This window comes from Copidosoma floridanum, unplaced genomic scaffold (assembly GCF_036245765.1).
Source record: "Copidosoma floridanum isolate Cflo_tuat_1 unplaced genomic scaffold, Cflo_Japanese_pri ptg000013l, whole genome shotgun sequence".
Taxonomy (NCBI): Eukaryota; Metazoa; Arthropoda; class Insecta; order Hymenoptera; family Encyrtidae; genus Copidosoma; species Copidosoma floridanum.
In genome coordinates, this window is record NW_028321890.1 from 13,517,815 (window position 1) to 13,589,903 (window position 72,089).

The window sequence follows — 72,089 nt, forward strand, 5'->3', positions numbered from 1 at the left end:
AACACAACGATACTACACAATTTTTCTTATGAAGTTCGTAAATCTTTGATTACCCATGTGCATCTTGATATTTCTTATTTCCATTGAGCTTCGGGCAGCAACTGGAACTTTAAATTTATGTTAGTCATGACATTATACTTATTTAAATGTTAGATATACAAAATACACACTACTGTGAATTTACTCTTTCTTTTTCAATGCTGGTTTTATATTATTTTTTAAATACAGATTTTTTTAAAGTATGAATAAATAAAGTAATTCATCAATGTATATTAATTTTTGGTATTAATCGATGAATTTTTATAGAAACCATTAGGAATTAAACAGTTGTTAATCAGATATGCATCTCATGTGAATTTGTATATACATAACGAGCAACGGAGTATAAGAAATCATACAAGACTGATTGAGCGATACACCTACCGGTTCTTCTTCGCGGCATCGAGCTGTCTCCACCCTGGGTCGTCCCTGCTGAACGTGTAGCCCCTCTTCCACAGCGTCTTGGTTAGCATCTCAGCCGACAGTCCGACGCTCGCCTGGATCGCGTAGCTAGCCGCCACTGAATTGTGCAGCTTCTCGGCACAGATATAAACCTGACGATATCGGATGAACTTAACGTCGGCTTCGTATGGCGGGAGCCGGCCAAAGTGTAGCATCTAGTTGATGCGGGCGAAGAGCAGCAGAATGATGTCGCTGCGCAGGAAGGCCGCGAACTCCGAGATTCAGCGCTGGCGACGTACGCCGGATCTGCGTCGGGCACGACGCCCTTACCCATGAGCGCAGACAGGAAGGGCAGATCCGCATGTAGGCCGCGCCTCTGCCAACGACGACGAGGGTGATCATGTCGGCAGCCTCGTCGATGAGGCGGACGTCCGGGAGGACGAGGAATGCCTCAGGAATGAGTCGGGCCTAGGCGCCGTCAGCCTGCTTGAGCAGGATGGCGGGTAGGTCGAGGTTAGCTGCGCCTTACAGCGGTGGTGCACAGTTTTACAACGTGTGTACCATGTGTATTGCGTTTTTCCTTGTTCTTTGTTAATTAATATGTAAAGAATGCGTATATTTATACCTGGCCTATCATACGTGACGAGGCGTGGCCTTCTCGACGCGTAGAGGGATGAGGAAAGTGTCCAGACGGCGTGCTCGCAGTGCAGGTGGCTGGGCTAGACCTGGTTTGACTCCAGAAAATCGCTGATGCCCTCGTGACCCTACCAGTCAAAGCCACTGACAACCAACTATAAATAAGATTTGTACAACGTAGTTGTGTCAAATTCGTGGAAAAACGTGTTTAATTCTTTTTTAAATTATATTTTACACAGAAAATTTGAAATGTCGAAAAAAAAAATTAAACCTAGTTCACAGCCTGCTGTATATTCAATATTCTACAAAATATATTTTTGTCGTAGTAGAATTAATAATACTCTGTCAAAATGTCATTACCTATCAAAAGTTGTTGATTAGTTGGTCCCAACTGATGATACAAATGCCAACCAGTCTTTAATCTTCGCACATCTCCCTTAGTCACATCTAAGACCCATTAGTCTTATAAATGGTTTGATCGGTGTCCGTACTGTGAAAAATTGAAAAACAAAATAAAAAATATACATGCCATAGCTCGCACAATTTGTAATACTTTCTTATTAGAAGAGATAAATCGCTTATTGCGAATTTATCTCTACAAATTTTCCAACACTATACACAAAAAAATTATACTTCACTTTTTATGAAAATTATTAAATGGATGTGCGCAGAGATATTGTAAACACAAGTAGAATTAAATTTATTTTTAAAATAAATTCAGATACGTAATTACTTGATGCTCAGTCCTGGCGATACAGCACTTGGCTCCAGTATCACTGTCGTGAGATACAATGCCAATGGCATCTTTGGCAGTAGCCTCGAAGATGTGCAGCTCAAAATTTAGGGTTATTATGCGACTGATCAGGGTGGGATCAGCCTGCATGAGCTTAAGCAGCCCGAAGTGGCCAAACTTCTTCATTTTCTATTCGTCAACGTAGCCAGCTGAACTCGCTGTACGGATCTCTGAGAGCAAAAAAATCGGAAGACCGTCGTCTACGAGGCCTTAAGTGATACCTTACTGGCTTTCTTTTGAAGAACAATAGATAGATAGAGACGGCGCGGTGCTTAGTCGGTGGGCAAACTTTGTCCTCTGAAAAGGGGTTATATTGGTTATACAAGATATATTTTTCTAATACTACCGATTAGAGGAATTACAGGCAAAACTACACAGGACTCGCAGTTCGCAGTTCGCAGTATGAGTGATGCCACCCTCACTGGCGCTAGACACAATAATAAATACAAATTATTTAATTAAAACTGAAATTTGACAACAGCCGTATATTTATTTTATTTGTATACTATACACTCCAAACCGTCCAAACGCAAACACTCCAAGGTCCAAACTCAAAAACTTTTAACAAACCACACTATAGTGTGTATACCTATCATTGTATGTGTTACTACATATATATATATATATATATATATATATATATATATATATATATATATATATATATATATAGGCTTTTATAACATCCCAAATGCAGACGATTTTGTTGGAGCGAATTTCTCGCGCATGCGTATTTCAACATATAGATGATATAGATATAGTATATTTGATATGGTAATACGCAAATAAATAAATATTTGTGCACTACATAACTGTTAATAGTTTAAAACAACTCAAGAGTCAACTTTATTCTGCGTGTTACGCGGAAATTAATGGCGTTCTTGTAACTAAGCTGCGAGTGATAGATTTATTGTAATGGATGATTGAAAATTTACCCACTCTATTAAAAATAACTACGTGGTTTACCACGTAGTTTTTGTCTCAAAATGCCACATGGTTTTTAAAACCAGGTTTTGTAATACCACGTGGCTTTTTCACCAAGAAGCTTAATAGTTTTTACAAATATTATTTTCTTCATCCTAGTTCTTTTGATAAATTTTTTTCTTGTCTTGTTATATGCTATCGTTATAAATACTTTTACAAACAATTTTCTGAGCGATTTCTGTTCCTCTATTGAAAAAAATCGCGTGGTTTCATCACGTGGAAAAACTATGTGGTAAGCCACGTGGTCTTAAATCATAAATCACGTGGTTTTGTTTCAAATTAACACAGGGTTCTGAAAACCTCGTGGTTTTACTAAACCCATTGGGTGTTTTGAAAACCATGTGGTATTTTTAGACAAAATCACGTGGTTTATAATATAAAACTGCGTGGTTTACCACATGGTTTTTCTACGCGCTATAACCACGTGTTTTTTTTCTATAGAATCCCTAATTTAAGATTCCACTAAAGAGGCATTAAGGAAAGCTATTAGTCTAGATAATGACCTTTATATTTTTTCTGTACATTAATTGACTGAATAACGTACTAAAGTAGTAGAAAGCTACGTATACTTTCTTATTATAGACTCTGTTTATTGCGCAAGGATACGTTTTTTTAATCTACGTAATAGAAATATCAAGCTATTGTTTACGAAATGTTTGAGTACCAACTCTTCACATTTTTTAATATCCGTCATCGTATGATCCACTGGAGGGTCTCTTTAGTTGTACAACTTGATTTTATGGATCCTGTTCTCGCAAGTTTATAATAGATGCTAAGGCATAAGAGTCTACACGACTATTGAGACATACTATTAACGTATGATTTACACTTTAATACGTATGTATAATAAATGATAGAAAGAATAGTATACAGTTAATAATTCTGGATGGCAAAAAACATCAAAAGTATTATTTATTACATAAAACATAATTATGTCTTATCAATTACATTTGACAACAACTATACCTTGGAGATGATGATAATTATTATTTTAACAGTAATAATAAACACTAATAAATAATAATATTGTCTTAAGTAAGAGAGTAAACTCTTAAACTAACGTTTGCCCAGAAAAAAATAATTTATAAGAACTTATATAAAATCTTAAGTAAGATCTTATGTCGATTCTTAGATACAAACTTATATTAGCTTTTCTTTGTTATTAATAAAATAAAAAACAAATAAACACTTGGAAGAAAATAATGCCTTTTTACCAAAATCTTCAAAAGCAAAAGAAAAATCTAGTTTATTAAAAGAATATTTGACTAAGACTGCCAAAAAGAACAATATAATTTAGTACGTTTAATTAGTTAAAGCACCCTCCACTGTCATATGATATAGGAGTAGAGATAAGTGATCCGTTGGGGGTGAGGCTGGAAAATGACATATACGAAAGTATTTAACATTTTCCATGATAAAACTCTATACGTAGAGCTCCTTTTGATGCATACGTCCAATAGAGGTAAAGGTACCTATCTCCGTAGCACGTACTAAAAATTCCAACTTAAATGCACCATAAAAAATGGTATACTAAAATTTTTTGGAATATTTTTTTTTTAAATCTTACATGATCTCTTACGGAATATTTAAAAAAATTTTATAAAGCTAAAACTGCAGTAGAATATTTTTAAAACGAATAAAAACGGTATGCTGGTATTACCGTGGTTGTGTACCTATTACCGTGTACGTATTACCGCGGATGTCCCAATCACCGTGTCCGTATTACCGTGGGTAAAGAAAGTTGTATTTGCGGAATATAAAAAAAAATGCAAATTTCACTTACATTTTCTACATGACTTATTTATTGTTTTAAAAAAATATTACTTTTTTTTGTACTTGCTTATTCGTTTAGTAGGAATCTTATACATTTTTGAGCACTCAGCAATAGATTTTTCTTCCTTTCTATAGTTTTCTTTATTTTGGTTACGTTAGATCAACGTGCTTACCTACTAATTGATTACGCGTTAACTGTCGTGCGTTCTGTAAGTATAGGGTTATGTTTACGTACGCTCACCGTGGAAATACGTACACAATCAGTTAATGAGCGCGTTGTACCGGATACCGTGGAATATAATTATTTACTCCAAATATACACAAATATTTCTGTTTGAATTGCATCTACGTTAACGCCATTTTAGATTATTAAAATTGAAAAATTATTTTATATGAAACATTTCTTATTTTAAGCAAGTTATCATCAGTTTTTTAAAATCCACAGTAATAGGGCAGAGCACGGAGATAGGTACACTTTCCCCCTAGTTGCATTAGCCTAGTACACTGAGAAAGAACTCGCGCGTCTGCTGCTCCACAAGTACAGCCGTTGCGCGGATTAACCAAGCAGCCCTTGACTATATCGGTCGCGTCAGTTGAGTAAAAGAACGTCGTATCTCGAAAATGTTTTTGAAAAATGTCCTATCTCGACTATATTTTTAAAAACGTCCTATCTCAAAATTACTTTGAAGATCATCTTATCTTGAAATTATATTTAAGAACGTCCTATCTCGAAGTTATATTAAGAAACGTCCTATCTCCAAAATTATATTGAGAAACGTCCTATCTCAAAATTACATTAAAAAACGTCCTATTTCAAAATTAAATTGATATAACGCCTCATCTGAAAATAATAAACTATCAAACGACTAGTTTCTCAAAACAGATTATAAGACAAAACTTATCTCAATGAATTTCTATTTTTTTTTTTCAAATTGACTTTGTCTAGTTTAAAATAATATTTTCTCACTCCTCTACATTGAGACAGTAAAGTGTAAATGATATGCTTTAACATCATTAAATAATTAATTTACGTAATTAGAACTGTTTAAAATAACGTAAGTAATAGTGGACTCTTAAAACATTATGAAAAGGCGCCTGATATAATTTATACTTTTAATTATTTAAAGTATTAATCTTAAATTATGTATAATTACATTTTATTTATTTTCAACAAAAATGATAGTTTTCGTACCTGGTGGTGCATGTCGCCAGGGCGAGCACCAGGCCCGAGGGACTCCTTGTGCTTGCCCTGGTTGGATGAGCACCAGGTGCCAACCCTTTTTTATCTACTGAGAGCGCAATAAACGTCCAAATGTTAAAAAAAACGCCCAAAGTAGGAAAAAGACAACAAGTCCAGTTCATTGAGCTCGGAAGAAAAGAAGTTCAGTTTGCCGAGATCGGACAAAAATAAGTACAGTTCACCGAGTTCAAAAGAAAGTTTTTCACAGAGCTTTAGGCTTTTATGTTGTTAAATAAAATAGTTTGGTAGTAATTTTTAGGATTCTTGATAAATTAAAAATGCTCTTAGGCAAGTAAGCATCAGTGATTAGAAACCCAACAGATTTTAGTATTATAAGTAGACTAGCAGCCCCCCGTCTCGTCTTCGCCCGAGACTTACTAAATAAAACACCGTAGTGTGTTGACATGTAGTGTGAAACATTTTTAGTTAGAAAATTTTACACATATTCCCGATACATCTCAGAACAAAAATCTTCTTATTAAAAACATATTTTTTCGAAATCCATATAGTTTATTTGGTCAAATAATAAGGTGTAAAAATTAAAAAAAATAATTATACTGAAAAGTACCGTGCGTTCTTCATGCCATAAAATAATCGATGGCTATAAGAAGTTGTTGATTTACAGTTTCTTCTGTGTAATTTACAAAAAGGGCTATTTTTTAAAGCTGTTAAGATTTTAAACCCCCAAAAAATTTATATTAAAAAAAAATTTTTTTTTCTCATATCTCACAATTTTATTACCAGAGCAACAAAGTCCTGGACCTTAAACTCAACATTTTTATTGCGACAAAAACAGAAATACATTTTCTACTTATTTAAAAATCTGAAGTAGGATCTTTAAAGATTTCAGAGATTGCTGTGAGGGTACAATGAAAAGCTGATCTCTCACGTAATGGACTCTTAAGTTGTCGATTTTGACGTTGCTGTTTCAATCTCGATAAATTTTCTGCGTCAGTTTTTTGACGCCTCAAATTGTATTCATTAGATACATTTGAAGTTTTCTTTCCTATATACCCTTTTGCGACTATTGGCATGCTAACGACTTTTATGACCCCTAAAGGCTATTTTCAGTCAACTTTGTTAATTTTAATACATTTGTTGGCAAGGTAGTTCGACGTTTGATGACCCTAAAAAAGACCGGTGAGCTTCTTAAGTTAACTCTTTTTTGACTGCAGTTAACAGCAATTGTGACTGCCTGGATACCTCAGGGTGATCTTCTCTGGCTTACTGTTGAAGACCCAGACTGATTGGGAGAAAAATTACAAAGTCCGAAGCTTTGGGGCTAGTTGTAGTGCTCTTTTCCAACGTCTCCCGGTATAACGTCGAAGACGTTGGTGTCTAAAGCAACTTTTTTATTTGCAGATTCAGTTGTTTTGGTGATCTTAGATGGGGAGATTGGTTAGTGATACTTGTCCAGTGGAGGCTGTCCCGTTGGCTCAAGTTTTTTTTTCCTTTATAGCTGTTATAGGTTTGCCCAGCACAGACCTTGGAGAGGATCAGTGATTCCTGGTTAAATGCTTAGAGTCAAGAGGTTAATATAGAGTCGTCGGTCACCGGGTTTTCCAGCCTTGCGAAGAACAACTCCGCAGGTGACGTCTGCCAGTGAATAGATGACTTGGTTTAATAGTGCCCGTCTTTAGTTAATATAGTCTTTTAGTCGACGAATCGCTTCCGGAAATGGTAATGAAAATGTATTTGTTGGCAAGGTAGTTTACACTTAGGTGGCCCCTAAAAAGAACCGATGAAATTGATGGTTAAGTAGAGAACGTAAATACTTATAATGGCCCTAAAAAGCGCCAGTGGTGAAACTTCCAGGCTATTCTTTATTATTATTCCTGATGATTAAGAGCTGGCTATGGGTTGCTTGATTCTCACCCTGGGAGTCTCGATGTACGGAGACTGTGATGGAGGGAGGTACGCCGCTAACCAAAGAATATCTCGTCTCGGGTCGTCCCCCGGATAACCAACTGCTCATCTTTAGACGGGAACATGTGGGTAAGCGCATTGGGGACGCGACGACCAAGAAGGTAGCCGTTGTGGCTTCCCGTGCCCCTCAGAGCTGTTTTCCCTTGCTTACATTTGTAGCCACAAATTTTCTAACTATACCAGGTGGGATGTTGGGACTGCCACACTACTCTGAAGAGTTGGTGCAGATTGTGCTCTGGCTAGATATGTCTCCTGGTATTCTGGCAGACGGCATCGGTTGGAATTAATTTTTTTTTTTTTTTTGCACTCATCGAGATTCAGGGTGAAGCGACACTTAGGTCTCTTCCCCTTAGAGAAGAGTGTTGTCCGTAACCGGGATACCCAGCTGCAGGACTATCATCAGCATTCTCTGTACAGCTTGTTGAGCTGCCGAAGCTCGACTGTACAACTATCGATACGCTCCGGCCTATTATAACCATACTTTTTTAATTCTGTTGCAGGTAGCTTCGATTTTATGTTGACGCCACCTAGCGGATTTTACTGAACTAAAGTGAAAAGCTGGCGTATTTTTGAAAAACTTTGAGCTCATTTATTGCTATTGTTATTAAATTTTTTAAAATAAAAACTATACTAAAACCATCTAGAAAGTATAATGAATCAGTGTGCAAAATTAAAGCAAAATCGGTTTAGTAGTTTTCGCGGTTAGCGATTACAACGGTTTAAGCGCTTCTGCTTTATATATTAGTAAGATAAAAAAAGCCCTCAGGCCAGTAAGTATCGGAGATGAAAAACTTAACAGATTTAAGTATTAATAGTGAATAAAACAAAAACTTAGACACGTAATTATCAGCGTTAGAAACCCAACAGATTTAAGTATTATTAATAAATAAAATACGATCTTAGGCAAGTAAGCATCAGTGATTATGAACTCAACAGATTTTAGTATTAATAGTAAATGAAATGATAACTTAGGTGTGTAACTATCGGTGATAAGAAACTCAACAGATTTTATTACTTTAAATGAATAAAAGACGATTTTAGGCAAGTAAGCATCGGCGATTAGAAACCTAACAGATTTCAGTGTTATCAGTAAATAAAATATGCTCTTAGGTGAGTCAGCATTGGTAATTGGTAACCGAACAGATTTGAATATTAATGATGAAAAAATATGCTTTCAGGCAAGTAAGCATCAGTGATTGGAGACTTTATAGTTTTTCCTTTCGCCTAAGAGCTTATATTGTTTAACAGAAAATTTTAAAAAACTGTAGGGTTTCTAATCACCGATGCATGCTCGTCTAACAGTATCAAAATAATATTCATTATCAAAGCTAAAAAACTGTTGGGTGTCTAATCGCCGATTAAAGCTCGCCTAAAAGCTTATATTGTTTAATAATAATATCAAAAAACTGTAGAGTTTCTAATCTCCTATGCTTGCTCGCCTGAAAGCGTATTAATAATAAAATCGACATTAATAGTAAAAGCGTATTTTATTTATCATGAATACTTAAAAACTGTGGGGTTTCTAATCACCGATTCATGCTCGCCCTAAGACATATTTTATTTATTTATAATACCAGAAATCTAAATTTCCGATGCTAATTCGCCTAAGAGAATGTTATATTCAATATTAATAAAAAAAAAATGTTGGGTTTCTAACCATCGATTTATGTTGGCCTGAAAGTATATTTTTCTGCATACCCCTGCCGACAGTGCTTCATATCTGACCTGCTCTTAAACAGATAATCAGCTCTTTAGGCGAGGGTATGCAGAAAAATAGTATACGCACCACGTTTGGTGGTCGAGAAATGTCCTAGATTTCACGTTATCCGTTTATTTACGTGAAATCTGCGACATTCTTAACCTCGCTCACTAGGTGCGTAATATACGTACTATTATTTTTTAATAATATCAAAAATCTGATCGTTTCTAATCGCCAATGCCTACTCGCATTAAAGATTTAAAAAAAAAAAATTCCTAAATAAACAGTTTGGTTTCTAATCGCCGATGCTTACTCGTTTAAAAGATTATTTTATTTATTAATCCAATGAAAAACACTTGGGTTTCTAATCGCCAATGCTTACTTGTTTAAAAGATTATTTTATGTATTAATCCAATGAAAAATACTTGGGTTTCTAATTGCCGATGCTTACTCTTTTAAAAGATTTATTTATTTATAAATCCAATGAAAAATACTTGGGTTTCTAATCGCTGATGCTTATTCGTTCAAAGATTATTTTTTTAATTAATTGTCACATAAATAGTTGGGTTTCTAATTGCCAATGCTTACTCTTTTAAAAGATTATTCTATGTATTAATCCAATGAAAAATACTTGGGTTTCTAATCGCCGATGCTTACTCGTATAGAAGATTATTTCATTAATTAATCTAATAAACAACAGTTGGGTTTCTAATCGCCGATGCTTATTTGTTCAAAGATTATTTTTTTAATTAATTGTCACATAAATAGTTGGGTTTCTAATTGCCAATGCTTACTCTTTTAAAAGATCATTTTATGTATTAATCTAATGAAAAATACTTGGGTTTCTAATCGCCGATGCTTACTCGTTTAGAAGATTATTTCATTAATTAATCCAATAAACAACAGTTGGGTTTCTAATCGCCGATGCCTACTCACCTGAAAGATTTTTCAAAAAATAAATTTCCAAATAAACAGTTGGGTTTTTAATCACCGTTGCTTACTCACCAAGGCAGATATTGCTAATTAATATACTGATAAACTATTGGGTTTCTTATCGCCGATGCTTGATTGCTTAAAAGGTTATTAAATTAAATTAAATTTTTTTTTGTGATTCAAGATTTATATCCTAATTGAATCGTCATTATGTCTTGAATTTTTAAACCCCGTGGACGGCCCCTCGAAAAATAGGGTTCGCATCTGGTGCGCATCCAACCAGGGCAAGCACAAGGAGTCCCTCGGGCCTGGTGCTCGCCCTGGCGACATGCACAACCAGGTACGAAAACTATCATTTTTGTTGAAAATGAATAAAATGTATTTACATATAATTGAAGATTAATATTTTGAATAATTATAAGTATAAATTATATAAGGCACCTTTTAATAATGTTTTAAGAGTCCACTATTACTTACATTATTTTAAACAGTTTTAATTACGTAAATTAATTATTTAATGATGCTGTTTGGTTTTCCCGCACCACACGCCCACGCCAGTGCCACCATCGCAGCGACGGAGCCTTTCGAGACTGTAAAAGGAGAGTGCAGAGCCTCGCAAGAAGCAGAGAGAGAGACAACAGCGTGTCAAGAGGAGAAGCGTCGTGATTTTCGATAATACCTATACCTTTAAGTTTATTACTATTATCTTTGTCTTTCGAGGGTCGAGCGCGACCCTGCTTTGATTAGTGTTTCGGACGGTTTAACCACCTGTATAAAACACAAGTAAGTTTTTCAAGAAAGTGTGTTCTGAGTTTCAATATAGGTGATCATTGCGCCCACGTGCATCTCATCCTCCCCCCACATCCGGCCAGCAAACTCAAGCAGATTTTAACAAAATGGTCCTTCGAGCCGGATCTGGGGGGAACGATCTCGGTGCTCGTGCAAAAGGTCCCACTCGTGGACGACAGCCAGGTTATGACACTCAGAGCAGGCTTATTAGCCCGCTTCTCTCTGCACCCCGTGAGCGCGCGATGGGATGCAATATTTTCTTTGCTCTTTGTGCTCAGCCATCGTTACGCTGCTTTGTTATCCTCGTGCCCCGAACCAGCGTTCGTCGCGCAGTGGTGTGTGCAATGAGTGCCCGTCCGAGTGCAGCGATGCGGAAACGCCCGGGCACCAGGACGTTAACAGTGCTCTATCCTGCTAGATTTTGCTGCAGGGCGCGATGCAGTTCGCGCTCTTTCTCTCTCAAAAAATCATGTATCATCCTCTCTCCCTCTCTTTCTCACACACATGTGTGTGTGTGTGTGCATCTATACGTGTGTGTCCGTGTGTGTACGTGCGCCTATGTGTGGTTATCTTACTACATTCTGCTGCAGGGCACGATGCAGTTCGTGATCTCTCCAATAATCATACATATCTGTCCCTCCCTTTTACACACACATGTGTATGTATGTGTGTATACATATGTGTACGTGTGTTTCTGTGCGGGCCGAGAGCTAAGAGTGGCTGGAGCACACTTTTCTCGCAACAGTTCTATTGAGGTAAGAACGGCTTCTTTTACCGTGTGACAAAGGGCTTACAATAGCCGCTTGCCGATATCGCTTCGTACATGGATTGGTCCCCAGCACGAGACCACTCGAATCAAAAATTACTTACAGCCCCAACGCTGTACGTGCAAGCATCAAAAGCAACAACTGCTTATTCAACAGGACCGCCTGGCCACTGCGGTCAAGCAACGACGCTTGAACGAAGGTGGTCAGGAGGTCATTGACCAACAACGGTCATAAAGCCATGGAACTTTTCTTTACCCGAGACTCACAGTTCTCTTCTTTCGAGTAACAACGCTCACGCAAGAAGATCGAACAACCCTGGTCGTTAACAGTCCTTCATGTTAACGATGCAACCCAAGACGCTGCTTGCATACTTGCAGCCCCTCTCTTACCGGTTCTCACTTCAATTGACTCAAGTGACTACTTTCAAAACCCTTGCTACAACGCAATTGATCTATTTTCAGAATCATAGACATGCTCAACTCTCAACGGGCTCTGAGTCAAGTAATTGAGAATACTTCTTGAGCGGTTCGAGATACTCAATCAGAACAGTGGACGGAAGGTCTCGTTCTCAGTCGACTCGAACTCCTTGAGGGTTACTGGGCCAACTTCACCGACACTCATGTCCGATTGCTGACAGGATCTGAAGCGAATGACGCACCGTACTTCACAGATAACAAGTACTTCGCCGTGGAGGCCCTTTACGTTGAAGCTAGAGGCAACCTATACAATGAACGTGCACGTTTCTTTCGAGACGACCCACCTCCCCAGATCCAACCCCAAGCGAACTACGGCACCTCAATACTGCCAAAGATCACTCTGCCGACATTTTATGGACGACGAGAGAACTGGGAGACATTCAGGGACCTGTTTAAGTCTCTAGTTCACGGTAAAGACACAATCCCTGCCGTAGACAAGCTGTACTTCCTCAAGACATGCGTGCTCGACGAGGCGAAGGCAGCAATCGACAGCCTACAGATCACCGAGTCCAATTACGCCGTCGCATGGTCCATTTTGGAGTCCCGCTACTACCACCAGAGACTGTTGACTCAAGAGCATATCAAAGCTCTCAAATCTCTACACCAGCTCAAGGAAGAGTCTGCCCACGGACTTCAAGCGTTGCTCGATGATCTGGAGAGACACCGCGACCAACTGCGAACGTTGGCTCGCCCCGTTGACTCGTGGGATGATTGGTTCATCTCTCTTGCTTCCGACGCCATGGATACAGCCACTCGGCGAGATTGGGAAGAAGAGCTGGAAGTGTCCGACAAGGGCTCCGGTGGTAGTGGAAACTTCTACCCTACTTTCAAGAACCTGGCCGATTTCCTCCGACGTCACTGCAGAACTCTTTTGTCTCTAGCGCCAAAAGTCGCACCGAGATCGACTGCTGCGACTTTCAGGGGCGATCCGAAGTCAAGCCCGTTTGCTCGTCCAACTCGCGTAGTGGCCGCGACTACAGCTGGCTCAGCGCGCTGCGTTGCGTGCAAGGAACCTCACTACGTTGGGCGCTGCACCACCTATAAACGAATGTCACCAAATGATCGGCATGGACTAGCCACCAAAAATCGATTGTGCTACAACTGTTTGCGAGAGGGCCACTCCGCGGGCAACTGCCCTTCTCCGATGTCATGTCAGGCCTGCGGGGCACAACATCACACGTCCCTTCATGATGCCTCCGGAAAGCGAACAAACTCTTCCACCGATTCCAATAGGCCTCCGAAATTCCCTAAGCTGGACACACAACCCAGCGAGGGTCCCTTGAATGGCTCCGAGTCATTCTGACTAGGCCTTCTACCAACGGCAATCATCAGCGTGGGTGGTAGCACTGGACGTTCCGGAAGAGCTCGAGCCCTTCTCGATCCTTGTTCAGAGTCGACTCTTACCACCTTACGACTAGCTCGAAAGTACGGTGACGGCTTAAGGAACTCTTCGATCGGGGTTGTTGGAATCTCGGGCGGTGTCATAAGCTCCTCATTGGCGTGCACGAAGCTAAGCCTTTCCAATGGGCAAAAGGTCTTTCAAGTTAACGCTCACGTGCTGCAGCATATCGGTCTGATTACTCCCTCCAGGAAGCTCAACTTCAATGCCGACGCGTAGTTCCATGGACTCAAACTGGCCGACCCAGACTTTTTGTCACCCAGACCAGTCGACCTGGTCCTTGGGGCAGACGTGTATGGCCGAATTCTTCGTTCCGGCCTCGTCAGCCGAGGGAGCTTCATCGCTCAACGAACGATATTTGGTTGGACGATCACCGGAGCTCAAGGCGATTCCCCGGCTCCTACCACATCAAGCCTAGCAATGCTGCAGGACACGGGACTCTGGAGTGAGTGCCTCGTGGGACTAATGCAGCGGTATTGGGTGGTCGAAGAAATACCAAGTATAGTTCGAGTCTCTCCGGCTGATGCCAAGTGCGAAGCCTGTTACGCTCAGCACCACTCGAGAGACAGCAGTGGTAGATATGTCGTCCCTCTCCCTGTCAAAGAAGACTATCTCGATCTACTCGGAGACGGCTTGAACCAGGCTAGAGCAGCCTTACACGCTGCACAGAGGAGAATGAAAATGGATCCTGACCTTCAAGAGCACTACGTGGCATTCATGAGCGAATACATCCGATTAGGCCACATGCGTCCAGTGTCGGAGCAGGAGATGGAGAACTGCCCTCAGAGGGTTAACTATATACCTCATCACGCCATCTGGCAGCGCAGTGACGGTGGGTGGTGCCTTCGCGTTGTTTTCAACGCCTCGAGCCCCACCTCAACGGGATACAGTCTGAACGACGCTCTCTATCCAGGGCCCAAATTACAAAATGACATTGTCAGTGTCCTCACTTGGTGGAGACTTTACCGAGTAGCCTTCTGTGCAGACATCAAGATGATGTTCCGTCAGATACAAATCCGAAAGGAGGACGTGCATTTACAACGAGTCATCTGGAGTCAAGGTGAAAATGAGCCGGAGACTCACTACGTCTTGCTTACAGTCACCTACGGAGAGGCTAGCGCACCTTATTTAGCGTTAAAGACTGTAACGCAACTGTGCGAGGACGAAGGAGCTGCCTTTCCTGAAGCAGTTGACGCTGTCCGCCGAAATCTTTATGTCGACGACTTCTTGACCGGCGCAGACGACGAGGACACGGCCAGAAAGCGTAGAGATCAACTGGTTCAACTTCTGAAGGCGGGCGGCTTCGTACTCAAGAAGTGGGTCTCAAACACGCCATCTCTCTTGCACGATTTGAAAGTCGAAGATTTGCTGCGACCGAGTTAGCTTCACTTCACCACGGATGGTCCAGTGAATAAGTTGGGAATTGCTTGGGATCCGAGTGCCGATTGCTTTCGGTTTTCCCCCCCCTGCATTCAACAAGAGCGATACACTGACAAAGCGTCGTGTCCTGGCTGAAGCGGCTCGGCTTTTCGACCCTGCTGGCTGGCTGTCACCCATTATTGTCGTGGCCAAAATGCTTATCCAAGACCTTTGGAGGGCAAAGCTAACATGGGATGAGCCACTGCCGGCATCTTACGCTAAGCGATGGGAGTCATTTTACTCCAAGCTGTCTGACGTCTCCCTACTCACCCTTACTCGATGGCTTCAATCGTCCCCGGCCAGTTTGATCCAACTACACGCCTTTGCCGACGCCAGCAGAAGAGCCTTGGCGACGGCGGTCTACATCAGATTTGAGCAGGAATCTGGCACGGTAAATGTGAGTCTTATCGGCGCGAAGACAAAGCTTTCTCCGATCAAAAGTCTCGTTCCACCGGAGCGACAGAATACACGGATGACTATTTCCCGATTAGAGCTGAGAGCTGCTCTTCTTGCTGCTCGCCTACTCAGACTCGCGGATGCGAGCTTGACGATCTTGGATTGCACGTACTACCTTTGAAGTGACTCGAGCACGGTACTCAGCTGGCTACACTCCAGCGAGCCTGTTGGGAACGATCTTGTCGACAATTATGTCCATCACATTCAGGAACTCACAGCTCACGGTACCTGGCGCTACGTTCCCACCAGCGACAACCCGGCTGACACCGCTACCAGGGGTGCGGAACCTTCGACTCTTCAACACAACAACCTCTGGTGGACCGGCCCGTCTTGGCTAACAGACCCACCTTCTATGTGGCCCTCAACCTTACAGCAGCTGCCTTCTCCGACCGGTCACTACGACGGAGGCCGACACACCATCGCATCAACCACCTGCCTGACCATCTTGCAAGGAAGCCGCGATTTCATGGACGACTTTTCTAGTTTGCTGCACATGCTCCGAGTGCTCGTCAGATGCCGACGGTTCATCTTGATACTAAGGACTCGTATCGAGTGTAAGAAACTCATGACTGGTATCAGAATACCCGATTGCATGAAATCCGAAGCTCCAATCACGGTCGCAGAACTCCAGCACAGTTTTCTTTGCTGCGCTAAACTCAGTCAAGTTCGTTACTTTGCTGCCGACATCAAGACCTTGAAAAATTCTCTCCCTGTCAAGATCTCGAGCCCCCTCAGCCGGCTAAGCGCCTTCTTGGACGATGAAGGCATACTACAAGTCGGCGGCCGTCTTCGTCACTCACCACTTGCTTATTAAGAGAAACACCCACCAGTCCTGGATGCCAGATGTCCCTTGTCGAGGCTAGTGATCGACTGGGCACATCAGCGAGCCTTGCACGGCGGCTTTCGCTCAACGTACTCGCACGTCATGCGACGGGCTTGGATCGTTGAAGGAGCAGTGGAGATAAAGCGACGAGTTCATCAGTGCGTTGTGTGCTCGAAAGCACCAGCTCGACCCCTTCACCAATTCATGGCTCCCTTGCCGACAGCTCGCGTGACGCCCGCTCAGCCCTTCAGCCGCACTGGAGTAGACTACGCGGGACCTTCCTCCATCCTCCGATCCAAGGGTCGAGGTGCCAAGTCGGTCAAGGGATACGTCGCTGTTTTTGTCTGCATGTGGTCAAAAACCCTACACCTTGAACCTGTTGGAGACCTAACAACAGCGAGTTTCCTCGGTGCACTCACTCGCTTCATAGGCCGCAGAGGAAAACCAAAGGAAATCTGGAGCGACAACGCAACGAACTTCTACGGGGCAGATCACGAACTCAAGCAGCTGATGGCTAGGGCCAACCACGACTGGGATTCAGTGGCTGAGAGTCTGGCCAACGAGGGAATCGACTCGCATTTCATTCCGCCATCCGCCTCACACTTTGGAGGCTTATGGAAAGCTGGGGTTAAAGCGATGATAACTCATCTTCGTCGAGTGGTTGGAACTAGACACCTCACTTTCGAGGAGTTTTCAACCCTGCTTGCAGAGATTGAAATGATTCTCAACTGTCGCCCTCTGGGCCCGTTATCTGGAGATACGGAGGACTTGGACATGCTCACGCCAGCTCACTTTCTGATCGGAGGACCCCTTACTTCTCTGCCTGCCACCAACACTTCTGAAAACCTAGACTACCTGACCCATTGGACCCTTGTGCAAGACATGCGCAACGCGCTGTGGCGCTGCTGGACCCTCGAGTATCTCAACACCTTGCAACAACGGACGAAATGGTCCCGGCCCCGTCCCAATCTCGCCGTTGGAGACGTAGTCCTCGTTGTGGATCCAACGCTTTTGAACTCTATCGGGAAGTGGCCACTGAGCCGAATCGTCGACGTCAAACCGGGACCAGATGGGTCCGTCCGCGTTGTTCGGGTAAGAACTGCCTCGGGAGAGTACGTCCGTCCTATCACCAAGATTGCTCGTCTTCCCGTCATTGAGTGTGCTGATCACGCCACAGACGATCCTGGTCCAACCGGCACCGGGCTCACGGCGGGCGGCTAGGCTCATTATGGCCACAAATGAACCACGTGCAATCGTTCCTGGAACGAGGCGGGCGGTATGTTTGGTTTTCCCGCGCCATACGCCCACGCCAGTGCCACCATCGCAGCGACGGAGCCTGTCGAGACTGTAAAGGGAGAGTGCAGAGCTCCGCAAGAAGCAGAGAGAGAGCCAACAGCGTGTCAAGAGGAGAAGCGTCGTGATTTTCGATAATACCTATACCTTTAAGTTTATTACTATTATCTTTGTCTCTCGAGGGTCGAGCGCGACCCTGCTTTGATTAGTTCTTTGGACGGTTTAACAACCTGTATAAAACACAAGTAAGTTTTTCAACAAAGTGTGTTCTGAGTTTCAATATAGGCGATCATTGCGCCCACGTGCATCTTATCCTCCCCCCACATCCGGCCAGCAAACTCAAGCAGATTTTAACAGATGCCAAAGCATATAATTTAAACTTTACTATCTAAATAAAGAGTAGTGAGAAAATATTATTTTAAACTAGACAAAGTCAGTTTGAAAAAAAAAAATAGAAATTTATTGAGATAAGTTTTGTATTATAATCTGTTTTGAGAAACTACTCGTTTAATAGTTTATTATTTTCAGATGAGGCGTTATATCAATATAATTTTGAGATAGGACGTTTTTCAATGTAATTTTGAGATAGGACGTTTTTCAATATAATTTTGAGATAGGACGTTTTTCAATATAGTTTTGAGATAGGACGTTTTTCAATATAATTTCGAGATAGGACGTTCTTAAATATAATTTTGAGATAGGATGATCTTTAAAGTAATTTTGAGATAGGACGTTTTTGAAAAATGTATTCAAGATACTGTACCACTTGGGCCGACTGAGCGTCCAGTGTGGATCGTCATTACGTACTGTACATAGTGCAGCGACCAAATGTGTCTATAGTCCGTCAGCCAGTCAAACATACGGTACAGCACTTGGTATATGGTACAGCAACCAGTATATAAATACTTACTCTTTTTATAACTATTTCATGTAACGTATAGTGCTTCAGTATTTATTGCGGATGTACGTTAAATGAAAGATAGACCACTTCTTTTAAATATATACAGCATATTCCGATGACTTCATGAAGTTGTGTCATGATAAATGTCCTTTTTTTTAAACTCACATAACCTTATTTTTATTAGACAGTACATTTATATTAATATAATGTAAGTGATATTCTTTTCTTGCCTTTATTTAAATGAAATAACGGAAATAAGTTTAATTTAAAAAAATTAACAACTTTCACCTATGTTAACTATATTCATAAATCGTTTAGTATGTATTGCCGGGTTGACAGGAGAATTAAGATATAGTGAAATTTGTTTAAACAGTATACTGGCTACAATTATAAGGTAAACATTTTATTTTTTTTAACAGTCACCGTATGCTGGAATATTTGTTTTTTCATGATAAAAGTGGTAGTATTTGTAAAAAATATTCTAATTCAAATTTTTGATTAAAACGAACAAGTTTTTCAAAATGGAAAATGAAACAAAGTGGCTTTCTGAGTCACAATGCGTTTAAACTTTTAATCGACGTTTAAATTTTAATTAACGAATAAATACAGATACGATTTTATTCTCATGCTTAACGTATGGTACACTGTATGATGCAGTACTTGCGCTAGCCTAACAGCTCAACGCTCAAGCCAGTCTAGTGGTGCAGCTGACGCGCTAGTCTGGTGTCCCGTGCGTTCCAAACAAGCGGCAGCTCAACCGCGCCACCTTAAGGACGGATCACGCGCTAGGTTTCCCTCAGTGTATACACAGCAAGGTTGGGTATAAGACGAAAAAAGAAAAGGATTTGAACACGTTTCGTCCCATGCATCAAAAGGAGCTCTGCATATAGAGTTTTATTATGGAAAATGTTAAATACTTTCGTATACGTCATTTTCCCGCCTCACCCCCAACAGATCACTTATCTCTACTCTTATAAAATATATAATTTAGTGATTGTAATAGTAATTGATTGCTACAATTTGTTCAATCATTCTTAATCTGTTTAAATCTGTATATTTATCTTTTACAGCTTGTATAAATGATCATAATATTAGAGATCATTATATTCAATACTCATCATTTATCAAAGATTAGAATAATATTGTCTTATATAATATATTGTAAACAAAATGTAGCTACTTAGCACGATTTCCGTACATTTCTTTGCTGTTTATGCTCGAAATTTATAGTATTATGATTATTTTTTAAAAAGTATTCATATATTTTTCTTGATGTGTACACCGTTAAAAATTTTTCGGCAAAACTTTATAAAATGTCATTAATTTGTATTATTGTATCATTAAACTTTTTATTAATTCTGTAGATTAAGTATACTTATATATCGTAAGAGTTCATCAAATTTAACAAAATTCTTAGTAAATTTAATAACTTTTTCAACAGCGTACATTTAATTCGTATTGCAGTATAAGTATTTATATCAATAATATACGTTTCATTTGGTGCACCTTAATATTTTTGTTCTCCTGTAAGCACCACGCTTGCAATACCTTTTCTAGATTATTTATTTATTCAATTATATACTTAAGAGACCGTAGGTGGACCTTATTACAGATCAAATAACAAAAGCTTGTTGTCAAGGGCAGCACGTACAACAGTGTCTACAATGAAGATGCATGCTCCAGTTAATTATAGGTAAACTATGTATATATAATATGTATAGTATAAATAAAGATGTATATATAATAGTCTGTCACAATCATAACGTAAGTAAATGTTTAGAAGTGTATAAATAATTTATAGTTAAAAGCTCTGTGAAAATAATAAAATCAGTTAACTATCAATTATATAATGTAGCTTTAGTCCTATTTTTTGGTTTATTTTGCTTTCCCTTCAAGATATGACGTGATTATTTTTAAACTAAGTTTTGAAAAGTGTAAAAATTTTAAGCAATTCGTACATGAATGTTTCAAACATCTTTGACTAAAATTTTTCATTGTTTTACTATTGCATCTTATGACTTCAGCGTCTTAGTACACACATCTCCAATAGTTAATAATTAAGCATTAGCGTTGTTCGCATATGAGGCAAACTTTTTCTCAAAGTGTAATATCCTACTTACAAAAATCACGTGAATTGTCACGTAAGAAATCACGTGATTTATACTGTAATTAATCACACAATGCATCACATGATATTTTCGAGCAAAATGTCACGCTACACATCATGAAAAAGTCCCGTGATAAAACACGTTATTTTCGTTAAATTTACGTAATAAAAAATTTTATATTGTAATAAGTATCACAATTATCAAAATTATGATAATGATGAAGATAGAGATGATTACACTAGTGGTTATAGTTTTTATAAAGATTGTTATGATAATAATAAAAATTGGGTGATGTTTATGGTCGTGACGATTACAGTTACGAGTATGATAATTGAGATGACTATAATAACAATTAAGATTGTAGTGATTACGATCATGATAAATAATTTAAGCTATTGATATGATTATGATAATAATTAAGAAAACAAAATCAATGACTGTCATATTAATAACGATAATAATTGTTGTGATAAAGATGATGTTGACTATGACGATTATTACGCCCAATAAAAAAAACCATTTGTATTGATATGAATGTTTAGTATCGGGCGATGATTATCATGGCGATTAGAACAATAATACTATTGATAATTTCTGTAATTATAATTACAATCATCGCAATCACAAACATTATCATAGTCATTGTACGCCCGCGCGTGTATGTGTATGCATTTCAGTCGTAATAAATATTGTAATAGACATAACATTTATTTTAATCATAAACACAATCATCATTATCATTGTGATTCGTTCAATTGCATTCTTCTCATTTATTAGAATAACTATTATTACTATAAAAAAATCATAGTACTCGGTATCTTCATAATTTTATAATTATCATAATCGTTATTATCATTATCATACTCATTTCAATCATAAAAAGAATGAGCATGTTCATCATCATCATAACTTTTGTTACCACTGTCGTAACTGTAGAAATTATTACAATTATTATTATTATGACTATTATTATTTTGTTTTTATTATAAATATTATTATCATCACAATAATTACAAAATCAGAATAATCATAATTATCACATAATTATTTTAATGATGATTAAAGTCTTAATTACGTACATGTATCCTAATAATCCTGGTTTTGAACGGTAATAATTGTAATTACAAGTAAAATCGTACTTATCTTAGTCCTGATAATCATTATCATAATTTTGATAATTGTAATACTTATTACAATATAATATTTTTTTTACGTTAATTTAAAGAAAATCACGTGATTTATCACGAGACTTTTTGCTCAAAAATATCATGCTATGCATCGTGTGATTGATCACAGTTTAAATTACGAGATTTTGTACGTGACATTTCACGTGATTTTTGTACCATATTAATTAATTATATAATTATCCTTAAAATAATGTAAGACGCTGTAATATATTATTTTTAAATATTATACATAAAATTTAATTAACTTAAACTAATTATAACTTAAACTGAAGTGTATGATTATTTTGTACTTTTACATTTGTTATGACACAAAAAACCCAAAAAAGACACTCTGGAATATAAAAACATCATTCTTCAACATGTATTAACAAGATTTTTAAACTACACACAACATGTATCTCATAGTACATTATATTACAAGGGACAACTTCTCCGCTCCGGCGGTGAAGTTGCCCCGCGAGGCGAAGCCGAGAGGTAAACCGCCGGGACGCATTATTAAGTGACGTTCCGTGTAATGTATACTGTTTTTTTCTGCAGCTTCGGCCGAAAATTTGTGGTTCATTAAAAATCAGTAAATAATTAGCTTCAGTAGTGGTAGGTTATGTTTAAGGCAAAAGTAAAGAGCCTGTATCATCCAATAACATTTATGACCAAAGTGAAGCGAGGGTTGTTGGTTAGTGGATGATAACAGGCCCAAAATGCGAAAAAGTCGGTCAAAACAATTTCATTTTATTAAAAATCCTTCAAATTTTATGAGGTACTAAATGATGTCGTATAAATATTATTTTTGCTTATCAACAGTATTAAATCATTTATACGCTAATATGATTATTTCTTCGACTCTCGGCATTGGTTGCTGCAAAAGTCAAGAGTTAGATTTTAATAAGATTTTTTAACAATTATCTTATGATTGTTTCTATATTCAGATTTAGGTTCGAAATTTACTACGTTACACATTACCGAAAGAGATAACATGTATTGCACGTCAAATTTATGATCACACTCGAGTTCGACACGTGCTCCAAATTTTCTCACAGCTTGAAAAAAAATAAATAAACACTGCGTAGGTAAATACTTAATACTAATAAACATTTGCACTGCTGCTCACTCTCTCTACCTCTCTCTCACGCAAAGGAAAGTAAGAAGCAGGGAGCTTTTCTCCCGACCCCTCTATGTGATTTAAATGTCGCATAGATAGGGAAGGAATATCAGCTTTCGTCCCTATTTACAGCCACCGAAACTTGAACTTTCGGGGGAGGTAGTAAGAAAAATATTTTTTGTGATTGATGAACTGATTGCAGCTTATAAATATAAAAAAGATATTACCTTATTTGCTATGTTTGTTTGTCTTATCCGATATTTTCAAAAATAGAAAAAAACCACGTGGTTTTACCACGTAGAAAAACCTTGTGGTAAACCACGTAGTTTCATATTATAAACCACGTGGTTTTGTCTAAAAATATCACATGGTTTTTAAAAAACCACATAGTCGTAATAAAACCACGTGATTTTTAGAACCAAGTGTTAATTTAAAACAAAACCACGTGATTTATAATATAAAACTACGTGACCTACCACATGGTTTTTCCACGTGGTGAAACCACGTTATTTTTTTAAATAGAGGAATAGAAATCGCGCAGAAAACTGTTTGTAAAAGTATTTATTACGATAGTATCTAACAAGACAAGAAAAAAATTTATCAATAAAACTAGGAAGAAAAAAGTAATATTTGTGAAAACTATTGAGCTTCTTGGTGAAAAAACCACGTGGTATTACAAAACTACCTCGTTTTAAAAATCATGTGGCATTTTGAGACGAAAACTACCTGGTAAACCACGTGGTAAAACTATGTGGTTTACCACGTGGTAAAACCACGTGGTTATTTTCAATAGAGCAGCACCTGCAAGTAATAATTAATTCCTACAAAAGTATGTTACGCGCAATTGTTTTACAAGTAGCGGAAATTTGAGGAAATTACGCGCAATTTTTCGGCTATTTTTGCAGATTTTTAGAAACAGTTCGGGTGCCTATGTCACACAGCCTAAACTTGCGGTTAATAGTAGAAAAAATTGTTCATTAAATTGACGGTAATTACCATAAATCTACGTGTAAGTTTACCAGAAAATTTATAAACTCACACGACTGGTTATACTCAAAATACAAATACCTGAATAATCCTCCATGGAAGATTATGTAAAAATTCATAAATAATCCTCATTAAATTAAGTTGATTATAGTCTGTAGAAATAATTGTTGAGATTGCCTAGACAAAATTCTAACGTACAAATAAAACTTGAATTGAAAAAAGTAAGTGAGAAAGTTTAGAAAATTAGAGATATCTTAATTTTACTGTTGATTTATATCTCAAAGTACGTGTACAATGTTTCAAGTACTAATATTCAGTAGAAAATATTTGAGAAATGATTTGGTAAAAAAGTGTCATACTGCAGCACGTATTTTAGTTTATTTTTTTACTTTTTTATACCATAAACACCCAATCAGTACATTCGAGTGCCTAAACTATTTTTTAAACATTGACTTTCCTACGTGTCACTTTTTTCAAGATTGAAACGGTAATTTAAGTTTAATCCAAGTTTAATTAAGAAAAAAACCTGATTTTTTATTATCATTGTGTTTAATTTATAAAAGCATGAATGTCTGTAACTTTTTTTTTAGGTACCCTCCCTTTACTAAACTTTAACCCAGTTATTTTGACGTCTGAATTTGATAGTTCGTACAGTTTCATCGATATCTAAACCATAATTAAAGTACCGATAGTACTACCTCAACGACTTACGAATAAATATGCTTTTTTACGATATTTCCTAACTTTGCCATGCTTAAAACACAATTTTTATCGTAATATTGTCACAAAACTAGAAGCTCAGAACCTGCAAAAATACAAACCTGTTTATTTAATATAAGAGACCAATTTTAATTTATCTTAGAACATTTAAAAATAATAAACTTTGTGCTATTCTTCATGGAAATAAAATAATGTACCATTTTTATCTTTGAGCACAATATTATCCAAAACTGGAGATCATGATAAAAATTGCACAAACCAGCAGTACTACTACTGTCTATACCAAAAAAAATCATAGATAACTATTTATTATCCACGTTCGATCTCTGTATATAAATATGTACTTTTTTAGCTTGAGAATCTATAACGATAATTTTTTCAAGAATTTTATCAAGAATTTCCTTAATAATTTTCTTAAATATTTTTTTACGAATTTACTTAAGAAATTTTTCAAAAAATTTCTTAAGAATTTTCTCAACAATTTTTTGAAGAATCTTCTTAAAAACTATCTCGAAAGTAAATGAAGACACTATGTTGTCATAGCAATGGGCAATATTCTGATTGGCGGGCAAAATGTCGTTTGAGTACAATGTCTATGACTCATTAAACAAAAGTGTCGTCGGTAACTGGGATACCTAGCTACACGACTATCATCTACATCGTTAATGCAGCTCTCATTAATCTGCCAATAGACGACTACAGAAATCTGCTAGACGCATTTCCGGTGCATTATAACTACAATTATTTAATTGTACAATTATCTAATTCTGTAGGTAGCTTCGAGTTTATGGCAATGCCATCTAGCGGATTATACTGAGCTAACGTGAAAAGCTGGCATATTTTCGCAAATCTTTGATCTTGGTTGTTGCTATTGTTATGAAATTTTTAAAGATAAAAACTATACTAAGACCTTCTAGGAAGTGTCAAAACTCGGTATGCAAAATTTCGGTAAAATTGGCTCGGAAGTTTTCGTGGTTAGCGATTACAACGGTATTAGTAACTTTGCTTTATATATCAGTAAGATAAGATAAGAATACAAAGAAAAATCTTTCCAAATTTTAAAAAAATTTTTTAGGAATTTTCTTAAAAATCTTCTTGAAAACTATCTCAAAAGTAAATGAAGATACTATGTTGTCACAGCAACGGGCAATCTTCTGATTGGTAGAAAAAATGTCGTTTGGGCAAAATGTCTATGACTGTTCACACTGATTACGTCTGTGGTACAATATCAGGAGGCATGTCTAGCCAGAGTACAACCTGCTCTAACTCTTCAGAGTTGTGTGGCAGTCCCACCATTCCATCTGGTGCTGTCAGACAATTTTTTACTCTAAATGTGAGCCAGAAAAGACAGCCCTGAGAATCACGTGCAACTACAACGGCAACCTTCTCAGTAGTCGTACCAACAGCATACCCACAGAGAAGGTGTTTTCTAGGCCCACTTTCCCGACTAACAAAGAGCGGTTTAATATCTGGGGAACGACTCGAAGACGAAATATTCTTTGGTTAGCGACGTACCTACCTCCATCTCGGTCTCCGTACACAGAGACTTGAAGGGTAAGAGTCAAGATACCCGTAGCCAGCTCTTTATTATCAGAAATAATAATAATAAGGAATAGCTGAAAGATTCACTACTGGCACTTTTTAGGGCCATTATAAGTATTTACGTTCTCTTCTTAACCATAAATCTCATCGGTTCTTTTAAGGGCTACCTAAATTTAAATTACCTTGCCAACTAATACATTTTTACTACGATTTCCGGAGACGATTCGTCAACTCGAAGACTATGTAAAGCCGGCCAATATCAAACCAAGTCAGTCATTCACTGGCATACGTCACGACCAGAGTTGTTTGTCCTAAGGTTGGGAACCTCAGTGACCGACGACCCTATATTACCCTTTCAACTTTAGGCATTTAACCAGGAATCACCGATCCTCTTCAAGGTCTGGGCTGGGAGAACCTAACAGCTATGAAGGAAAAATAATAAACGTGAGCCAACGGGACAGTTACCAACGGGAAAGCATCACGAACGTACCTTTCCACCTTAAATCACCAAAACAACTGAGTCTGAGAAAAAGGTGCTTTAGACACTGTCTTCGATGTTATACCAGGAGACTTTGGGAAAGAGCTTTACAACTAGCTCCAAAGCTTTAAACTCTGAGGTATCCAGGCAGTCACGTTTGCTGGAAACTTCAGTCAAGAAAAACTTAAGAAGCTCACCGGTCTATTTTAGGGCTATTGGACGTCAAACTACCTTGCCAACAAACATATTACAACCTGATAAAGTTAAAAAAAATAGCCTTTAGGGCTCACAAAAGTCTCAACTATTCCAGAAGTCACAAGAAGTCGAGTTAGAAGAATAACTTTAAATGCATCTTATGAATACAATTTTAGGCGTCAAGAAAATGACGAAAGAACTTATTAAGTAAAAGATCAGCTTTTCACTATAACCCTCATAGTAATTTCTTGAATTTTTCAGATTTTTAAATAGGTAGAGTATGTATTCGTATTTCTGTTGCGATAAATAATGCAGAGATTAGGTTCCAGGACTTTTTTGCTCCGGTAATAACGTTGTAAGATGAGAGAAAAAAATTTTTTAATAATAAATTTTTTGTTAGCTTTAAATCTTTACAGCTATGAAAAATAGCCATGTTCATAGATTGAACGGGAAAAACTGCAAGTTAACGGCCCTTAAAGACCATCGATTATTTTATAAATTATATAAGGAATGCACAGTACTTTTTAAAATAATTTTTTTTTTACTTTTAACAGCTTTTTAGTTGACCAAATAAATTGTATGCATTCCAAACAAATATGTTTATGAAGAGAATATTTTTGTTCTGAGAAATGTTAGAATTAGATATATAATTTTCCACTGAAAACGTTTCACACATGTCAAAACACTACGGTGTTCCATTTAGTGAGTATCGGGCGAAGCCGAGACGGGAGGGGGGGGGGGCGCTTGTTTATAATCAAAATAAAAATCATTTACTTGAGATTATTTTACAGTTCAGAACTTATTTTTGATGTTAATTTGTATTTAATGTATATTAATTCATTTGGTTTGATTATAAATTAGATTGATAAATAATTTACTTATTAAAATAATTCAAGAAAAATGTTTTTTCAAAAAACTTGGAAATCAGTATATTTTAGTAAAGTATCTTTCCAATGTATTAATAAATATTTATGCCTACTTGTTAAATTTTTTACTTTTACAGTAAACAAATAACTGTTCATACAACTTCTTATATTTTATTAAAATTTTCAAAAATAAAAAAAAATGTTTCTTGTACCATACGGATAAAATAATTAGTTTTATTGTGTCTTATGCTTTTATAATTTTTTCATTTAGGATTAAAGCAATTTTTAGACTCAAGGTAGTTCTTTACATAGTGAGTGAGAGAAAAAATCAAAGAAGTGAGAAGAACTCCAATGTGTGCAGTCAAGTTAGCAATTGTTTTTCTCATGTGAATGTACTTATGTACATGCTTTTACGCAGACTTCATCTTCTATTTCTAATTTCATTTGAAAACCAACTTGTGGGTCTATTTAAAAATTCGAAAGGTTTATCTAAAAGTAATCTTTTATACCTAAAAAATTGGGAGCTTCCTACAAATGATACCAATGCCATTTAACGTGATTTTTTCATAAGTCTACATGTTAAATATCAATTTATTTAAATGTATCATATTGTTACGTGGGAAAGAAATTAGTACGGAGGTGCATTGTGAGAATGATATATACTTATTTCCCTGAAGACTTTTATTAAAAATACCACATTTATAAGGCAAAGTGGCGCGTGTCTGCCCGTTCTGTGCTCGTCGTGTCCTCCCGTAATTATCGCCCGGTGTCTTGATTTGATAACGCTCGAGTCCGTTGGTAACGTCCGACCTTCTTGATAGCACTCAACTGCCTGCTCACACGATTGCCTGAATTCCGCAATTTGAGGCTCGCTGGGCCTTATATTACCTTGTTTTCCTCCTGTCGATGCCCTCTTGCCAAAGTAGCCTTGCTGTTACCAGGGAAAGTCAGTATGATATGCCTCACATATCCTACATTAAAATATATAATAAAATGGTCTAGTCAAACGAGCTGCAACTTTGGTATATAGGTATTTTTTATGCTTTTTAATATAATTTTGATGTATAAATGATATCTGTTAAAATAACTGACGTGTGATAAACATCCTAAAGGGACAATGACTGGCATTTAATACTACCCTATTAAAGAAATTTATACTACAAGATGGTTTAGTTAATTTTCTATATACAATCATATTTTGGGTATAAAATATTAACAAGAAATAAGTGTAGGATCATACTTGATAGAGCGTGACATTACAGATGTTATCACCGTAGTATTTAATATTAATTCAAATCATACCCAATCAAGGTATACTTATTTCCACGATAATTGGCTCACCTTCATATACAATATTGTCTCGTAGAGGGTATTTTTATATTAAAAATTATATTGTTTGTCATATAATGTCATAGAAGTAAAACTCTATACTTGGGTACCCAAGCACCCTCTGTCCACTAGTTTTTATATTGTCTTGACACCACTCACATTTAAAGTTAGATTAGTGAGTACGTTTCTTCTGAGCACCACGAATTAATAAGGTCAAGTTATCAGACAATGGGAGCAACTGTTTCAGTTATTTAAAAATTAAATAAGAAAATTAAATAATCATTCACTAAAAATGCCTGAGGTAACTAATTAACCATTGCTTCTTCGTTACTATAAGTTATTGTGCGATGAAAAAATTTGACACTACCTTAATTACGGTTCTAAAAAAACACCTAATCGTAGAAGATCTTAAGTTTCTTAAAAATTATTTTTTTTCAACAATTAACACTTAGTTAATCTAAAAAAATAATCATTAATACGGAAGCATTTGTACACTGTAATTGGTATTAAAAAAAATGTGTTTAACAAACAGTTGATTGGATGGTGGTGTACGAGTACGGTTAAGATTTTTCAGAATCATGGGGTAAGAGCCGCAGAAGAAGCTTGACAAATTCGATCGACGAAAAAGTCAAACTCCCGTGCCCCAAGGAATCCTCGTTCTCGACTTTGTTGATATAAGACGTACAGCAATACGCTTGATAGAGGGAATTGGATATATATTTTAAAAATTTTATTTAATATTAAGAGAAAACTTCAACAATATTTCTTCGTAATTATTATTAATTCATTATCATTTTTTTTTTATAGGTGTAGGTACTTTTGAATGTTTTAAACTTAAAGTTTTTTAGAATTTTATTTTTATTAAATTTAAAATTCAACAACTGGTAAACAAACTGAGATTCATAATTTTCAGGAATTTAAATCATTTAAACTTTTATTAGGATCATAAGGAATTTTCCGAGACAATGGAACCGTACTAAAATATTCTCAGAATAACGAAAAATTTCGACTATCCAATTTTCATTTCACTTATGCCAAGTCAAGGCAACAAGAAACACCTTTGTCTCGTACAATCTTAACAATTTATTTTATCTAGCAATAGGCTTTATTATTGAAAAAGCAACTAACGTGCAGGGTAATAAAATTTCTTCACTTATCATTACAAGTACATAGCCGAACGGCCAAACCTGCACGTTGATATGAGATTACTAGTTTCATGTTATCGTTGAGTGAATTTTGGTTTAATTAATTTTTAATATTTAAAAGACATTCCAAAAAACGACTTGAAACCGTGAAAAAAAAAATCGTTCAATGAAAAAAAATGACGTCATCGACGAAACCATTATGAAATTAAAAATCTTACCGATACGAGCAACATGGCCATATATTATTGATTCAATCGAATAAGTAAAAAAAACCAACAGATTTTCATTATATGTATGTGTTGGTTCTGATCCTCATCTACGTGTCAACAATTTTCTGTTACAACACGAACTAATGGCTGAACTCTCGTATAATAATGCACTGAGAAACTGCACAGCTTCAAGCTTGCTGGGGAACAATCAACACCAAAAAAAAGTTAATGGAAAAAAAACTAATCGGACTGTGGGGGAATGGGGTGAGTTGATCTATTGCAGGTGAATAACATTTTTAGAGTGAAAAAAAGGGGATGACACAAGAATATAACAAGGACGATGAGCAGGAGTGTTTCGAGGAAAAGGGTACAAGTGTGTATTGTAAACGCGTCGGGCGCTCGGGTGACAGACCGTAGCTGGTTGTATACGTGGTCTTCAGCGAAAATGCTAAGGATTCCCTTAGTAACCATGCATTGACATCAAAAAGATTATAAATAATCGAGATAATAGCCTTCTGAAGGTTTTTACGGGCAACCAGCCCAAGCACTGTGACCCAAGCACTAGAGCTGCGTAGTACGTACGCTAAGAGAAGGATTTGTTTACGGTTAACGTACAAGTATGTTAACAAATAATTAGCTTACATATTCCTTATTACTATTTTAATTTTAACTGACACACACAGCATGTTAATAGTTAACATTGTATGTTAAATGTTAAACCTACGCCACCTTAGATGGCACCACGTGGAATAAGTACATATTATACGTAAGACAATAGTCAATTTATAAAGTTAATTATCTCTCATATAAAAACACAAACAGGAAGGAAAAAATATTAGTGGAAATTTTCCTTAACCTTATGGACGAATATTTGTTATGTACGAATTCTTTCTTTCTCTCCCACGTCCAATCTTTTTTACTACTCTACTCTTTACAGCTAATTTTGATCAAGTTGCAAAACCACACAAGGGACAAGCATCAAAACCATAGGTGACGGACGATGGCTGGGCAGTGAACACGCTTGCATCAAAGCTGACGAATTACATCTTTAATAAAAGCTTTTTTTTTATCGTGATTACTTGCTTATATTATATCGTCGTTGATATGCTCAGATTGAACTACGCACATTGCTCAAGTCCCATGGGGTATTTGATCTGCTTTCACGTCAAATAAACAAGCAAATGAATAATAAGTAACTGTAAAAAAAAATGTATCATTGTGCTGTTTTTTAACCTGTTGTACTTAAAAATCATTTTAGGCATACAATATTAGTTGATCGACAATTATTAAGTTAGGTACTTTCATAACTGATATCATCACTACACGTATCGTATCAAGGTTCGGCAGTTAGGTTTTGTATTTTGTAAGCAACGTAAAATAAAAGTGTCATGCGTACGGAAGCCCGGTAACGACATCGTGCGTGCATGCTTGAAAGCTAGCAAGTTGCAAGATTGCATGCGTGAAAAGTATCGAGTTGCAAGTTTGCATGCATGAAAGGTAGCGAGTTTCGTTTAACACGGAAATCTCCGTGTGTTGGTACACCTCCGGCCATATATATAAATTTATATATATATATATATATTTATATGTCTAGTTTTTGTTTTGCTTAGATGTCAAACGTCAATAAGAAGGCTCTAGTCTTAAGAAAAATGTATTTTTATTAATTTTTATTTGTCAAAAATGCCCAGAATGATGTCATGTGTGCAGGCTTCAAAAATATTTTGAGATTGATAGTAACCTACATCCATTAATGGAGCTACATTTTTTTTCTGTTTACATCCAAATATTCCAAAGTATTAATAAATTAAACAAATATTTACAAAATTAAAATTGATTCTCTATAGAAACATTTTTCTTTTGTTCGTTCGACAAATAAAAAGTAAAATAGGATCCACATGCACTATTTCTTAAACTAATCTTTGTATATATTTCTAATAAATATATTCCAACTTGAATAGATTAAATAAAATATAAATTTTCTGTGACAGTGTTATTGTAACAGTAATGAATAATTATACTTGAACTTTAATTTCATAGTGTTGACTGTAGACTTAATTGTCAACTCTACTTGGGACTCTGCACTTTTAACGTCTCTTGATTAGATTTATCTTGAAGCAAAAAGGTAAGTTTGGAATAAGTTTATGCTTTAATTATTAACGAGAAAAAAAAAGGGATCTAATATTTTAAACATGAAAAACCAAATCAGGTTTCAGAAAAAAAGTTTGAAGGTTATGTACTGTATGAATACTTAAAAGGTTAATAATTTAATTTTTCCTGTTTCAAATATAAGATCCCTTTTTTTTCTCGTTAATAATTAAAGCATCAACTTATTCCAAACTTACCTTTTTGCTTCAAGATGAATCTAATCAAGAGACGTTAAAAGTGCAGAGTCCCAAGTAGAGTTGACAATTAAGTCTACAGTCAACACTATGAAATTATAGTTAAAGTATAATAATTCAATACTGTTACAATAACACTGTCACAGAAAACTTATATTTTATTGAATCTATTCAAGTTGGAATATATTTATTAGAAATATATACAAAGATTAGTTTAAGAAATAGTGCATGTGGATCCTATTTTACTTTTTATTTGTTGAACAAACAAAAAAAAATGTTTCTATAGAGAATCAATTTAAATTTTCTAAATATTTGCTTAATTTATTAATTATTTGGATATGAAAAGAAAAAAAAAAATGTAGCTTCATCAATGGATGTAGGTTACTATCAATCTCAAAATAACTTTGAAGCCTGCACACATGACATCATTCTGGGCATTTTTGACAAATAAAAATTAATATAAATACATTTTTCTTAAGACTAGAGCCTTCTCATTGACGTTTGACATCTAAGCAAAACAAAAACTAGACATATATATGTATATATGGCCGGAGGTGTACCAACACACGGAGATTCCCGTGTAAAATGAAACTCGCTACCTTTCATGCATGCAAACTTGCAACTTGCTAGCTTTCAAGCCTGCACGCACGATGTCGTTACCGGGCTTCCGTACATGCGCAACGTAAGTCTCGATCGCGAAAAAACTGCTACGTTAAGTATTTTTCCATTTTATTTCAAAATCAACCAAGTAACATTTTTCCATAATTTTTAAGTAAGACTTCTTTTCTACAGAAATGTAGAAGCAACCTGTTAATAATACACTATTGTCAGTTGCACAATTGCAAGGTTTCAGTTTAGAAAAATTTTTTTAGATGTTACTTAACAGAAGTGATCTTTTAAAAAGTCCGAAAAACGTAGTGACCACGGCAATAACTTGAGCAATTCGATTATTTCGCTATGAACAAAGTGAAATGATTTAAGCGAAATGATTTTACTCAGCTACGCATCAAATCTGTTATAAGGCCCACAAGCCTTGTTTGGCTTTGACTGAATGTAAACGTACACATAAGGTAATAATACTAAAAGTTTTTAAAGTTATATTAATAATATTACGTATGATCTTCTTATTAAAAGCATGTAGAACTCGCAAGTACGGAAAAGCGTTTAGGTGCTTGCTCAAATGCGTCTAGCACGCGTGTTTTTACGTGATTTGGTGTTCTCACGTAGATATATATTCCACTTCAACTCTACATACTATTTTTCGCCCTCGGGTGGTCTTAAAAGGCTGGTACTTCTTTAGAAAAAAAAGCAGTTTTCCGAGACTCGTTCGAAAAGTCTCCTTTATGAACCTCGTTACGGACCTCGCCTGCGGCTCGAGCCACAAACTTCTCGGTTCGCAAACTAAGACTTTTCAAATTCGTAGGAAAACTTCTATTTCGCAATAGTGTGCGGAAAATGGGTGTTTTCTGCACTGGTATTAGTGTAGAAAATCGACTTTTCCTTTCAGTGTGCGACAAAGGTGTGCGGCAAAAAATTTTCTATACAGTGTGCGGAAAAGGTGTGTGGCAAAGGTTTTTGCAGCACAGTGTGTGGAAAAAGTGTAAGGGAATGGTTTTGCCACACACCGGAAAAAATTTTGCTACACGCTGGTAATCAAAATTTATACCTTTCATGTACCTATTTTCCTCACACATTGACAAAAAACTTATACGCAACTCATGCGGGACGATTACCCGTACTCGTGTGATGGACTCGCACTCGTGGCCGGTGACGGTAACTAGTACCTTGCGATCACACTCATGCTACCTACGCACTCGTGTGCTCAACTGGTACTCGTTCTCGACAACTCCGGCCACTCGTGCGAGTCAATCACGACTCGTGCGGGAAATCGTCTTTTCCGCACTTGTTACGTAAATAACTATTAACCTAACAGGAACTTAAGGCTGCATAAGCCACTGGGTTAAATGTGTCTTTATTATTACTTGAGAAACCACAGCTCCAAAACTATTGATTTTTTTTTCTATGACTTATTATTATAAGTAGATGATTAGCCTTCAAGATTTGCTCACCAAACACTGCCAACAAATACTATTCTTAATGAAAGTTTTAAATACAAAAAAAAATTACACAAACACAAAACAGTAAAATATGCATTTAAAGGGTTTTCTCATTCCTAAAACTTAATAATAGTAATAGAACTATTACAATTTAATGCAATGCTTTATAAAAACATTTATTTACAGTTTGCGTAGCAAAAAGTAGCAAGTGCAATTTAAGCTGGGAAGACATACCAACGTGTGGAAAAAATTACATGGTATACTTGTTGAAACAATAAAGGGAAAATCTTAAACTTTCAAAGAAAAAACTCACAAAAAAAAGTTGTAAAGTCATGTAGGAACTGGGTTAATATATTGTTGTTAAGATCGCTATGTGATCTTTTATAAACACAATTTTCTATCATTTAGTTCTATTACTATTTTAAGGTTAAGCCAAGAATAATTTTTTATCATTTTTATCAGAATTAGGTTATAAAGCCATGAAGTATTCGAGAAATTATCAGTAATTCTAAAAATGAAAAAAAAAAATTATTTCGGCAAATTTTTTCAAATGAATATTTTACATCGGTGATTGATTATTTAATATTTTAAAAGAAAATATATATACTTATACGTCAGGAAAATAGATAATATTTTTATTATTATATTCAGGTTTTAGAACATTTTGTTAATTTTTATTCAAACTTTCTTTATCCTTACAGTCTTTTCCTTAATAAAATAAGACAAATAACAATGTATAATTATATCCAAGGCTGCCACATAAAATATGTTGGGTGCATATATAAATCTGTATGAGCCAGCTGACTATTTATTCTTTTACTTAATTTTTTAAATTATATTTTCAGACTGTGCTGTTAGAAAATTTTCATTACCATACGGATTTTTATATTTAATACAATGATGATAATGTTATCTTTTATATACATTTTTTTTTTAAATTGATAGTACTTAATTTCTAATGAATAATTACATACACTTTAAAACTATTTTAGACATGGTCGTACATCTTAAAATAACAATTTTATTTTTATATTAGTTTATGAACACGTACAAATACAATATTATAATAAATACAATATATATTTCTATTTACAATACAGTATTTTATTACCGATACAATAATACAATTATATCCTACTTTTTTTCATATTACTTACTAACTAATAAATACTTGCACTGTACATATTCTGTAGGCACGGTTGTACATTTTTAAAATAATCATTTTATTTTTGTTTTGAGTTTATGTTTACGTACAAATACAGTAAAATAATTAATACACTATGTACATTTTTATTTACAATGTAGATTTTCGTACTTGATACAATGATACTGTTTTATTTTACTTTTTTTACAATACCTATATACTTACTAATAAATACTTACACTATTAACATTTTGTTAGCACGGTCGTACATCTTAAAAATAATGATCTCATTTTTATAAGAGTTTATGTACATGTACAAATACAATAAAATTAACACTACAATATATATCACGGGCTACTAATGATTTTGCGTGTCCATTGAGTCACTTTTGGGCTTGACCAGGCAGAGTGGGGCCTCTTGTTCTGGTCCATTCACTTCCTGGGTTGATTTTACAACCTCAGAGCGAATTTGCTTGACAGGTGGTAGGTACCAAGACGAGGTTGCCAATCGTCGCTTACGTGACTTCATCCGTGCGGGCGGTGGGGAATCTGGGAGGCTATCCTGTTCATTGCCTACCAAGGGTAAATACTGGCCCAGGTCGGAAAGGGCCACGAACGGCGTTCTCAAATCGAGGGCCCGCTCGTCGGTCTCCTGGGCCAAGACTGGTCGCTGGTAAATGTTGATATTCATGAATTTTCCCCACTTACGACGATTCGTACATTGTCTTTTTATTTTGCCTTCAATTTTTTCCATAAATTTTTCATTTATTTTCTGGACATCAAGAATTTTTAATTTAAAAATTGAGGCATGAGGCCTATGTCTCTCAATATCGACACTTGCGACCTGTTTTCTTACTTCGCTGTCCAGTGAGGACATGCCTGGCATAACTGGCTGACGATCGCTACTGACGAGCTCGTTGTTATCACAAGCCCGCTTGTGCCCGCAGTTAAGGAAGTTTTCTTTTTCTTCGAAAATCATTTCGTCGAAAATGCTTTTTCGTCTTTCATTATCGACTTTCGAGGGAGGAATTGGGATCGGGGATTGACTACTGTTGGTAGACCCACTGCTCGAGGTCAAAATTGTGATATCTACGCTCGACTGGCTTACTTCAAGCGTACTGCTTATAACATTTTTGTAATAAGAATTTTGAGGGCGATATTTCTGCGGCCGTCGTCGCCAAGATGAGGGTTTGCTCCTAAGTGCTTTAATAATGGAAATGTCAACGTTTAAGGCTTCCATGACTTCTTCAGGCATAGTTGTCGATTTATTATTAATACTCAAATTACAGTCCTACTCCACAGGTCTCTTGTAACTTTAATAACTGCTTCGATGCTCAGTTGGGCGTACTGCAAAGTGAAAATTTTTTTTGTAAAATTACAAGGAAACTGTACAAATTGACTATATATCAAATAATATACAAATAACCACCGAACAAACAATATTACAAAAGTTTAGTAAATTTTGAAAAATGTTTGTAACTTTGCAACATTAAATAGTAATAATAAATACGACCCATATCAAATATCGTGGATTTACATGTGAGGTTTTTATATATTTTACAAGCAACTTAGTAATTTTAACACGTTGCAATGGTAAGTTTACGTTTCGTGTCGTTAAAGTGCTAGTATAGTGATCTTGTGGTCTACAGAATACCTGCGCATTTCACGCAAAATAAAATAGAAACTGCGTCGAAGGCAAAGACACGTGGATTGATCTTTTATATTTTAGTCTAAGGTTTCTTTCAATAGTTTACTATCTAAGCTCTGTCTCATTTTATAATCAGTTATTGATCTTGTTGGGTAAGTAAATTTTTTTTCATACTATCAGATATAAGTTGTAATAAGCTGTTGTGTTACAAAGTGAGGTTGGGGATTGTTTATAAGGCTTTAATCTACTTTTGACAATTGACAACGAACATTGATAATGCATAAAAACCGATATCTGATTATTAGGTTAATTCAATATCAACGGGATTCATGACATTTTCTTAATCTTTTTTATCATGCTACAAAAACATATTGATTTTTACTGTTTTTGCAAACTGCCATCGTCTTGGTCCAGTTAGTATAGAGAGGGATGGTCAACATAACAAAAAAATTTCATCGTTTTTATTAGATTATTAGTACTTTACTTGCACTGTGCAGGTAATTGCAAATTTTTTAAAGCTAATTTGTCAGTATATAATAGTTTGTAGACATCTCGTTATACTGATAGATACGCAACTTATTTTTTGTATGGTTAATATCAAGGGGCTGTCTGTAATTCACAAATATTAAATTTAAACGTGATTCAAATCTTTGAATCGCAAAACTTTTTTTTTTCTAAAAAATTATTAGTAAAGGTTTTTTTTGCAACCATAGTATTCTTTCACAATCAATTATAGAATGATATTTTTATGAAAATTTTTCAACCTCGTTTAAAGCTTAAGGAACATAATAATATATATAATATATATATAATATTATGGGAATCATAAAAATCATAGTCGAATACTGACCTCAGAAAATATGTAATGTTTAAACTGCATAATCGTGCAAGATATATTTTTTTTTTCCTTACTTTTATATAGAAAAAAATTAGTCGATAGTGGGTGCTTTGGTACCCAAGTAGAAAGTTATACTTCCATAAAATAATGTGGTAAATAATACAATTATATGTATAAGTATACCTCGTATGAAACGATATTATATACGACGGTGGTATAGTTATCGTTGAAATGAGTATACCTCCGTTACTTAAATGTGGTTCCGACAAAAATTCAAATATCTAACAACAGAACAATTATAAACGATATTTCATGGCGCACTAAAATATAACCAATAAGGTTGTTGGCCAGTAAAAAAACTATGCTCTTTCATCGTATCTTCCAATGGGTTAAAAACAACTTTATAAGAAAGTAGGAAATTCCCCTTAAAAAAATGGCAAATCGTTTAACTGTACCCTTTTTTACATTTTTTATTTGAAGAATTTTCAATTTTTTTTTTTTAAGAAATTAGTTTACAGACAAAATAAGAAAGAAAAATTAAAAATGTGTCGTATGGTGTAATGGGATAATGTTGTGTTGTGTGGTGATGTGATGTTGTGAGGTGTAGTACTAGAGACCAGAAGTACGTCAAAAGCGGTGGGGCAGAGGGGAAGAATTAGAGCAAAATCCTTTTTCATTACACTATTTTTCAAGGTGTTCAATGGTAGACTCCTGGAGCTACAAGAAGGACGGGACGATGAGGATGCCCTAAAGTATATAGGTAAAATAAGATCGCTAGTCTTTCCTATGTCTTTGATTGCAAATCACGTGGGTCTCTGCTCACCACTATCCTAACGAGCGGCAAACGCATAAAACATTTTATAAACATAAAGACAGAGCTGACCCCTAGATCCATCCCAAAGAAAAAGTCAAGATGTTGCAACTTTGATGGTTATCCGAGGGCATATGCTCAACCTCTATATAGAGTCTTGACTAGCGCGAGGAGAAACCAGCAGTAGAACCACAACTAGTTAAACTTTTGGGGCTCTGTCACCAGAAAAGAGGGGAGGGGTAGCAACAGAAATGTTCTTACACCTTTCGTCACCACTACTTACTAGCTCAGCAGTTTAAACAGTTTCAGATCGCAGCCAACAAAGAAGCATTATACGCAGACGTAGCCGCAAAGATCAAGGCGATAAAATAGGTTAAAATTGATAAAAAACTTGAGTTCTACAGAGATCATAGGGCCCGCATGACATCCCATACATTTATCTTATCGGTCATAAGGGGATTTAGGCTTGATTTTCTACAGGAACCTTTCTAGCCCTATATTCCCCCGTCCAGTTTCGTTAATAAAGACTCGCAAAGCAGTACGGCTAAGGCGATAAAAAATCTGTTATAGACAGAAGCAATCAAAAGGTGTAGCCCGTCGCCCAATTAAATTCTTTTATCAACGATTGTCTTTAATTTAAAAAAACTTAAACAAGTTTTTTAACTTAGTGCATTTTAAGATGGAAGACACGCATACAGCGTTTAATTTATTAACTAAGGGGGACTGGATGATAAGACTAGATTCAAAAGAAGCGTATCATGGGGTGCCTATTGAGGTCAAAGATAGAAAGCTACTGAGATTTTAATTTACGAAAAAAATTTATCAATACGCGGTACTGACATTTCGACTAGCGTCAGCCCCTCCGCCTTTTACCAAGATTATTAAACCAATTCTGCACTGCATGAGGGAGTGAGATATAAGAGCAATCGCTTATCTAAACAATTTCTTGGTATTCGGTATATCGTTAGAAGAATGTAGAAGGCACGGTAAAACACTCTCGTCAACGTTAAATGCTTTGGGGTTTAATATTAACTGGAAGAAAAGTGTCTTAAGGCCAGAGAAACGAATAGTGTTTTTTGGGTCAAGTCTTAACTCAGTTAACAGTTATGCGTTTAAGTTTGCCAGAGGAAAAAAGAACCAAGATTAAGGTATATGCGAAAGAGCAAGTCACCTAGAGTTTTATTGAAACGGTTGTCTAAGTTTATAAGTGTGCTTGTAGCAGCATGTCCAGCAGTGGCTTATAGTTGGCTGTTCTATGAGAAATTAGAACTTTTAAAACAAGAAACTCTGCTAAACTCGGGTTACGATAAAAAGCATGTCGTCAGTCTGTCTTCCAGAGCTATCGTGGATCTAACTGGGTGAAAGATTAATATTTTAACAGTAGATAACGAGACTTGATGCTTTTCTTCTGACAACATGATTTTTTCGAATGCGTCAACCTCCGGTTGGGGCGTGACTTGTGGAGAGCTTACAGATCATGGGTTCTGGTCAGCAGCAGAAAAAAGCAAACATATTAAGTTCCAAGGGAGTAAAGTGGCCTTTTTTGCGTTAAAGAGTTTCGCAAGCGGATGGTCAGGGCGTCAGGTGCTGCTGCGAATTGAAATTTAACGGCTTTTGCTTACACCAACAAGATGGGAGGTACGAAATACCAGAACCTTCACGAGATCACCAGGGGACTGTGGCAGTGTACCTGTGGTGCATGTGGCGGAGACTTTGGGTTTTTGCGGAATATGTGTCCTCAAACGACAATCTGGCAGACGAGGGGTCCAGGATCAAAAATATTGACACGAAATGGGAGCTGAATGAAAGGGCGTTTGCAGAGATTTGTAAGAACTTCGGCACGCCTTTGATAGAATTGTTTAAGTCCAGAATAAATAAGAAGTGTGTGGTATACTGCTCTTAGAAAAGAGATCCAGATGCGTGGGTGATTAACGCCCTAACCATTTCTGGGGTCAGTAATTTTTGGTACGCCTTTCTGCCGTATGCACTAATCGCAAAGATTATAGAAAAGAATAGAGATAAGAGGTACTGTGGGGTCTTATTTGTCTCCTTATGGCCACCCCAACCGTGGTACCTGGAGTTTTGTTGGCTGCTCGTGAGAAATGCAATAACTCGGAAGCCTTATAAAAGGCTTCTTTTTTACCATGCAGGACAAAAAACCATCCATTGTCATCTCTAAGTGGAAGCGGGTACTACAATATATGTATATCCTCGTACAAGGTACTCGTATAACTATTATTGAACTTATCTAAAGTTCGTATCATCATCAATTTTAATCATAAACTTAATTTTTCAGCTTGTCATTGTTACGGAATCAGAATAAAAAAATTTATTAGAAAGCACGGGCTCAAATGTCAAACAAGACGTCATACAAAAGTGTAATTTTTGTGGAAAAATTCTATTTTTACTGAATATAGGATTTGAAAAAAAATAAAACTAACAATATTGATTTAATAAGTCTATTAACTCAAGCGTATTATAATCAAAGAATAGTTGTAAGAAAATTTGGTCAATAAACAGGTTTGGAAGTTAAGTGAGAGGTCATATAAAGGCGTCTTTTTATTAGAGTTCTTTCTTGAATTTAAAAGTATAAAAAAAAAAAATTAATTTGGAATATCTGCTAAAACTATACACTTTACCTTATTAATATCAGAAAATTGCTATAAACTAACACTAGTCAATGAACAGTTTCAGATGCTAAAAAAAGGCTCAAAAACAAGGGTGACTTTAACACAAATATTTAATTTTTACTAAATTTCAAGTCATAAAACATGTTTAAAAAGTTTTACTAGCTAAAACTATCAACTTTACTTAATAACTATCAGGGAATTCATATAAAAACTTTAGGTAAATGGGCAGGCTCGGATGTTGAGCGAAAGGTCATAGAAAAGTGAGACTTCATCGCGAAAACTCGATTTTTTCCCAATTTTCTTTTATTTAAAAAGATTAACCATGTTCGTAAGCTTGGACTATGATCTAAAGCTCATTATTATCAGAATATCAATAAAAAAAAATTGTAATAACTGACAGGCTATATCTAATAAGAGGTCACAGGAAGTGTTATTTTTTTGCAAAATTTTCACTTTTACCAAATTTTGAAGTAATATAAAAAAAATATAAATATTTTCACTTGCTGGAACTGTAAATTTTACTTTATTATTATTAAAAGATCTTTTATTTTTTTTTTCATTCATTTTTTAATTTTTTTGTAAATAAACAGGCTTAGACGTGAAGCAAAAGTTCATAGAAAACTGTGATTTCATCGTGAAAACTTAATTTTTTCCCTGTTTTTGTTTTTAATCTAATGATGTTTATTATTTAAGATAATAAACAAAGCCTATTGTCTTAAGAGTACTGCTATCATAGAATTTTAATTAATGAACAGGTTAAAATTTTTAGCAAGAATTCACAAGAAAGATAAATTCTCATTTTTAATTGGCGTCTGGTGAATCAACGTTTTCTCAAAAAAAATGAATTATGTTACATCACACGAAATTTTATATATACTGCTGTTGCCATATTATTGATTAAGTAAAATTGTATAAGTAAACGAAAAAAAAAGGATATAGCAAGTGTCTACTGTTTTTTAAGGTGTTGCAAAAAATGGCTCGGCTACTACTAAATTGTTTCCTTTTTAGACAATTTTTTTTTTTCTTATGTACTTGTAAGAGTACAACATTAAATTCATTGAAAAAGCTTTTTAATTTTTTTTGGATAACTCGCCAACATCTTAGCTGTGATTAAGAATTATTCAATTTTTGTGGATCATTGAATACTTTTGTTAATCCATTGTGAATGAGTTTTATTTTATTTTCTGTTATTTGGTTACGCACAACCGAGATATTATATTTTTTATACGAAATATTTTTCTTTACTTTTATATGATCTCAGATAAAATCTGATACCCGCAAGCAGAAAATGAGAGAAAGGCTGAGTTGGCTCTATTTATAGTTCACGGTTAAATAAAGAAACCTTATAGAAATTCTTCTTGGCCGAGTCTTATATTTTATTTGTGTTAAGGATTAGTTATAGTAGCAATATACTGACGCTTTGGAATGCTACAAGCTCTTGTTAATAAACCTATTTATGTAATAATTGATTTCTATTTTTAACGAAAAAATCACTTATTAATTCAATCAATTATTTAAAACAATTATTATTTCATCATACTACGTACTCAGCAAGTACCAAATAAAAATAAAAATACGATGTCTTTTGAAAAACTAACAAAAATTTCAGAAAACTATTTGGAACTTTAGAAAACTAATGAAAAATTAAAGATACGTTCTAGAACTTAAATTGTTTAATAGTAGAAAACCCTACGTCTACGTGCTCCTGTAAATTTATCAGTTGTGTTTTTATTATTTTTGCTTATTTTTATTTTTTATTTTCGGGAATACACTTATATTACTATTATCACCTATGATATACTTAGTACAATATTTTAGTTCTGGTTTCCGAGATCAGCCCATGATTTCATGCAAGATTTTATAGTTGAAGGTAAAATCGGAATAGAACACGGAGTTTAGGTATCAAATAAGAACTATGTACTTAATATCAAAGGATTTATACGTGATACACCGGTGAGAGCTTTTTCAAAATTTTGTAAGGGTCACGGTGGTTTTTATGCTTGCGAGAAGTGTGAGATAAAAGGCGTTACTATCAATAAATAAATAAAAACCAAGCATCAGCAGTGTTGACTGTGCTATGAGAACAAAAAAATCGTTTTCGCTTAAAATTCAACCTTGACACCACAAAGGAAATTGCCCGTTGGTTGAGATTCCTGAATTTTATCCTGTAAGGCAAGTTTCTCTCAATTTAATGCAATTATTAAGTTAAGGTATTTCTAGAGCTTTACAAATTTTTAGACTTATCTAGCTCATCCAAATTTAACAAAAGCAGAAAAAAATTAAGTCATTTTTTAGAAGAAATAAGCAAAGATATAATAATAGAGTTTCAACGTAAAAAGGTTTATTTAAAGGTATTCAGAAACTAGAGAGCAACTCAATTTCAATTCATTCTATTGTGCGTTTTGCCGCTTACATTAATACAGATAGTATCAACTAGTCAGTATAAACAATTAAAACTATTGTATGTTGGAAGTAGAATACTATTTAGTAAGCGTATGTCTATGACACATACTAATTATACTGATTCTTTACTCAGAAACTTTTTTGAATTGATGCCTACAATCTACGGAAGAGGTACACAAGTTATAAACTTTCATCACTTAATTCATCCGTCTGATGACGTAAAATATAAGGTAGCACCATTGTCCTTATCTTCAGAGTTTCCCTTTGAAAACTATCTAGGACAAATGAAAGAACTAAGTAAAACTCCAAAAAATCCATTAGTGCAAGTTAGCAGGTGATCACATGACATGCAATCTGAAACTTTAAAATAATTTAAAAAAAACTAAACATTTTGTGGAATCATAAAAAAAGGATCTTATTATCCTGTAACTTTCTTGAATTACGAGAACGATTGGAAAATATTAAAATTAAAATTTAGACAGTGTTATACTAACTTTGAGACCGGATAGTATTATTTATAAGTATAATGAAAAACTATTAGAATTTATTAGGTTGTTTTCCAAAAGTCAAGAATTGCAAGGGTACTATTGAGATTATAAGGCTACTTTTAATTATCGTTGTGATTCAATTGATGTAGGATTAGTGCAAACTATAAAATGTTCGAAAAAACTAAAAATATTTGATTGTGATATGATAGACAGCAAATGTTTGAAGATAAAAATTTGTAGTGTTATATATGCGATAAAAATGTTACATGTTAATTATTAATTTAGAATTCGCTGTAAAATGAATTTTATAATTCTTTTACGAGTTTTTTTTTTTTTTTTTTTTTTTTTTTTCAAAAACAATATTTTAATACAACGTATTACGAATTGACACATTGCATTTACGAAAAGAATAATTGGGAGCCCACCTCACCTACAGAATAAACATTTTTTTCATGTTCGGCCAGCCTGCTTACTCGTCGCGAGCGAGCTACTCATTCTTAGTAGAAAAACATAACGCTTTCATTTAGCTTAGATTTAGCCTAACAAACAAGAAGCCCTACGGTGGGCGAGAAAGATACCCTATTTATCTTTTTTGAATAGTTTATATTGATAATTGCAGTAGACAATTATAAAAATTATAAATCGTGCTCTAAATGTAATGTTATAAGAATTTTTATAAAAATTTGAATTCTATTTGCATGCAAGTGATTAAAAAATTTGGGTGATTAAAAAAACAATCGATGTATAATTGCAACTAATTGGCAACGAAAAAAACAAGGCAACAGAAAAAAATCGCAGTTTAAACGCACAATCGAATATGTCTACAAAAAAATACTAGATTTAAGTGTTTATTTTTGAAAATTACAAAGCAAAGAATAATAAAAAAGCCGTAGAATTAGTTCCAAGATCATGGATCAGCGAATTCGAAGGATCGGTTTCTTGCAAATATCTGTCAGAGAAAGAGTACCATTCGATCTCTATGTGGGTCTAGAAAGAGAAAAAGCCCAATGATTCATTTAAAAAGTTTCTAGTGCGGATACACTATCCGAAGCCAGTGAGTTTATCTTAGAGTATTATGTAATTAAGATACTCGTATTTAGTAATTAATGAAAGATACTGTAACCTAAAAAACGGTACAACAAAATATTCCATTTTTTGACGTATATATTTGATGAGTAAAATAATTATTATACATATTTACAAAAAATTTGGCAATAGGAATAGAAAAACTGACAATGACATTTGAAAAATCTAACTTATCAAACTCAGGAAATGGCACTAGTTACGAAAAAGACAAGTCAAACAAAAATACGAGTGCAGTGATAACTATATTAAACAGTAAAAACCTTCAGCAAGAATTAAATGACATACCACTGATGGATAAAGATCAACTCAGCACAGCAGAGTCATCGATAACTAGCCGTCATCAGAAAAATAAATAGGCATAATGAGTCCTGTTATATCGCCAACACCAAAGTCGAATTGGACTCGCATGTAAAACTAACAACTGTTAAAGATTCAAACAAACTTTATAATAAGATCAAAATGGACATGCGATCGTTAAGAAGTAACATCCAGTATGATATACGTCAGAATCGTAACATCGTAATGGCTGACTTGAAAGCTGTAGGAGCTTCATTAGATACTGATGATGCCTTGAATTAGTTTGTATCATTATTTTCAATGAACTTTGTTGTTGAATTGAAAGATTTTTATAAGATACTCAAAGCGGATAAGGCAAAACAAAGAAGTTTGGATAGTAAATAAAAAAAATTTCATGTATTCCTCATTACAGGATTGACTAATTTTATAAATTTTTTTTTTTTTTTTAATATGCAGACTTTGTGGATAAAAGAATCATCGATAGGTATGGAAACCTATAAATTTGCAGTTGGAAAGGTATTAAAGTCTTTACTAGAAAACACTGTTCAAACAGAGTTTTCTGGTTGTAGCCGTGCGGTCAGAGGACAGCAAAAAAAAGATCTTCAGTATAATTCAGTCTTACAAGCAGATGAAAAGTATGGGAAAAACTATAGTTTGCCGATTTCGTGCATACCTTTAATGTGAATCATAAATTTTTTTGTGAATTTAGTAATTGAGAGAAATTTTCAATGTCAGAGAAGGTAATTCTAAGTTATATACTTCGCGGTAGATCGGGATGGAGGAAGATCCCAAACAACAGCAGCCCTAGATAATCGTAACTGATATCTTGTTGTAACAAATTGATATTTAGTAATATATTTTAATGTATTCAATATCAAAATGCATATAATGTAGAATGTGATGTGTTTCTTTGGGAGAACGTAAAAACTTCAAAAACGGAAGACAGATTTTTCATTATCACTGTACAAACTCATTTTAAAGAAAGAAAAAATCCCTTGATAAACATAGTTTGTACAAACGTATCCGTAAATCATACAACGCTGTGAATAAAATAGTCATACACATACATTGGGTTATTGTACATCGAAGCATCGGATTGATATTGTATACGGTACAGTGACAGTATCAGAAATGAGCATTGGCTTGATACAACCATTTTTGTACTTATATCTAGTCGTCATTGATAGGTCATGACGTATTTAAAGGAGCTATGCAGTTCAAATTGTATCTCACTATCAGCTATTTTGTAAAAAATAAACGGTTAAATATTGGTTCGCCTAAGTAATTATAGATTAAATAATGTAAAATACGTTACAAAAAACAAGTTGTATGCTTCAAAAACAAAAATAAACAAAAATCAAAAATTAACTAGTTGTGCCAATCATATAAAGAAAATTATTTACAATTTCTTTGGCAGCTATCACCAATTTTGTAAAAAAATTTTTTTTTTGACAGAGCGAGAAAGAATTTGAGAAACAATTATTTTTCGGAAACTGTACTAAGATGTAAACTCGAGTTTTTTGAACCACCAAAACACACGTTCAGATCAAAATGCAAAAGTAAACACACGTTGTTTTAAATTGTAATTCGACATTTAAAAAGTTTTAAGCACATTTCTATAACAGTGGCTGAAAAATACAAATTATCGCATAGAAGTGTCAATGGGTCTTACGCAAATAACATTGAATACAAGCACATTAATTCGTTCAATCCCAAGAGCTTTGATTTAGATAAATATGACATAATTAAAAAGCATGAGTTTTTAGGTAACATGAGATATTATACGGTTGATGCTTTTTTTTGCAGTGTACGTTATTCAACATTATCTTGGATTACAGTTGGAAAGTTGGGATTTTCTGTATCGTAACAAGAAGTGTAGGCTACACAAGCGCTTGTTGAATAAGGATAACGTTAAATATTTATTTTGGTAACAAGAGTGACATAGCTACTGGAGCTATTTTTTAACCCAAAGAACCGTAGGGTAGCCCTGGTTAGATGGTACCTGAGAAGCAAATCCTGCTTTTTCTTCAGAGATCGCAGTCATTATCTGAAAGTTCCGAAGTCCACCTAAGGAAAAGTGAGGAGAGAAAGGAATATTTTAGCCTTAGGGTTGAAAGTACTGCTTGATGGACAGAAAAGTGGGATTGTCGGATTTTTGTGTTTGAGTTGAGATTAATGTTCGTTCTATTAAAGGTGCAAAGTAATGTTTGACGCGAAAAACTATTTTGTGCCCTAGGGTGAGATAAAATTTTGTGCCTGACGGGCAAAAATGTTTCTTACCGCCCATAATTGCAAAATATGCCCTAGAGCACAAAGCACTTTGCCTGAGGGTCCAAAAAAATTATTGTATGATGGTTTTTATGTAAACGCTTTATTCTGAAAGAACATATTATTGACACCGTGGGCGGAGACTGCCTTTAGGATATGCCTTTTTAGGATCCTGGACGAAGACTACTATGCTTTTTTTCGATGTTCGGACTAAAATTATGCCCTTTTGTCTGTTCTAGACGAAAACTATGCCCGTTTTTTGGTCCCCGACGAAGACTATGCCCTTCTCCGAAGTTCGGACGAAAACTATGCCCTGTTTTGGTTTCCGATGAAGACTATGCCCATGTTTTTTGTGTCTGGACGAAGATATTGATGTTTTCTGGAGCCCAGATGCAGTACAATTCATTTAAGCTCTCCTTACATTTGTGTTTGTAATTAGATATATATAGTCAAATATACTTATATTGTGGTTGTTGTTTACATTTATATAAATAATTGTGAATAATAATACACCATTATGAAATAATAATACAAACTCAGGAATGTTTTTATAAGCATGGTAATTTGCAACAAATAAATATGAAAGACTCTTTAAGGTTTTGTTTTCGAATTTAATTTTTTCTACATCTCGATGTAAAGATAAAACTTATATCGATATAAATACATACATAAGTATCGAGAAAACTGAGAATGTTAAATCGTTTTCAGACGGTTCGTATTCGTGAGCTTCTTGCAACGTACTAGTAGCTAGTAGAGGGGTGAGTGAGTAGATAATATTGGGGTGTTTTTTAATTAAGTTTTTGCCTGGACGCGAGAAAAAGACATATTTTTAGCCCAAACTCAAAAAAAATGGCATAGTTTTCGTCCAGACTAGGAAAAAGGGCATAGTCTTCGCCCGGGTGCGAAAAAAACGGGCATAGTCTTCGTCGGGGACCAAAAAAGGGCATAGTTTTCGTCTGGGCTTGAGAAAAGGGCATAGTCTTTGCCCAGACTTAAAAAAAATGGGCATAGTCTTCGTCCGGACTAGAAAAAAGGGCACAGTCTTCGCCTGGGACGTCGATATGTTCCCTCTAATTTAATCTACTATTAATTTTTTTTCCAGACAATATTCAAAGTGATGTTGGATTGTTAAAATAATAAATTTTTTGTAAAAATAGTTAATAAACATGATCCTCTGCATTGTCTGATCACAAAAGCAAATATTAAATAAAAAATCAACTGAACAACTATTATTTTAGAAAGCAATGGAAAGCCGGTTAATGACAGCAAAATTGGTTGAGTTAAAAAAGGAGGCATTGATATTTTCAAAAGATAACGAGAAATGCACTACAGTATTTTTACCATCAGAAAATTAAATAATCATCACCGCAGAGTCTTCTGTTTCTAATCACAATAATAAAACACAGCGAACCCCATCCCCACCACTAGTTTTGATTACAGCGTCTTCTATTAGAAATTTCTGTGTCCCGTGACATTTACTTAAATCCACTCCGCTAAATATTATATAAAAAAAAAAAATTTGCAAAATGTCGATTAAAGAAAATTATCGTGTAAGGAAGTTGTGAATACAACAGCCGTGGAAATGTGAGTAATCAATAAACACGCCAAAGAGATCGATTTCAGAAAAATCGCCTATCAACTTGAAAATTTGTATCCTCATGTATTCAAAAATCGTTAGAAAAACGTGAAACGAATTAGCAACGGAACCAAAGTCATGTTACAGATATTAAAAATACCAAATACAAACATGAATAAACTGCAGCAACAAAATGCTTTGATAAACGTCTTAACACCAAGTACATTCCATGTTTGCAAGCAAAAGAAGCTGAATTCTTTAAAAGGCAGTTGTCCAAAATTTCAGCTGACTTTATACTCTTACAGCAAAGAGCAAACAATCGCTAAAGAACATCGTCTAAAACCACTTAAGATTAATACTCCACTTAGACTATACAGATACAGTTGCTTTTAATTTATATTTATCACCCTTCACCAAATCTTATCCACTTCAACGATTCTGTAATAATATTAGTAAAACCTATCTCTCGGACGAATTTGTGTTGACGTGGCCATGCCTGTTACATAAGTACTTCATATACACCCACTTTTAAATTTTAACTGGAAAATCAATCCTGGACTTCTAAACTAGATTACTAGTAAAATATCCAGAACTACTATAACATGAAGGGAAAAAACAATTCATTCCCATTGACGCAACTATACGGAATCCGAACAAATGGAGTGTATTATGTGCATACGAGTAATAATCATTCATTTCAACGAGAATCCAACAGATATATTTTAATCAATTGAGCTAATTCTTTTTGAAAATAACATAAATTCTTTAACGGAACAAGAAAAATTAAATTTGCTTAAGAGCTGTCTTTTATGAACGTATACAAATCTTGATGTGGTCAATTAAAATTCAAGAACATTCAAAAATTTAAAACTCTGTTATTTGAACCACAAAAGCTATCCAAATTCACTTGATACTTCAACTTTTCGAACTATTTCACAAGTAACAAATTTAAATACTTCCTTTTTGTCATAAATACCTCATTTATTTTAATCAATTGTACATATTAAAGTATACAGCGACATTTTATTTTTTGGAAGGAGCTGATCCACAAAACTTTATGATTAAACATAACAACCTACACTTAGCTATCACAGATAATTTAAAAAAAAATATTTGTAACGACCAAAGGTAAGTCATCATAAGATCTGTGGAAGATAAACACCAATAATTTTATTGTTTTATTTTAGTCGATAATTTTGAAGAAGTGGATTTCTGAACATGCCTAAAAATCTCAAAATCTACAGAGTTTTACTGGTTGTGGGTAAGCATATACTGAATAATAAATTAATCAATATTTGATGTTTCAGGATTACTTCTTGCTGCTTATTTAGTGTTTTATTGCATACTTTCAGACACAGCAGCATACTTTTTACTGTTTTTACAGTTCAGGTATTTAAAGATTGTTCCAAAAAATGCTTACAAGGGAAAAACAAATAACCTCATACTAGAGTCGATGCCCTTATTAATATTTGAAAAGACTTAAACTGGTGATGTAAGAAGCAAGACAAAAGTTAAGAATGCAAGGCAGAGTACGAATCGTAAAAACGCATTTGTTTTAGTTCTAAATTGGTTCTACTTTTTTGTGTATTTTTTAAAACTATTATAGTATAAAAAATCAACAACGATTAGCATAAACTAAGTCAAAAATATGGATAAAAAAATTTTTAATGTATATATACGTACATTTTCTTGTGTTACTTAATTTTTGGGGATGAAGTAATAGACGTAGATTAAATCAATTTATGTACTATTGCTAACTATTTATTTAATGTCTAAATGATATAGAGGTAATTTTAAGAATATCTGTTTTGTAATAATAAAAAGTAAAAACGTAAATATCGCTTACAAATTTAGGTACAACCTTGTCCAAAGAATATCAATCAAAATGTATTACTGTATAAATACAGAAATAAGTTAGAACAGCTACTACGGCGCTTGTAAAATGTATCCTCTATAATTTTTAATCTTACTATCTGCATCTTACTTTCACTACTAATGTTGTATAAATATAGTACCTAACACTATATTGCTTAGTACGCAAAATTACAATCTACCTCGTGGATTTACGAGTGATATTGTAAGGTTACAATTCTATTTGTAAAAATAACATTTGAACACCTTTTTCTTTGGTATTACGAATCAGGTAGTAAATTAACAAAGCATATTATAATATATATAATTTTTTTATAAATCAACTACATTTAATATGGGTCGCATGTATTTCTAATAACAAATGTTGTAATTTAACAAAAAAAAATTTTACTGCTTACGATAATGACTCACCTTATCGAATATCTTATGGACTGTAGAGCAGACGGCTGAAAACGACTCACTTTCTTGAACTTCTATCAAGCTGTACATCTGACTACTAACTGACTAGCTAGTTGCACCAAGCATGAGTTTCTTGAAATTAAAAAATTTGAAGAAGCTTTTTTCTTTGTCCCCTACTCTACCTCGGCCTATTATCACTGCGGTGGGGGAGTGCGATTACAAAAAAAAATGTGAGCACGCAGCTTTATCACGGCATCGCTGTATTTTGTGCTTCGGCAATTTTTCATGCCTCTCCCGAAAAAATGAATACTACCAGCTTTTTCTTCTATCGTTTTTCTAAATTTCTCATTTATCTATTTATTTCTTTTTTCTTTTTTTAAACTTTCTCAAAACCATTTAAGAAAATAATACGATAATTTACATGATATCTAAAAACTAGTGCGTCAAAGCTACAGCTAGCCTACGTGACAGCCGGCATACTTGAAAGCGCTGCTTTGGTTTGGTCGTGATCTTTTTTGTTTTCTGTATTTACAGGTAAATACGTCTTCCCAAAGTACCAAGTGCATGTTTTTCATGATTTTCCGATGATACTTGCCTCACTGGACCGACAGGTACTCTCAAGATGAAACAAGCGTAAGTTCCTCTGCTTGTCGTTCCTGTATCGTGGTCCACCCATCGGCCAGGCGTATAATTGTCACCTGTTCCACCTCATCCGCTGGAGCCCTGCCTAAGGGACCCTTGACTTACCTTTCATGCCGAGCAGCCTGTCATGAAGAAAGGCAAGCATGTAGGTACCTACTACGAGAGCTACTGCAAGAGTCGGTTTAATTTTCATCATTTATGTACACCAACTTGGCTCGTTTTTTTTACGTTTTAACATTTTTATTGATATACCGCCTGCACATACTTGAATGATACATGAGACCTTAGTTTTGCTAGTGTAAATATTAACCGTCCGCTCTCGGAGCAGCGTTTTCTTTTGAACTGGTGGATTTATCCCGTACTGGGGACCTATTCCATACGTTTTGACGAAGAGCTGAAACGAGACAAGAGAAACATTTTCGCTCATCTCCGAAAAGCTACTTTTTGCATAACGATGGATTTATTTCATGCAAATATCTCCAGTCCCTAAATGATTTCACCGTACATTGTAACTCCGAGTGTGTTAAAGTGGACGTTTTACAGAATGTATTGTGAAAATTTCTCTTTTTTATTGCGTACATTGTATTGTAGTTGTGTCGATAAGGGGTTGGTATAAGACGTACAGTACAGTTTATAGAGGAAATTGAATACGTATTTAAAATTTTTTTCAACAGTAGTAAAAAGTTTTAACAATATTTCTTCTTTATTAATATTTTTTTGATAGGTGTAGGTACTTTTAAATGTTCTATGCTTGAATTTTTTAAGAACTCTACTTTTATTGAATTTGCAATTAAAAGGCTAGAAAATAACTTTAAATTTATAATTTTTCAAAAAAATAAAGCATTTATTGAGACCATGAGGAATTTTTCGAAATTGGAACCATACTAACAATTTTGCAGAATAACGAAAAATTATGTTATACTGTTGTTCTGTATTTCGGACAGAAATATAGTTATGCCATGTTAAGGCAAAAAAAAAACAAAAAATCTTTGTCTTCTACGACCTTAAAAATTTATTGTATCTACCAATAAGCTATACATCACTTAGCAACTAATAAGCAAGGCAATTACTTTTTTCCACTTATCATTACGAGCATATAGCTTGATGGGCAAGCCTGAACGTAGACGTGAGATTAATAGTTTTATGTTATCGTTATTTTAATTTTGGTTTAATTGCTTTTTAGTTTTTAATTTCGAAAAAACATTCCAAGAAATAGCTTGATAGCGTGAAAAATAAAATCAAGCAATAGAACAAATTGTCGTCATCGACAAAATCATCATGAAATTGAAACATTACCGATATACGTGCAACACAGCCATATATTATTAGTTAAATCGAATAAGAAAGAAAAACAACTAATGTTTGTTGTTTGTATGAGCAAACACAACTGAGACCATCGTCAAGCCGTGTCCTATAAAGACGTCAATTCTCGCCTTGGAAGTGACATACGCCCTTCTGATCCGCATCTACGGCTCGACAATCTTTGTTACAACATGAAGAAATGGCTAACCCCCCGGGAAATACTGCACTGAGCAGCTGTACAACTTCAAGCTTGCCGAAGAACAATCAACACCGAAGAAACAAAAAAGGCATAATACTAATCGGACTGCAGAGAAGGGCGCGAGGTGATCTCTTGCTGATGCGTACTAAAAAACGTTTTTGGGGTAAAAAAAAGGGACGACACAGGGAAAAATGAAAAAAATGACACTCAAGTACACGTACTACATCAAGAATAATGAGCATAAAGTGTTTCGAGGAAAAGGATACAAGCGTGTATTGTACACGCGTCAGGCACTCGGGCAACGGACCGTAGCTGGTTGTATTTTACGCATTGTTTTCAGCAAAAGGGCTTAGGATTCCCTCGATGGTCAAGCACCTACAGTAAAAAAAATGAAAGTAATAGGTACCGTGACCTTCTGACGGTTTTCACGAAAATTCACGGACAACCAGCCCCAGCGCCGTGACCCGAGCGTTCGATTTGCCTCGAACGTTATTATATATAAATACACAGATAGGCCGGGAGAGAGAAAGAAAAAACAATTAATGGTTCTTATTCTGATGCCCATGCACGCATACTCACTCTATATACACTTACTTCGATCTCACGTTTACCACTCTACGAGGACATGTTTCCTCTTTCTCTCGCACACGCAATATTTTTATTACTCTACTCTTTGTGACTTTTTTTCAATGAGTTAAAAAACACATGGGTAAGGGTGTTAGTATTTTTAATGGTGGCTATTTTGTTTTCTTAGTAATTACTTACTCATAATAATTATATCGTCATTGCTATGCTCAATCATCTTGTGCTACACAAGTTGAGCCACTCATATTGTTTGAGACTTATGATGTATTTGATCGGATTTCGCAACAAACAAACAAGCAAATTAATAATAATCGACGGGACACGTATGACCTGCATCAAAACTAGCTGTATAAATACTTAATACATATTTTAATAGTTGATCTCGCTCTACTAAGGTCTTAAGGCATTTTCATCGCTCACTAAAATATTAAAATGCCAAAAAAAAAAAAAAAAAAAAAGTATTATTGAGCTTTTTTTAACCTGTAGCACTTGACAGTCATTTTAGGTGTAGGATATCAGTTGCGTGCCAATTACTAAGTAAGGTGTAGTTATAACTGTTATCATCACAACAAGTATCGTAATAAAGTTCAGCAATTAGTTTTTGTATTCTGTAAGCGGCATAAAATACGAGTATCACACGCAACGTGAGTCTCAGATGCGAGGCAACGACTTCGTGAAGCTTTTTTTTTAATTTTATTTTGAAATCGAACAAGTTACATTTTTCCGTAATTTTCAAGTACGACTTCTTTTCTATGGAAATGTAGAAACAACCCGTTGATAATACACTATTGTCAGTATTTTTTCTTGTTATGACCTACATACTTTACTAAACAGAACTACTTTTCGATGGAAATATTAAAGGTTAAAGCAACACGTTAACAATATACTATTGTCTGTTACGTAGTTCTGTGGTTCCAGTTTGGAAAGGTTTTTCTTTTTATTCTTATCTTATCTTACTAATATACAAAGCGAAGTTACTAATACCGTTGTAATCGCTAACCGTGAAAACTTCCGAACCAATTTTGCTGAAATTTTGCATACCGATTTATTTTTGACACTTCCTAAAAAGTTTTAATTAAATTTTTATTTTGGAAAATTTCATAACAATAGTAAAAAATAAGATCTAAGATTTGCGAAAATATGCCAGCTTTTCACGTTAGCTCAGTATAATCCGCTAGATGGCGTCGATATAAAACTCGAAGCTACCTACAGTAGAATTAAATAAGTGTAGTTATGATGCGTCAGAGCGTCTAGCAGATTTCTGCAGCCGTCCATCGGCAGATTAATGAGAGCTGCATCAACGATGTGGATGATAGCCGTGTAGCTAGGTATCCCAGTTACCGACGACACTTTTGTTTAATGAGTCATAGACATTGTACTCAAACGCTAATTTGCCCGCCAATCAGAAGATTGCCCATTGCTATGACAACATAGTATCTTCATTTACTGTTGAGATAGTTTTTGAGAAGATTCTTAAGAAAATTCTTGAGAAAACTTTTAAGAAATTTTTTGACTAAGTTCTTAAGTAAATTCTTAAGGAATTACTCAAAAAAACTGTAAAGGAAATTCTTGAGAAAATTCTTGAAAAAATTAGCGTTAAACATTCCCATTTAAATATGATACAAAGTTATATAAAGAGATCAAATGTGGATAGTAAATAGTTATCTATGATTTTTTTGGTATGGACAGTAGTAGTACTGCTGGTTTGTGCAATTTTTATCATGATCTCCAGTTTTGGATGATATTGTGGTCAAAGATAAAAATGGTACATTATTTTATTTCACGGAAGAACAGCAAAAAGTTTATTATTTTAAAATGTTTTAAGATAAATTAAAATTGGTCTCTTATATTAAAGGAACAGGTTTGTATTTTTTCAGGTTCTGAGCTTCTAGTTTTGTGATAACATTACGATAAAAATTGTGTTTTCAGCATGGCAAAGTTAGCAAATATCGTAAAAAAGCATGTTAATTCATTGATCGTTAATATAGTACATTAAGGATATTCGGTAGAGATAAAATCCTGTCATAAATCTTTTTAAAATTATAACCAGATATTATTATTGTTATTACAATGAATCTGTCAAAATTTCAAGAGGTTCGTCTGTTTCGTTTCCAAGATATTAAATTTCAAAGTTCAGTCATTTTAACACGACCGCTTATGGGGTACCTATAAAAATTCAGTTTAAATGGGTGTGGCAGTACACCCCCACACATAGGTGGTAAGTGGGTGGCCCCATTGACTAGGCCAGTAGTCTGTCATGGTAACCTGGAAAAAACAAAAGTTTTAGGTTATACTTACTAATGTGGATTTACTGGTCGGAAAAAAATTGTCTGACGTCAACGTATTTTTTACCGTAATTTTACCGTAATTGACAGTAAGGTATTTTTAGTTTTCTAATTAAGACAAACCGTAAAAAATTTTCTGACTAGTAATTGGTAAATTAACCTAAAAATTAAAGGAAAATTTTGTCACACCAGGAAAAAATACAGTGAGTTTGTGATTGACTGATTTTATTTATTTACTTAATACTTAATAGATCAACGTGTTTTTTAAATTACAGTGTAATATAATTATATATTACAAATTAAATACTAGTTTTAATTAAAATACTGACTTTTTTAAAGATCCTTATAAAATAATATAGAATAACAAAGTAACTATGTTTTTTGTTTTAATTAGAATACTTAAATTCTTTTTCATTTGTTGTTAAATGTTATCAAGAAGATTTACATTGGCTAAGCCTTCTTGGTTTATCATTCAACTTCATCTATCTCATCTTTATCAGAAGAACATGACGGGTCGGGCTTCAAAATTCTTAAATTATGTGCAACGTAGGTGATTTTAAAAGCTCTTTTATTTATCAATCGATTTCTTATAATGCTATGGATCCAGGCATGTATACTAAAAAAGCATTTAGTAGCCGCAAAACTACTTGGCAAATTCTAAATATTTACCGCAATTTCACCTTTAGAAGTTACTTTACATGTCCTCTTTCACCATAGTACATTTGGCAAAAAATTAGGAAATTCTTTTACGAACTGGAAATTCTTCAATTTTTCGTTTGGGTAAATTAAATTTTTTTCGCTACGTTTTGTCATTAATTCAGCTCCAAGTTAGTATTGCCTTTGATTTAAAAACTTGCCACGGAATTCGGGTTCCAATAAATGAGATCTAAAGCCATAATTACACGAGAAACTAATTTTAGTTTTAAAGTTAGTTTCTTTAGATTTCAACAAAGGTAAAAAACTATTTGACTCTCACGTATATCGATGCGAGAGTTTTACAGTCACAAAATTTTTTGACTGGTCAGCGTAAACTTGCGGCTGTGTGACATGGGCACCTGAACTGTTTCTAAAAATCTGCAAAAATAGCCAAAAAATTGCGCGTAATTTCCTCGAATTTTCGCGACTTGTTAAACAATTGCGCGTGACATACTTTTGTAGTAATTAATTATTACTTGCGGGTGCTGGGTAAATTTTCAGTCATCCATTACAACAAATCTATCACTCGCAGCTTAATTACAAGAACGCCATTAATTTCCGCGTAACATGCAGAATAAAATTGACTCTTAAGTTAATATAAGCTATTAACAGTTTTGTAGTGTGCAAATATTTATTTATTTACGTATTACCATATCAACTATACTATATCTATATGTTGAAATACGCATGCGCGAAAAATTCACTCCAACAAAATCGTCTGCATCTGGGATGTTATGAAAGCCTATATATATATATATATATATATATATATATATGCAGTAATACATACACTGATAGGTATACACACTATAGTGTGGACTGTTAAAAGTTTTGGAGTTTGGACCTTGGAGTGTTTGCGTTTGGACGGTTTGGAGTGTATATTATACAAATAAAATAAATATACGGCTGTTGTCAAATTTCGGTTTTAATTAAATAATTTGTATTTATTATTGTGTCTAGCGCCAGTAAGGGTGGCATCACTCATACTGCAAACTGCGAACTGCGAGTCCTGTGTATTTTTGCCTGTAAGTCCTCTTATCAGTAGTATTGGAAAAATATATCTTGTATAACCCATATAACCTCTTTTCAGAGGACAAAGTTTGCCCACCGACTAAGCACCGCGTCGTCTCTATCTACCTATTGTTCTTGAAAAAAAAGCCAGTAAGGTATCGCTTAAGGCTTCGTAGACGACGGTCCTCCGATTTTCTTGCTCTCAGAGACCCGTACAGCGAGTTCAGCTGGCTACGTTGACGAATAGAAAATGAAGAAGTTTGGCCGCTTCGGGCTGCTTAAGCTCATGCAGGCTGATCCCACCCTGATCAGACGCATAATAACCCTGACTTTTGAGCTGCACATCTTCGAGGCTACTGCCAAGGATACCATTGGCATTGTATCTCACGACAGTGATACTGGGACCAAGTGCTGTATCGCCAGGACTGAGAATCAAGTAATAACGTATCTGAATCTATTTTAAAAATAAATTTAATCCTACTTGGGTTTACAATATCTCTGCGCACATCCATTTCATAATTTTCATAAAATGTGAAGTATAATTTTTTTTGTGTATAGTGTTGGCAGAGATAAATTCGCAATAAGCGATTTATCTCTTCTAATAAAAAAGTAGTACAAATTGTGCGATCTATGGTATGTATATTTTTTATTTTGTTTTTTAATTTTTCACAGTACAGACATCGATCAAACTATTTATAAGACTAATGGGTCTTAGATGTGACTAAAGGAGATGTGCGAAGATTGGAGACTGTTATTTCTAACAAGAAAAAAAAGCCTTAAGTTATGATGTAATAAGTTCAATTTTTATTCACAAAATAAGTACAAAAATATTTTTATCGACTATAAAAATGAACTTGTAGACAGCCTTGATATTTGTTTTAATAGGACTCGGAGCATTACTGATTTGTCCTGCTGTCAATGAAGAAGTAATCTCTTTGTATTTGAATAAGCAGAATAAATAATGTGAAGATGATTTAAAATATATTAATTATTTACCCACAGGTTCTGGTCCAGATGCTTGTGATTGTCCAGCTAGTTTTCCAACTAGCATATTATTCGTGACTGGATGTCTACCAGACTAGACCATTTGAACATCAGACTAGAATCATTGATTGATGCGTGATAAGCTAATATTTTTGCAAGTGAAGTAAAATACAAAATTCTAATTACATGTACCTATACTTCTTTTCCATTGCAAACTGCGTTGATCAATGCATTTATATCAGCAGGACTACTAGTCTGCATGTGCGTGGCTCTACTTTAAGTTTTATTTTCTATTTTTCTCTGTTTTTTTTTTTAGCATCTATAACCATACCTAACACTTTATTATGTTTCTGTAAATTAAAATCAATATTTAAATCAATATGGTAGTTTCAATTTATAATAATTTTTTCCAATTGCTGAGAAACCAACTACACAATTGTAACATAATCGCAAAATGATAAATAAAAAAAATACTTCAAAATACTAATGAGCAAATGGAACAAAAACCAAAAATTACTGCCAACTACACTTGCAGTATTTTACATTTAAATCGTAGTCGTATTTATAGTTAGCATACACCAACAGAAAACATAAAGTTGTATTGTATATTATTATAGCATAATCATCCAAGTTAAATTTTTTTTGTATCTTGTAGTGTACAGTAAAAACTGAACATATAGATGTAATATTTATTACACATGATATGCAATCAGTCATTCATACTGTTTTAATCTTTTCTATGCTTTTTTATGCAAACGTAATAAAAATAAACTTAGCCTGATCAAAATTTAAAGTATATTAACTTTTGCCTTATAGGACAGCAATTTCTGCTAAACCTGTGAGTCTGATTTTGTTCTTTAGGCGTTGACGAATGAGAATTTTGAAGTTTATTATAGATCTTCGCTATAATTGTTCCATTTTGATATTTTTTGTGGAAAAATTTCTTTAATGTTTTTAAAAATATTTATCTAGGAAACAAGGTTGGGTGATTTTGAAGTAAAACAAAAATAGGTTTAGCCAAACAAAATAAAGTAATTAGGTGGGTATGTAAGAGGAAGCTTTGCGCCAATGAATTGTATATAGTTTTTTTATTCGTATTCAATTCATATAGTATATTTACTTTCAAAAAAATAAACAAGTACATTTTTTGATAGAATAAGTAGACTCAAAATAAAAATTTTTTTAACATGGATATCGCAAGATAATCGTGATTAAAAAACTTTTAAGTTATTATCGTCGATATAAATAGCGAATATAAAAAATGGTTTGTTTTTACATCTTACAAGAAATATTCACTTGAAATATCAAAGTACAGTGAGAGTTTTGCTTTGAGAATAACAACCAGAAGTATAATATATATAAATTCAAGGCAAAATGATGTAAAAATACTCATAATTTGTTACTTTAAAAGTAAGATATTTACACTGTATAAATTATGCTCTCTTGTACAGAACAAAAATATATAATACGTGTTAGAGGTAGCATTAAATTCGTTTCTTAACTGACAATTGTTTAATACGTCTTTCATATATACTTTATAAACAGCTATAATAGGAATTCATAGAATGTATAATGATATCTAATTATGAATTTTATTTCTTAGGAACACTATGCATATACAACAACAATGAAACGTTCGTGATTTCTTTATTTTTACCAACGCCAAACACTTTCTTTCCTAAACTATCATATTTTTTCCAATGGCCTGATAAAAACTGGCAGTATGTTACATAATGAGTGTGACTGTATGTACTTTTTGGATGAATGTTACTCATAAAACCTGATAAAAAAAATGTTTTCTGTTTTATACAAACACTAAGTGGAATTTCAGACAGTTTCGTTGAGCTTTCATTATGTGTTACTATCATGAAAAATTTTTTTATATCATACTCAATGACTGTTTGTCCTGAACATGTATTACATTTGCCATGAGATTTTTTAAAGTTTAGAGATTCTAAAGTCTTGGTTTAAGTATGTAGAAATTTATCTATCCGACAGTAAAGTATGCGATCTGACTTTTCAAAATGGCACTTTTGACAAGTGGTTTTTTTTAAGAGACTAGAACAACCAGTCATTAAATTTCGTAAGTAATCAATAATATCATTATTTAAAGATATAGTGTCCCCGTTCAAAATACCGACATCTGATAATATTGATACGCGAGACTCGTACAAATGTTTTAAATGTTTTTTATCTACATACTCACATACTGATTTCAAGAAAACATTAGAATTTAATTTTAATAAATCGTTTACGTCTGACTGAAATAAATTGAAAGTATAAATGAAATGAGCCAACAGTTCCATCAAAGAATCAAAAATACTCGTGTTATTGAAGTAATATTCTCTATTAGCAATTTTAATTGGTAATTTACTCCCATTAACAATTAGCTGCTCTTTGTAAGAGTAAGTTTGTTTCTTTGCATAAAACGCTTTGAGTGTCGGCTGAGGGTCACAATATTTTGTTAATTTTTTCTTTCTACCTTTTTGATTAATTAGATCTTTATGTATCGGAATTCTGGCAGCATTCGATAATTTGGGCACATCTTTAATTGGTGTTGACTGAGATTCAAAATCATGAGCAGAAAAATCATCACCATTCAAAAAATTTTCATAGTTTTTACTGTAATTATGATCATTCAATTGTGACTTTATAAAAGTTTTCATGTTACCATTATTCTCTGAGCAATTTACACCCTCTGAAAATTCTTGATTTTCTTTGTCCGCTCTTCCTCTCCAATTTTCCACCAGATTCAAAAAACTGTAGTTTAATAAAAAATTTTCTAGCCCTTGTTCACTCAAATTATTTGAAGAAATGTAATCCCGACTGTCTTGTAATATTTGTTTTACATATTCGGAATGTTTTATGATAAACTCTTTTGGAGACGTATTTTGAGTTTTTACGGCTTTCTCAAAACTGTCGAATATTTTTAAGAAGTAATCTTTCGAGCTAAAAGATTCCTCTATTACATCAGTATTATTTGGCAACAGAGTACTAGTCCAAACAGGAAAAAAAGATATTAAATTCAGCAATGTTTTCAAGAAAGTCATACTTTTATATGGGTTTGGTAATTGAAAAATGTCACTGTTAGAAATTTTGTTCCGTATTGTATTGAATTCATCAATAAAATATTTGTATATTTCTGAGTCATCTTTACAAAACCAACAACTGAAATCAGGTTCATCGTTAAACTGTTCATATTCAATATTTTTTGTAAAAATGTTTTCAAAATGTTTAATGGAAGTGTTACTAATACTTTTAAGTACTTCTGATCTACTAACGTTAAACTCATGATTTTGATTTTTACTAAGCAGAAAAAAAGTTAGGTATTTACACATTTTCGTAAAAAACATCCAGTTTTTTAATTCGATTAAAACTATGACACTTTTATAAAAAAAAATCATTTACAAGTGAATTCGCGCAGAAACACTCATTGAGAATGATTTTCACGTGTAACAAGAGTGGAATAATATTTACTTTCAATACACATAAAGATTTCACGTTATTTTCATTTTTCAAAAACTTGAAAAATGAATTGCAGTATTAATTCAAAGAGCACAGATTGTATGCTGAATTAGTAGCTTCGAAAATTTGCTTCGCAAAAGGTATAATAATACATTTTGGAGCAGGAACACCTTCTTTTAACCACTCGCAAATGAAATAGCATAGAAAGTCAGTATCTGCACGGTTCAGAAGACCTTGCCATAATGGTATTTCTGTGTTATTGATTTTACAGACAAGGGAGCAAAAAAATATTGGATCAATGTCACAAAAGCATTCAATTTTTTTGGTAACAGTATTAGAAATAAAAAAATAAACAGGAACATCTATTGTTCGATAATTGACTTTCCATAAATTGATTTGCTCAGGCCATCGGTACATAGCAAGTAGCGGTTTTGCGTTTAATTCTTTGATAAATGGAATAAAGTGTTTATCAAGTAGTAATGATGAAAGGTCATCGGTGCTTTTTTGATTGTTGTCAAAAGTGACAGGAATTTCCATTAGCACTTTATCGATAGAATCGTCTTTTATTTTTAATATTAGTTTCGACAATATTCTATTTCTATTTTGATATAATTTTTGGTGAAGATTGTGCTTTGCGATTTTGTAATTGAGGATTTGACAAAAGCTTTTTCCCACACTGGATCGGATTCTGGTTTTACCAACAACTTTTCAGTATTGAGAAAAATATTGATACTACTTAGCTTTTTTTGAATGACATCATCTGCTATTGCTGGGGGTCTCCCTCTTTCTTTTAGTGATCAAATATTGTTTTTATCAGTTTTCTTATTAATTTGACCTTTTTTCACAAAATCTGTAATATGCCGGTAAAAATAAAAATGTACCTAATTATTAGGTAATGATAATTTTTTATAGTTAGGTTGAGTATAAAACAAATTATTTTTTATTACTTACACAATTTTTTTTTGTCTATTACTTTTGCTAATTCAGCACAAGGGCGTTTTTCTTATGAGGCTTTAATAGTATCCTGGAGTTTTGATTTTGTACACAGAGTAAAAATGCTTACTGGTGTTTCAGTGCTGTGCTTGATTTTTTTGCTCATGAGCCGTATTTCACTGTAATCCACAGATCTCTAAAAGTTAAAAATAGAAACTCACTTTGCTGCTATATAAATTATTTCATAATTTTTCAAGAAATCGAAAATTAATTTTCTCTTTGTAGTAAATGTATAAAGTTTCCATGCAACTTAGGTATGTACATGCAACATTATTTACATCCATGATCGATAAATTAGGACTATACCTAACGATATACTTTTGAACTTGTCAAGACAAGCTTTTTTTATTAAACTCTCGATAGAGCTTAATGACAGAAAACGCTATGGAAAAAAATGTGCAAGTCGAGCACTGTTAATTTTTAGTTATCAGCAGTTTTAGTTTAAAAAACATTAAAATGGGTCCAACCGGTCGACCAACACAAATTCCTTTTTCCGAACGGTACAAAATCTTGAAAAATTTAGATATATTTTTATCAAACGGCGAACTAAAAAAAGAAAAGGACAGTGTTTGGAAACAAGCATGTAGTCAACTATGCAACAAAATACAGGCACACACATTATATTTATCAATCATCAGTAATCAGCATGGGATTTTAGATAATTTGAGGGCTTCGAAGAAACTGAACATTCTTAAACATAATATTAATAGTGTAACTTATTCAAAGAAAGCAAGCAGACAAAGCAAAGAAAGTGATGATGAGAATGATGATAATCCCAATTGCTGTTATAGTTTGCAGTTAAGCATCGAGTTGGATGAAAAATCCTGGGCTAGTATAAAACCTTGTGAAAAGATATACAAAGATGGTAGAAAATACATGTCTTTGCAAGAAGGATGGACTGATATCATTGCAATGGAAATTTTCTCATTGAAAAAATTACCATGCGCTTTCGCGTTTAAAACCAATCATGTTTATTCATCGAACTCGTCAGACTCGGACTTGTATCCTTTTTTTACATTCTTTGGGCAGTGCAAAGAATGCAAAACCTCGATCCATGGGGAATGTAGTAATTTATATTCCACTGCAAGTGAAATAGTACAAATACAGATTTCTACATTTGATACGAAAGACATCCCACACAGCAAAAAAAGAAAATTAGCTGGTAAAAAAGCCATTGAAGCCAAAAATACACTCAAGTACGTAAAAGCTAACAGATACAGAAAAGATTAAGCAAATAAACACATGGAGTATGGAGACATCGAACCCCCTTTTCTTCAAAACTCACCAGTGTACAGAAAAACTAGGCAAAGAGCCGTCGAGGAAGCTCTCAATATAACTGGCCCATCTGATGCTTTCACAAATTTGCAGCACATAATGTCGAAAAATCCATCTATTCGATTTGTTCAACAGCATCCATTCACTGTTAAATATTGGACTCCAGAACAGATTAAATGAGGGCAAGATGTCTCAAAACTTGGACGAGTTTGCATATCAATAGACGCTACAGGGTCGTTGGTGAGAAAATTAAAATTTCCATGGCGAACGAGTAGGCACATATTTTTGTGTGTTAGTGTTATCCAAATACTGGGAAAAATCATACCCCTCTTTCAAATGTTAACAGAAAAGCATGATACTAATTATTTGAAATTGTGGCTGTCAGATGGTCTGAGAAATGGAATACCGATTCCCGATGGAGTGGTATCGGATGGTGAGCCAGCTCTTTTACATGCTATTTGTCTGGCATTTAATCAATGCACATACAAACAATATTTGATTATTTGTTTTGCTTATATTTTCGATACAACAACAAAACTAAGACCCTGTTACGTGTGATAAGACAAAGCTCACGCAACTAAAAATGCCACAAAATGGAAATGCTTTCCTAAACAAGATACCCGAGTAAAAGATTTTTATGTCAGAAGTATCGCTTTTTCAATCGATATAGATGATTTCAAATTATTGGAAGAATTCTTAATGTCTATATTTGTAATATCAGAGATTACTGTTTGTGATTTTGATTCAGAATGTAGGCAACGAACTGAATGGCTGATAAAAAAATTTACAGACTTCAATATGGATGAGTATGAATGTGACGAAGAATACCAATTGAAAGAAGATGAAATTGAAGATTTTATGACAGATAATGCAATAATCACTTATATAAACTCTATTTACAATAATGCTCTGAAATTAAGCAGTACAACTGAGAATGCAACATCAATGCCTAACGTTTTTTACTGCCCTCTACTCAAGAGTCACATTTTTCATTTGTACGCTCCATTCCCAGCTTTTACCAATGTTATGCAGAAATATTATAAATCTCATACTGGTCCATCATCAGCTATTTCTGAAGCCTACTTCAAGGATATTGAGAATGCTAAACATTTTTCCTTGCCATGTATGATAAATAAATTCGTGGTAAGTGATTTGGAGGCAATCAATAGAAGTATTAAACTTGCAAAAGCGTCATTGATTAAGGAGGGATTGCAAGCATTGCATCTAGGTATTTGTAAATATTCACCAGAAAAAAAACCTATTAACTGTTTGTGTATGGATGTGAACTCTGAAAATACACAAAATGATCTAGTAGATATACAATTGTTGACTTTAACTGATGAAATTGCGTTTGTCGCAAGTGTCGAAGAGATAGATGATAACAATAGTAATGACAGTCTACATCTATCAAATACGAAGAACAATATGAAAGTCGATGATAGCATGCTTGATCTTTCAAATGATGACAAAATAAGTAATTCAACTGTAAGCGAATTAGAAGAACAAATAAGTGAAGGGGAAAGCTACACCAAACGAAAGTACTTGGAGAGTTCTGATAGTTCTTGTGAAAATATATTTAGACCATATTTTTTAGCAACTGAGAAGAGTCTTATTCAAAATGGGTCTAAATTAGCACCTCAGTCAACGACTTTGTACGAAAAACCAATTAATATTTACAACACCTGCCCTATAGACAGTATTTTTGAACTATTCACTGCAGCTTACTGTTTTTTCAATTCTTTCAAGTATTTAGTAATGGATAAAGTTTTATTTAAAACAAATAGTTCAAAGTTTTTTCGAATGATTGATGAGTACACAAAAGATTATTTCAAAATAAATTATTATGACAGCAGAACGATTTTTTGCATAAATGAGTATAAACTTAAAGAAAAAAACCTTCAGTTAGAAGTTGATTGTCGAGATAATATTCTTACTCTATTCTCAAAATGCGTGGGTGATACATATTCTGTTAAAAAAATCTATCAATGCCATGCATGTTCATTTACTAAAACAAGAGAATATAAAACTTAAGAAGTAAATACTTATTTTACAAAAAATGCTAATTCTTTATCAGGTATACAAGACTATTCAAATGCTATGTATACGAACGATACCAAATGTTTTAAATGCAATGAGAGCTGTTCAGAGTTATAAACTAGGTTACTACATGTGTTTAGAATTAGAAGTTAATTACTTGATAGATAAAAGCAAGGACTTGAAAGTAAACTTGAAGAAGATACCTACAACTTTGAATTTGAAAAATGAACTGTACGTATTAGTCGGTTTAGTTGGATTTAACGAACTTCAAACAATATTACACTATTACACTGTAATTAAATTACCTAATGGCCAGTAGGAAGAAAGAGATAATTTGAAAAATATTTTTAAAATTAGAAATAAAAACAGCCAATATGAAGTGAAGCCTGCATTACTGTTGTACATTCGAAGAAACGTGTATGGGTAAGTATTACTATTTCAAATTATAATAAAAACTATCTAGCCAAAATTCACTAATAAAATGTACTTTTAGGAGCAAACTAACGAATATTTTATCAAAAAATCTTAAAGAAGATAACTGATAACAAGTGAAAAAAATTTCCAGTCAGTATCTAACTACGAAAAAACTCAATGATTTGTCAGAATGAAATGCAACTATGTAAGAGACACTAGTTAAGTAGAACAAACAGAATTTTCATAATTTACTAATGACCAAAGGCTTATTTAATTACCACTTATGATTATGGACAAGCACGAGACAGCAATTATAGTCCCTTCAATTTTAGTCCGAGTCTTCGAAGAAGCATGGTTTCAACAGGTCCACAAGCCGCCTGCGAGCTGCCAGTCGTTTATTCATACAATAGCCAAATTGTAGACTGCGTACAAGGTGTTGTGCATGTGTCGCGATTGTTTCCCTCCCTGAAAACAACTAATGATGGTTTTGATTATTGATTGCGGTTTCATAGTATAAAACAATTAAAAATAATTAAAAACACAACGATACTACACAATTTTTCTTATGAAGTTCGTAAATCTTTGATTACCCATGTGCATCTTGATATTTCTTATTTCCATTGAGCTTCGGGCAGCAACTGGAACTTTAAATTTATGTTAGTCATGACATTATACTTATTTAAATGTTAGATATACAAAATACACACTACTGTGAATTTACTCTTTCTTTTTCAATGCTGGTTTTATATTATTTTTTAAATACAGATTTTTTTAAAGTATGAATAAATAAAGTAATTCATCAATGTATATTAATTTTTGGTATTAATCGATGAATTTTTATAGAAACCATTAGGAATTAAACAGTTGTTAATCAGATATGCATCTCATGTGAATTTGTATATACATAACGAGCAACGGAGTATAAGAAATCATACAAGACTGATTGAGCGATACACCTACCGGTTCTTCTTCGCGGCATCGAGCTGTCTCCACCCTGGGTCGTCCCTGCTGAACGTGTAGCCCCTCTTCCACAGCGTCTTGGTTAGCATCTCAGCCGACAGTCCGACGCTCGCCTGGATCGCGTAGCTAGCCGCCACTGAATTGTGCAGCTTCTCGGCACAGATATAAACCTGACGATATCGGATGAACTTAACGTCGGCTTCGTATGGCGGGAGCCGGCCAAAGTGTAGCATCTAGTTGATGCGGGCGAAGAGCAGCAGAATGATGTCGCTGCGCAGGAAGGCCGCGAACTCCGAGATTCAGCGCTGGCGACGTACGCCGGATCTGCGTCGGGCACGACGCCCTTACCCATGAGCGCAGACAGGAAGGGCAGATCCGCATGTAGGCCGCGCCTCTGCCAACGACGACGAGGGTGATCATGTCGGCAGCCTCGTCGATGAGGCGGACGTCCGGGAGGACGAGGAATGCCTCAGGAATGAGTCGGGCCTAGGCGCCGTCAGCCTGCTTGAGCAGGATGGCGGGTAGGTCGAGGTTAGCTGCGCCTTACAGCGGTGGTGCACAGTTTTACAACGTGTGTACCATGTGTATTGCGTTTTTCCTTGTTCTTTGTTAATTAATATGTAAAGAATGCGTATATTTATACCTGGCCTATCATACGTGACGAGGCGTGGCCTTCTCGACGCGTAGAGGGATGAGGAAAGTGTCCAGACGGCGTGCTCGCAGTGCAGGTGGCTGGGCTAGACCTGGTTTGACTCCAGAAAATCGCTGATGCCCTCGTGACCCTACCAGTCAAAGCCACTGACAACCAACTATAAATAAGATTTGTACAACGTAGTTGTGTCAAATTCGTGGAAAAACGTGTTTAATTCTTTTTTAAATTATATTTTACACAGAAAATTTGAAATGTCGAAAAAAAAAATTAAACCTAGTTCACAGCCTGCTGTATATTCAATATTCTACAAAATATATTTTTGTCGTAGTAGAATTAATAATACTCTGTCAAAATGTCATTACCTATCAAAAGTTGTTGATTAGTTGGTCCCAACTGATGATACAAATGCCAACCAGTCTTTAATCTTCGCACATCTCCCTTAGTCACATCTAAGACCCATTAGTCTTATAAATGGTTTGATCGGTGTCCGTACTGTGAAAAATTGAAAAACAAAATAAAAAATATACATGCCATAGCTCGCACAATTTGTAATACTTTCTTATTAGAAGAGATAAATCGCTTATTGCGAATTTATCTCTACAAATTTTCCAACACTATACACAAAAAAATTATACTTCACTTTTTATGAAAATTATTAAATGGATGTGCGCAGAGATATTGTAAACACAAGTAGAATTAAATTTATTTTTAAAATAAATTCAGATACGTAATTACTTGATGCTCAGTCCTGGCGATACAGCACTTGGCTCCAGTATCACTGTCGTGAGATACAATGCCAATGGCATCTTTGGCAGTAGCCTCGAAGATGTGCAGCTCAAAATTTAGGGTTATTATGCGACTGATCAGGGTGGGATCAGCCTGCATGAGCTTAAGCAGCCCGAAGTGGCCAAACTTCTTCATTTTCTATTCGTCAACGTAGCCAGCTGAACTCGCTGTACGGATCTCTGAGAGCAAAAAAATCGGAAGACCGTCGTCTACGAGGCCTTAAGTGATACCTTACTGGCTTTCTTTTGAAGAACAATAGATAGATAGAGACGGCGCGGTGCTTAGTCGGTGGGCAAACTTTGTCCTCTGAAAAGGGGTTATATTGGTTATACAAGATATATTTTTCTAATACTACCGATTAGAGGAATTACAGGCAAAACTACACAGGACTCGCAGTTCGCAGTTCGCAGTATGAGTGATGCCACCCTCACTGGCGCTAGACACAATAATAAATACAAATTATTTAATTAAAACTGAAATTTGACAACAGCCGTATATTTATTTTATTTGTATACTATACACTCCAAACCGTCCAAACGCAAACACTCCAAGGTCCAAACTCAAAAACTTTTAACAAACCACACTATAGTGTGTATACCTATCATTGTATGTGTTACTACATATATATATATATATATATATATATATATATATATATATATATATATAGGCTTTTATAACATCCCAAATGCAGACGATTTTGTTGGAGCGAATTTCTCGCGCATGCGTATTTCAACATATAGATGATATAGATATAGTATATTTGATATGGTAATACGCAAATAAATAAATATTTGTGCACTACATAACTGTTAATAGTTTAAAACAACTCAAGAGTCAACTTTATTCTGCGTGTTACGCGGAAATTAATGGCGTTCTTGTAACTAAGCTGCGAGTGATAGATTTATTGTAATGGATGATTGAAAATTTACCCACTCTATTAAAAATAACTACGTGGTTTACCACGTAGTTTTTGTCTCAAAATGCCACATGGTTTTTAAAACCAGGTTTTGTAATACCACGTGGCTTTTTCACCAAGAAGCTTAATAGTTTTTACAAATATTATTTTCTTCATCCTAGTTCTTTTGATAAATTTTTTTCTTGTCTTGTTATATGCTATCGTTATAAATACTTTTACAAACAATTTTCTGAGCGATTTCTGTTCCTCTATTGAAAAAAATCGCGTGGTTTCATCACGTGGAAAAACTATGTGGTAAGCCACGTGGTCTTAAATCATAAATCACGTGGTTTTGTTTCAAATTAACACAGGGTTCTGAAAACCTCGTGGTTTTACTAAACCCATTGGGTGTTTTGAAAACCATGTGGTATTTTTA

The 72,089-nt window shown here is 34.6% G+C and overlaps 3 protein-coding genes across 3 annotated transcripts in view; 1 reads left to right on the forward strand and 2 right to left on the reverse strand.

Moving 5' to 3' along the window:
- LOC149374872 (2-hydroxyacyl-CoA lyase 1-like) overlaps positions 1–656 on the reverse strand; it is a 4,946-nt gene extending 4,290 nt beyond the window's left edge. The window contains exons 1-2 of the mRNA XM_089590677.1: positions 424–656; positions 54–107 (exon numbers count right to left, since the gene is read on the reverse strand). Coding sequence (XP_089446803.1) covers positions 54–107; positions 424–656 — 287 coding nt within the window. The remainder of the gene's footprint in view (positions 1–53; positions 108–423) is intronic.
- A 10,289-nt stretch (positions 657–10,945) lies between these two features.
- Positions 10,946–17,775, forward strand: LOC111644036 (uncharacterized). The gene is made up of 10 exons (XM_089590678.1): positions 10,946–11,087; positions 11,249–11,549; positions 12,002–12,191; positions 12,443–12,482; positions 12,526–13,731; positions 13,849–14,071; positions 14,120–15,234; positions 15,296–15,672; positions 15,940–16,506; positions 16,549–17,775. Exons 1-10 carry the CDS (start codon positions 10,946–10,948, stop codon positions 17,773–17,775), a joined length of 5,388 nt encoding a protein of 1,795 aa, XP_089446804.1.
- Positions 17,776–64,606: 46,831 nt separating this feature from the next.
- Positions 64,607–69,550, reverse strand: LOC149374873 (2-hydroxyacyl-CoA lyase 1-like). The gene is made up of 4 exons (XM_089590679.1): positions 69,318–69,550; positions 68,948–69,001; positions 68,636–68,832; positions 64,607–64,767 (listed from the first exon to the last, which is right to left on the reverse strand). Exons 1-3 carry the CDS (start codon positions 69,548–69,550, stop codon positions 68,757–68,759), a joined length of 363 nt encoding a protein of 120 aa, XP_089446805.1. The 3' UTR covers positions 64,607–64,767; positions 68,636–68,756.
- Positions 69,551–72,089: the final 2,539 nt, after the last annotated feature.

Bases quoted from the DNA above. Each gene is read 5' to 3' on its own strand.
- LOC111644036 (XM_089590678.1), top strand. From the start codon at position 10,946: ATGCTGTTTGGTTTTCCCGCACCACACGCCCACGCCAGTGCCACCATC. The intron at 13,732-13,848 runs GTCCCTTGAATG...ATCCTTGTTCAG, and splicing joins GGACACACAACCCAGCGAGG to AGTCGACTCTTACCACCTTA. The intron at 15,673-15,939 runs GTGAGTCTTATC...CATCACATTCAG, and splicing joins AGGAATCTGGCACGGTAAAT to GAACTCACAGCTCACGGTAC.
- LOC149374873 (XM_089590679.1), bottom strand. From the start codon at position 69,550: ATGCTACACTTTGGCCGGCTCCCGCCATACGAAGCCGACGTTAAGTTC. The intron at 69,002-69,317 runs GTAGGTGTATCG...ATAAATTTAAAG, and splicing joins GATGCCGCGAAGAAGAACCG to TTCCAGTTGCTGCCCGAAGC. The intron at 68,833-68,947 runs GTAATCAAAGAT...AACCATCATTAG, and splicing joins AAATATCAAGATGCACATGG to TTGTTTTCAGGGAGGGAAAC.